Here is a 72089-nt window from a genome sequence, read left to right on the forward strand (position 1 = left end):
CCTCCTCTCAAAGTTTGCATTAGATTTTTTTGCAATATTTAAATACAGAAGTGATGGCTCTTCATTTAAAATCAGAGTTTACAGAACAGGTGTTTTCTTGGCAAAGCACTGTTCTGCAAGGCTTGCTGACTTTTAGCAGTTTTTCAGCATTTTGATTTAATTCCACCAGAACAAATGCCATGTATCCAACTTTAGGCCTTGTGAGGAACTACAAGTGAAGCCTTTGTCACTCCCCGATAGAATCTCTTTGTTAGTAAGGGAGATAAATAAGACTACCTATCTCAACCAGATGACTAGAGCAAATTGGATGAATTGGGGATTTATGAGACAGTTTTATATAAAGTTTAAATATCAGGAGAAGTTTGACCTCAATACTGTTAATCTTCAGTAAGCTGCTGGTGGTTCAATGTCTTTTGCATCAGAATAGATCTTGGCTTCAGTGCCAACTCTGTTCCTTATCAATTCTCTAAACCTCTCCGAGCCTTAGTTTCTTCTTATGTAACTTAAGAGTAATGATTTATCAGCATGAATTAGAAGAGATGATGAAGATGCAGCCTCTGGCAATCAATGGGTGGTCAAAAGGGGGATTGGTTGTTTTCTTAATGTATCTTGTTTAAGTTTTAGTTGGACACAATACCTTTATTTTATTTATTTATTTATTTGTTTATTTATTTATTTAATAGGGTGCTGAAGATTGAACCCAGTGCCTTGCACATGCTAGACAAGCACTCTACGGCTGAGCCACAACCTCAGCCTTAGTTGTGAAACTTAGGACCACTAGATAGACATACACATTTATGGATTGTGGGGAGGTGGGTAGAAGGAATAATATTGATAGTTAGGTCCATGAACTCTTAAGAGTGTGAATAGGGAAGGGGCAGAGAGAGGGACCAGATGGAGGCTTTGCCAATACATAGAAACTGATGCTGAGATCATGAATTTGAGTTTCCTTGTTGACTACTAGAGTGGGAAATAAGGTGGGGGCCTCTGACAGTTTATGATGAGACTTGAACTCTTTTTTTTTTTCTTGCAGTGCTATGGATTGAACTTAGAGCTTGATGCATGCTAGGCAAGCTCTCTACCACTGGGCTACATCCCCAGTCTGATCTGTGACAGTTTATGAACATAATCATATGTTAAAAGTAATGTCTTACAAGATTCACATGGGTGTGGGGTGGAGGTTGGTATAGAAAGATGCAGGAGTACAGACAGGTAGTCCAGTAAGGATTGTCATCAAGGTGACAGATTCTAAAAACTGGTACCTTGTTGGGTATGGAGGAAAGGGATATTTAAAGGTGACCATAGAGTTTCTGGTCAAGGGAACTGGAGTTATGATACTGCCTTTAAGAGAAAGAACAAGTGAGGGGGTTCAGTTTGGAGGGGAAAGACAAGGTGGGGATACCAGCTGTAGGACACAGGGAGCAGTAAGACACCTAAGTAAAGTCAAACAGAGCACTGGAGTAAGTAGTTTGAAAGTGATTCCTGTAAATAGAAAGAATACAACCAAAAAGTTGCATATCTACTTATGGAATCCTGAGATAGAGCAGATTGCACTGGGAAAGCTCCCCAATTTTCTCACCCTCCAGCCTTAAAGGAGAGAGGGAGAAGCTGTGCGACTTTACATGTTTTCTTGAGATCAGGGACTGTCTGAATAGCTATGGTGACCAGAAAAAGGAACATGATGTTTTTACCACCAGCCATGTCCTCAGGCTGTGCTCCTTTATACTGCCTTGTAACAAAGGTTCTGAGCAGCTATGTTGGCCTAATAGTCTTAACTGGGTGAAGGATGGACCTAGGGCTGCACCCCGATAGGCTATGGAGATAGATAGGGGAGGCCTCAGCTATACCACACTGCCTGGTAAGCACTAGCTCCAGGATCTGTCCCATAATTCCACCAGTTCAGGTCTTTCTGGGCACTGAAGCCTAAATTGAAGCAGAGTGATGACCTTTGTGATATCAACTTTTCATGTCCTCATTATTCTGGCACATCCCCAGCTTCCTGTCATGTCAACCTCTTTTCTTGTGCTTGTTGCCTAGAAGATGATGTTGACAAAGTTCTCCGAAGGATAACAGAGAGGGATCATTAAGGGAACGTCACACAGAGATCAGAGAGGCCACATTTGAATGATTCTACTGATATGCTCAGAATAGGCAAGCCCCTAGAGATGAAAAGCAGATAAGTAGTTGCCAGGGGGTAGGGGGAGTAGAAATGGACAGGGAATGTTAATGGGTACAGGGTTTCCTTATGGAATGATGAAAACATTCTGAAATTAGAAACTAGTGACGGTGGAACAACTCTGTGAATATACTTTCAAAAGACCTCTGAATGATACATTTTAAATGATTGGATTTTATGATATGTGGATGATAGCTCAATAAAGCTGGTATTTTAAAAATGATCATGTAGATTGATCTGCATTCAGATCAAAATGATTTGCATTCCTGTTTCCCACAAAGTTCATAAATATGTATATGCACTGTTGGGGAGGGGGACGGGTTGCTGCTTTTTCCCTGTCAAATTGCTTTTAAGAGTTAGCCATATCCGGGCTGGGGATGTGGCTCAAGCGGTAGCGCGCTCGCCTGGCATGCGTGCGGCCCGGGTTCGATCCTCAGCACCACATACCAACAAAGATGTTGTGTCCGCCGAGAACTAAAAAATAAATATTAAAAAAATTCTCTCTCCCTCTATCACTCTCTCTTTAAAAAAAAAAGAGTTAGCCATATCCTCATTACCATATTAATACTTAGAAATAGATTTTAAGTTTTCCAAATCCTCCTTTGAAAGAACTAAGGAATCTTGGGGGATGGGGTAAAGATGAATAGGGGAGGGTTATTTTCTCTGATGAGATTATAGAGTTAAAAAGGGTTAAATGGAAACTAATAAAACAAAATCAAAAAGTTCAATAAAACCCATGAAAGTGATGAGTGCACATATTTTGGATAACCTGAGGTTTTCTTGACTTTGCTAGATCTTCTGAAGAACTCTGGCATCAGGATCAACTATACTCATCTCTTTTTCTGGAATGCTAGGCATGAGCAAGTTTTTCTTCAACATTTACCAGACATTTAATTTATCTCCCCATTTTGAATGAGTTTTCAAGGGTGTTCTCAATGTATGGTACAGTACACATCTTCATCCATAGAACAGTGAAATTATTTCCCCTCAGAGTTATATGAAATTCAGTTCAACAAGTGTTTATCAAGCACTTACCATACACAAGATATCACAAAAGAACAAGATAGTTTCTCAAGCCATTTTCTCCCCCTGGCTGTGTAATTGCTCTTCCAAGCGGTGTTTATTAGGTGCCAAAATACTTTAAGGAGAATGTGTGATTATCATGTGCTAAAGTACATCTTCACTCTGTTCAAGGCTAACTCTGCTGTGGGGGCAGGCTAGGAGTCCTGCAGCACCTTTGTGAGGTCTTCTTAGGGGGATGGTTATAGTCATGCGTGGTCACTCTCATGACTTCATTTGAATTTATACTCTAGAGATGTGCCTAGCCAATCATCATAACACTGCTGTCAATATTGGGGGACTTCAGGCCCTAGACATGACTGTCACAAACTCAGTGTGCATCCTAAGCTAAATCAGTTTTTCCCCCTTTCTGGTATATTCACTTTGTAAAATTAGGGACAGAAGGTGTATCTCATTGTTAGCTAAGGTTCTTTCCAGTTTGGCTATCTTACAATTTATAGAATTATGTGTTATGGGGGTAAAGAAACTTAGAAGAACAGATCCAGGAGGGTTTAATGCTGAGACTCAGGATTGAGAATCAGTGGGATGCTTCCAGTGACCAAGAAAAGAGGGGCAGGAAATAAGAAGGCATGCTCAATTCAGTTTAAAATTTATATGGCCTAATTTTAATGGGAAAATATGTCAGTGGATTTGGAGGGCATTTACACTTACTCTGGATTAAGAAGAGGTAGAAATTGGCTTTTTTGTGGCTGGATAGGAACATTACTAAAATTCACAACAGTTAAAATAACCTTATCTAAGGACTGACCTTAAAAGTTGTCTGTGGGGGTCTGGGGATGTGGCTCAAGTGGTAGCGTGCTTGCCTAGCATGCATGAGGCACTGGGTTCGATTCTCAGCATCACATAAAAATAAAAAAAATAAAGATTTGTTTCCACCTAAAACTAAAAAATAAGTATTTAAAAAAAAGTTGTCTGTGGGGGCTGGAGATATGGCTCAAGTGGTAACGCGCTCATCTGGCATGCGCAGGGCGCTGGGTTCCATCCTCAGCACCACATAAAAATAAAATAAAGATGTTGTGTCTGCCGAAAACTAAAAAATAAATATTAAAAAATTTTTTTAAAATTCTCTCTCTCTCTCTTAAAAAAAAGTTGTCTGTGGGCATAGGAAGACTCCTTCCCTCTACCCCATTAAATACCTCTTTCCCAAGTTTACTGTTGCAAAACCAATCAAGAAACTCATAACTAATTAACAAATCTCAATATTATTCTTATTAGTGGAAAGAGGTTTACTGAGGGCCCATCTCTGTTATAAGAATTTTATTTCCATCCAATAGTTCATTGACTCCTCCAGACAAGTCTATAAGGTAGGGACTATTAACTGTGGCAACCCCACAGATGAGAAAACTGAGGCTACTTAGTCTGTGCTCAGCACATTTGTGGAAACTGGGGGACACTAGAAATTAGAGGCTTAAAAGAGGACATCCCCTAAAATCTGGAACAGTTCTGTTAACAAAAGTTTTATCAATTGTCTACAATAAAATCACTGAAAGAATTTGCAGGGAATAAGGGAGAACAAAGATGGCTCACTAGTGATAAGTTTTAATTTTCTGGCTTAAGGAGAAATTTTCCCTTTGTGTATGTGTGTGGTGTGTGTGTGTGTGTGTGTGTGTGTGAGAGAGAGAGAGAGAGAGAGAGAGAGAGAGAGAGAGAGAGAGAGAGAGAGAGAGATGGGTGTCCACCATGTTGTCTAGTCAGGCCTTAAACTCCTGGACTCAAACAATTTTCCTACCACAGCCTTCCTAGTAGCTGGGACTGCAGACCTGCACCACTGCATCTAGCTAAGTTTTCTATTTTTATACAGCATACTGATGAGTTATCTCTCACAATTTATGCATAAAATTGTGAGCACCTTTATCCATTTTGTCGTGCCACAATCACCATCTTTCACTTTCTGGAAAGCAAACAGGTGGCATGTGAACTTCTGTCTCTACAACAAAGAGGATAACTATTTTCAAAAATGGAAGAAAGCAACTTAGTGTGGCCCAATTTTCCACACCTGATGCCCTAGATCTGGCCCCAACCATGGCCACAGCAGACTGCTCATTCTTCAAACCTATGATGTTCTTTTCATCTCTGAACCTTCAGACAAGTTGTTCTTGAGGCCTCTCATTAACTTCTCCCTTCCCCATCAGACAAATTTCAGCCAAGATTCCGATCAAGTACTGTCACTACATTTTGTGAACTCCAGTTCCCATGCACACCAGCAGACTGGATTTCTTTCCCTTTTTCCTGGATACCAAGGAGAACACTAGGGTATAGCATAACACCATCAGTGCATGGCCGATCACCAGCTAGACTGATCTCTTCAACTGTGTAACCTCCCCAATACGCATAAACACTCACACCACACGTGGCGTGCATTTTACAGAGTACAATGAAGTATTGTGGTTAGGTGGGTGAACAATGGATCTAGACAATCTGGGTTTCAGTCCCAGCTTTGTTACTAACTTAAATCAGTGACCTTGGGAAAGTATCTGAACCAGTCTGATTTAGTCATCTGCTCTATAAAATTTGGATAATAATACTTCTTTCAAAAAGTCATTTTAAAGATTAAATGAATAGAGTTCAGTGTTTGATATACAATTTCAATTGCTGAATCAGTAGTACATAGCATTATTATTGCACAAAGCCTGATATATAGAGTATATATAGGCTACCAAATACGTATTTAATGATCTGAATACAGTAAGCCTTTAGGTGATACTAAATCACCTAAAGAAGGGGCTGAGGCTGGGGCTCCGTGGAAGCGCTCTTGCCCGGCATGTGTGAGGCACTGGGTTTGATTCTTAGCACTGCATAAAAATAAATAAAAAGGTTTGTCAACAAAAATAAAAAAAAAATTTAAATCACCTAGGGGCTGGGGTTGTAGCTCAGAGGTAGAACCCTCGCCTATCATGCATGAGGCACTGGGTTCGATCCTCAGCACCACATAAAAATCAAATAAAGATATTGTGTTTACCTATAACTAACTATAACTAAAAATCAAATATTTTTTAAAAATCACCTAAAGAAGAAGTCAGGGACAGCTGGGCTATCCAAGGAAGCTGTTTTCCCTGACCTCATTAATCTAGCTCACTGCACCTTGTTCTTTTCTTTAAGTATGTGTGTATGTATGTGTATATATATATATATATATATATATATATATATATATATATCACCATGTGTAAATATTACACATATGAATTTACTTATTGAGTATTATCATTTCCCAATAAACTAAGTTCTGTGAGACCAGAGCCTATGTGTATTTTAATCATCACTGTAGCTCATGTACTTGGAACAGAGCCAGGAAGACCATAGTTGCTCAAGAATTATTTGATTAACAAATAAGTGAAAAAAGAATTCAGGGGAGTTATTAGATTTAGGTGAGACTAAAGAATTTTTAAGAAGTGAGAAGGCAGGCAAGAGGGCTTCTAAATGGGAGGAATCCTGGGAAACTTCAGCATGCATAAGGTACTTTTTTAGCAGGCGAGGGAAGGGAGAATGGGGGACAGCAAGTACTTTTTTTGATGGGAAGAACAAGAAACTGTTCCTACAGTTTAGTTCTCCTAGGACATTAGTGAGATAGAAAACTGGTGGGAGTAGGCAGTACATGGCCTTGAATGCCAGGACATCAGAGATATTCTGTTGGTTAAGCTTTAGCCTCTACCGACGTGCAAATAGTCTTAGAAAAAGTATCTAGTAACAGTGAACTAGAATTGAGAATAAATTGGTTTACTTACTCTTTGCCTTAGAGCAAATTTTTGCCAGAGGGAAAAGTGATGATACCAAGAAGCTACTGCAAAGAAAAAAAAAATCACACCCTTGAGAAAATAAGAAAACCTATATAAAGGGAGAAGGTGAAAAAAAACCCAAAAACCTATCGACCTCTAGTGTTACCTTTGTCAAGAACCTGAACCCCAAACCATTTAGAATTTCTTTTGTCACTATTTTGTGGGCTATGTTTGTAGCTCAGTGGTAGAGCACTTGCCTAGCACATGTGAGGCACTGGGTTAGATTCTCAGCACCACATAAAAGTAAATGAAATAAAGGTATTGTGCCCATTTACAAAATAGTCTTCTTTATAAAATGTTCAGTAATTATGCCTGTCATCCACTGATTGCCTACTGTGAGCCAGACTCAGAGCAAGCATATTGCATAATGAGGTCATTACTGATATTTTTTTTATATGAGGGAACTGAGGCTCAGAGAGAATACATGATTAGTTTTTATTCCACAGACAGGAACAAAACTTAGAACATTAGTAAGTATAATTTCATGATGTTAATAAAAAACAAAAATCAACACAGAAAATAAAGAGAATGTTTGTCACCTTAGAGATTAATTCTACTTTGCAGAGAAGGAAAAATACACTTTTAACATGGTTGATGTGGTAAGCTATTTCTTTTCATTTGAACTTTTCAAACAAACGTGTCCAAAGTAGTTTTACTCTTTAGATCTCTCCCTTTGAGAATGAAAAAAGATATGAAAGCTAAAAGTATAGTTGCAGCCTGGCTTATTTAGGCTCTTAAATTGCACATTATGAGGATGTTGTTTCATGATAAAAATAGGGGAATTAGGCAGCCCCCAAAATGTGTAATGAAGAACTCTGAAAGGGAACCAGCCCTCCTAACAAAATGATCATAATATTTGTCTGGAAACGTACATATTAACAAAGCTGACTCAAGGAGAAATGGAAAAGCTGAATAAACCTATAACAAGAAATTGAATCAGCACTCTAAAAATCCTTCCCTTATCACACATACCACCTTTACTCTCTAACTGAACCTTTTGTAAAGAAGACTATTTTGTAAATGGGTACAATACCTTTATTTTCTTTATTTTTATGTGGTGCTGAGGATCTAACCTAGTGCCTCACATGTGCTAGGCAAGTGTCTACCACTGAGCTACAACCCCAGCCCAAGAAGACTACTTTGTGATAAAAAAAAAAAAACTCTAAATAGTTTGGGGTCCAGGTTCTTGACCAAGGTAACGCTGGACATAGATAAAGTTTTTTTTTCACTTTCTCCCTTCATATATATATATAATTTTCTCAAGGGTGTGATTTTTTTTTCTTTGCAGTAGCTTCTTGGTATCATCACTTTTCCCTCTGGCAAAAATTTGCTCTAAGGCAAAGAGTAAGTAAACCAATTTATTCTCAATTCTAGTTCACTGTTACTAGATACTTTTTCTAAGACTATTTGCACGTCGGTAGAGGCTAAAGCTTAACCAACAGAATATCTCTGATGTCCTGGCATTCAAGGCCATGTACTGCCTACTCCCACCAGTTTTCTATCTCACTAATGTCCTAGGAGAACTAAACTGTAGGAACAGTTTCTTGTTCTTCCCATCAAAAAAAGTACTTGCTGTCCCCCATTCTCCCTTCCCTCGCCTGCTAAAAAAGTACCTTATGCATGCTGAAGTTTCCCAGGATTCCTCCCATTTAGAAGCCTTCTTGCCTGCCTTCTCACTTCTTAAAAATTCTTTAGTCCCACCTAAATATATCAGTAACAAGAATCAGGTTCTGGAGTCAGATTTTTTGGGTTTAAATCTTATCTTCATCATTAATTAGTTTTCTGATATTGAGCAGGTTAACCTGAACATGCTTTGGTTTCTTGTTCTGTAAAATATGTGTAATACAAGAATCTGTTTATTGGTTGTAAGAAATAAGTTCATTCTGTAAAACACTTAGTATAGTTTCTGGCGCATATTGGGAACTCAATTAACGTTAGCTAGTCTTATTAATAGTGTCCTTGGTGGGGGTGGTGCTATTAATATCAACCCTTGTTATTTGGACAGTAATATATTATCAGTCTGGAAATGTAGTTCAGCAGTAGAACACTGGCCTAGCATGCTTGAGGCCCTGGGTTCCATCCCCAGCACTGGGAGAAAAAAAAAAAGAGAAAATTATCACCTCATAGCACAATCCAGTGCTTTTTTTTTCTTTTAATATTTTTTAGTTGTTAATGGGCCTTTATTTTATTCATTCACTTATATGCAGTGCTGAGAATCAAACCCAGTACCTCACACATGTTAGGCAAGCGGTCTATCACTGAGCCACAATCCCAGCCCCAAGCACTTATTGTTGAAAGCCCTAAATGCCTATCCTTCCAGAAACTTTGTTAGGGGAATGTATTATTAGTCTTCCATACCTGGGGGTTCCGCATCCTTGGATTTGACCAAGCATGAATCAAAAATATTCTTTAAAAAATTATATCTAAGACAGGCATGATGGTGCATGTCTGTAACCTCAACGGCTTGGGAGGCTGAGGCAGGATGATCATGAATTCAAAGCTAGACTCAGCAAAAGTGAGGCACTAAGCAACTCAGTGAGACTCTGTAAATAAAATACAAAATAGGGCTGGGGATGTGGCTCAGTGGTCGAGTGCCTCTGAGCTCAATCCCTGGTACCAAAAAATCTGTATCTGTACTAAATGTGCATATGTCATTATTCCTTCAGCAATACAGTATAGCAATTATTTACAAAGCATTTGCTTTGTGTTGGGTATTATAAGTATGCATGAGGATGTGTGTAAGTGATACACAAACATGATACTATTTTCCATAAGGGATGTGCAGAGGGTCCTAGAACCAATCTCCAAGGAATAACTACATATACATGATCTATTTTCAGGAACACAAAACAATTTTTGGAAATGCCTTATAATTTCATTTTTTTTCAGTATTTATAACTGTCAAGGTTTTAATTGCAAACAATAGAAACTAACTCTGACAGAATTGAGCAATTTATTGGGCATTTCACAGAATCAACAGGAAGGCAGATAAACCAGGCTAGGGAAATGGCAGGAAGCAACATGTCACCACTGGCAATAGACACACTACCACTGTAAAACTGCTCCCTTTGTATTCCACTAATCCAACCAACATTGACTTCTGGGGCCTCTGTTAGATGCAGTTTTTATAAACGAATTAAAAACTGCCACTCCTCAAGATTCAAAGTCTTCAATGAGAGCCTGGGTCCCTTGTTGGTGCTTTAACCACCCAGGGCTTATGCAGAGGCAATATGTACTTCCTTTGGTTTCCATGGTAGCAGGTCTCAGCCTTGTCTTCCAGAATTACACTGGGGTTTGGGCATCTACATCAGGTAGGATTACCACATAAAATACATTAAATTTGAATTTCAGGAAAAATAATGAAGGCCTTTTTTTTCAGTATAAGTGTGTTATTACAGCACGGAACGTAGAGCAAAACCTTGAAAAGACAATTATGCCCAGTGTAGATGGGGAGGGCATGATGAGGCCAAGTGCTCGCATACATTACTGATTGACATACCCATTAGCATACTTAAGTGCCTTAAAAATATTCACAACTTTCACTAATTAGAACAAATTTGAAAACAAAAAATTTAAAAATTCACAACTTTTGAAGGAAAATTCTATTTTAAAAAATCATAGCCTTTGACCCAGGAGTTGTTGTTGTTGTTATTATTATTATTATTATTTTGGTTCTGAGGATAAAACCCAGGGATTCATGCATTCTAAGCACTTGCTCTATCACTGAGCTATATACTCAGTGCTCCATGAGTTGAATTTTGAGGAGTTTACCCAAAGGGAGTGATCAGAAACAGACAAAATAATTTGTATATATAGCGTTTGTTGCACTTAGTATTCATAAAGAAAAATAGGAAATACATCTAAATATGAAAATGGAAAAATGGTCAAAAAAGTTATGATTGATATATATATGAGAATTTTAGTTATGCAGAAAACTCTGACAAAGGAATGTTCAGAGATAAAAGCAGGGTGGGTGCCAGGTGCAGTGGCACAGGCCTGTAACTCCAGAAGCCAGCCTTAGCAACTGTGAGGAGCTAAGTAACTCAGTGAGACCCTGTCTCTAAATAAAATACAAAATAGGGCCGGGGATGTGGCTCAGTGGCTGAATGCCCCTGAGTTCAAATCCTGGTACCCCTCCCCCCCCCGACAAAAAAAGCAAGGTGAATAATTGCATATGTAACTCACTAGCTATATGATTTTCAGCTACTTACTCAATCTCCCTAAGTTTATTCATATCTAGCATGGTCTAATCATAAGGATAACATGAGAACAGGACTTGCAAGAGTGCCTTGAACACACAATGTATTATGTATTAGATGCTGCAGGGATGGGGGAGAGAGACAGTAAAATGGTAGCCAAGACACTATTGCAATAATGACAGAAACCCAATTTCCTATTCTGGTCTCTCATTCACTAATTTCATGGATGTTGGGAGGCAGTTTACAGTGGCAGTGGTAGTAACTAGCCCAGCTTCCCTGGATTGCAGCTGTGGTGTTATAGGTTCAAAGTTGATAGTTTTCCTGATTGTTCACCTTCCTGACTGGGGGAGTCACCCTGGTGGGACTATTTAGTGATGAAGTCCTAAGAATCATTCCTCCAGCCTTTCCACTGATTTTTAAACCGTGTGTGTGTGTGTGTGTGTGTGTGTGTGTGTGTGTGTCTGTGGTACTAGGGATTAAACCAAGGGTCTTGAGCACACTATTGTTTTTGTTTGTTTGTTTGGTTGGTTGATTGGTTGATTTTGTTTTTGTACTGGAGATTAAACCCAGGATTGCTTAACTACTGAGCCACATTCTCAGCCTTTTAAAAATTCTTTTAAAAATTTTGAGTCAGGGTCTGGCTAAGTTGCTTAGGGCCTTGCTAAGTTGCTAAGGATGGCTTTGAACTTACAGTCATCCTGCCTCAGTCTCCTGAGTTGCTGGGATTGTAGGCAAGTGCCACAGCACCCAGCATCATTGGTTTTTGCAAGCACTTAATTCCCTGTTGTGTTATGTTACATCCCTTTCTCCTCAAAATCATAAATATTTTGTTTCTCTCCACTGAAGAATAATCACAGGGATAAAATAAAATACTTATTTGGACATGCAAAGATTCTGATGCCTATTGACATCAAGTATATAGTAATGTATACAGGATCTGCAATCCAGGGGTAAGACCAGGGTAGGATGTTTAAATATGTAATTGATAAGTTATATTCATATATGAATAGCATTCTGAGCCTTAGGAATGGATGAAATCACCTGGAAAGACAATGAGAACAGATGCTGACCCAGGACATACCTGGGGTGCTCCAACATTTAACTTTCTGGGAAAGGAGGTGTAAATGGTAAAGATGGCTGAGATGGAATAGCCAGTGAGGAAGAAGAAAATCCATCAGAATGTGTATGCCAGAAATCAAGTCAGGAAAGTAATAATTTCAGGTGCAGTGATCAACTGTCAAATATTATTGAGGGACAAAGAGAGAGAGAGAGAGAGAGAGAGAGAGAGAGAGAGAGAGAGAGGTTATAAAAACATCCAGGACTGTTTCTAAATAATATTTAATTTTTAAAAATATATATATTTTTATTATCTTTTAAATTTTTTAAAAATTTCTGGGGATGTGGCTCAGTGGTTAAGTGGCCCTCAGTTTAAAACCTAGTACCCCCTACCCCCAGAAAAACACATCCAGGGGATTAGAACCTGCCCAAGAATCGTGTTGAAGCAGCGATGGGGGCAAAACCCCCAATGAAATGGGCAGAAGAAAGAATAGGAGGAAAGGATGTGGAGATAGTGCACACAAGACACCCCTATGTAGAAGTTTGTATATACAGGGAGCAGAACAATGCAGCAGTAGCTAAAAGGAAGATCTGGAGTCAGAGGATGGCATTTTAAAAGAGAATAAATACTAGAGATGTTTACCTGCATATAAGTATGATGAAATAGAGAGGATGAGATTAATATGTAGGAGACAGAGGTGATTACTGTGGGAGCCAACATCTTGAGAATAGGTGAGGCAAATGAATGTAAAGTTTGGGGTAAGGTCCTTCCTAGGAGAAGGAGACTCCCTGCAATGTATCCAAAGGAAAATAGAAAATGTAAATGCATTTAAAGGTCAGTGGGTTAGGTAGTGGAAAGATGATGGAGTTTCCATATAATGAAATCACCTCAGGAAAGTAATAATTTCAGGTGCAGTGATCAACTGCCAAATATTATTGAGGGACAGAGAGAGACAGACAGATGTTATAAAAAACATCCAGGGCTGTTTCTAAATAATATTCTATTTTTTTAAAAAAATATATTTTTAATATTTTTTAAAAATTTTTGGGGATGTAGCTCAGTGGTTAAGTGCCCCTGAGTTCAAAACCCAGTACCCCCTACCCCCCCAAAAAAAACCCATCCAGGGGATTAGAACCTGCACTAAGTTCTTAACAAAATAAAATGTAAGGTCATGATTTGAGAATGAGAGTAAAAAAAATGGATATTGGAGATTTGAAGAGAGTGGAGATGATGCAATTGAGTCTTCCTAGAGAAAGAGGATGGGAGAGAGAATGGCCTGGAGTTGTGTAGTATAATTGCTGGACAGCATAGTCTATTTGTGAATTATGATCAACTATTTTCAAGTGATTGCCTTTCATTCTTTATCTCCATGTAACCACTGCTGTTTTCTGTTTTCATAAATTATATTGAATTTTCTGGCAATTTATACAAATGGAATCATATGTTTCCCCCAAGTATTTCATCTTTTTGATGCTATCATAAAATATATCTTTTTCCATTTCATTTCTGATTATTCATTGCTATCACCTAGACATAAAATTGATATTTATGTCAATTTTGTATCCTACAGCCTTGCTAACTCATTAGTTCTAGTAGCTTATTTGTAGAATCCATTAGATTTCCTACATAGATGATATGTCATCTGTAAATTAAAAGTTTTATTTCTTCCTTTCCAAAGTTTGTTTCACGTGAGACTAGTGAGTAGAAAACAGTTTTCCACTGTAGGTTCAATTATTTATGTGTAGTTAGGGAGTGGGTGCTACAGTTGGGTTTAACCAGTGGGAATTTTGAAAAGGTCTAGTGTGTGACCAAGGGAGAAGGTGGCTGATGTAGGGTAGAGGAAAAGGTGATTAGAGGTAATAAAAGTGAAGAAAACAGAATGACAGGTTGTGAGATGGGACATCCACATGAACGTTAAGGTCGCCAAAAAGTGTGAACCACCATCAGTTTGAGGAAGACAACTGAGTTTGGAGGAACTTTGGGCTTCTAAGGAATTGGCAGAGGTGGTGTACCAGGATATAGATCTTGGACACTCTGGGACACTGCCTTTCACATATGTGCCCAGGATCAGGGGATCTAGCACCCGCTGAGGCTGGCCCACCCTTTATTGTCCCTATACCCAGAGGCCTTCACTCTCAGACAATCCAGCTCTAAGCTCTCAATAACCTAGACTTTTTGGAAACAAAATCCTGTTTATTCTCCTCCTGGCACAAGTAAAGTCCAGAGTTCCTTGTCTCAAAGCCCTTGCTATCTTTTGTGGCAAGACTGAGGAGAAAGAAAAACAAATTTTATTTAGTGTTGAACCTACTAAAACCAGAGATCATTAATTTCTCAGTTGGATTATCCTGTCATCCAAAAAATCAAGAAAGGAATAATTCCATCATATTAACTCTAGATATTTCCAGTTAGTGGGGGGTGTGTTAGTTAGGTTTTCATTACTATAACAAAATACTTTAGGTAAGTGAACTTTATAAAGAAAAGAGACTCATTTAGCTCACAGTTTTGGAGATTCAAGGACATGGCACTGACCATAGCTCAGCTTTGATAAAGATATATATATATATATATATATATATATATATATATATATATATATATATGTGTGTGTGTGTGTGTGTGTATTTGTGGTACTGGGGATTGAACCCAGGGCCTTGTACATTCGAGGAAGGCACTCTACCAACTGAGCTATATCCCCAGCCCTGATGAGGACATTCTTGGCTGTGTCACAATATAGTGGGAGCACATCTATATGGTCTCTCTCCCTCTTCTTATAGAACCACCAGAATTCAATTATGGGACTACACCCTAATGACCTTATGTTATCCTAATCACTTCCAAAGGCCCCATTTCTAAACACCATAGTCAGATTACTTAATCCACGCTCTTAATACTTTATGATGGAGATTAAATTTCAACACATGTAGCCTTGGGGGATATTGAAACCATATCCAAACCTTAACATTATAATATTGGGATAGTGCTTATTATACACATGCAGAGGTATGGAATGTGTATGTGTGTCTTAATTATACACATGAGCTCTAGGAAACAGGGGGAAATGGCCTTTGATTCCTTCCTGCCACTTTTGATGCTCCCTTCCTTTTTATTTAAGTCTCCTGTCCCAGGCTACTCATATCCCTCTCATCCCCCAGGCTACAGAGGTTGCCTACTATATGCCCTATGAAATAGCAGGATTTTCTCTACTTCTATCCCTACATACCAGTTATCTTTTGGATAACATGGATATGAATAGGTTAATAAGATTCAAAACAACCTACTGTTGCTTTAGCAAACCACTGTGTTTCCCAGGCAACATAATGCCTGTATTTCTCCTGTTTCTTCCTGTGCCAAAAAGCCCCTATGGAGGGAATGGTGAAAATATTAACATTGGCCAATGCTCAAGCCCTTGCTTTGTCCTTCGCTCTCCCCATTCTATCCCTGCAACAGTTGACCTTGACTCCTATTTCATGAAACATGTTGAGGCTGTCCAGTGTGCATTCCTCAACCTTGAGATCTCCATAGCTCTCTCCCTCCCCTCCCAAGGGATAATTTCTGATCCTTCCACCTATTGTTTTGATTTCATCCTCTCCTCTCTCCTTTCATGAGACAGGATTGAATAATACCCTCCTCTTTCTTGTATTTTCAATCTCAAAGCATCTACTAGCTGTGTTACTGCAGCCTAAATTGATTATAGTTCAGAAAAGCAAAAATCAAACCATAAAAATCCATCTTTTCTCTATTCTCCACAGCCCCCACCCCTGTCAAGAATCTTAGTCCATTTGTGCTGCTGCAACAGAATATCACAGACAAGATAATATACAAATGAAGAAAAAATTATTGGCTCCCAATTCTTGAAGCTAGGAAGTCTAAGATAGAAGGAATGCATCTGGGGGGCCATCATGCTGAGTCATCCCATGCAAAATGAAAGGGAAAAGGCAGATGGAGGCAAACTCATCCTTTTTTTTTTTCAGTTGTTGATAGACCTTTAATTTATTTATATGTAGTGCTGAGAATTAAGCCCAGTGCCTCATGCATGCCAGGTAAGCATGCTACTGCTGAGCCCCGGCCCCAGACCCCAACTCATCCTTTGATAAGGAATTCACTCCTATGGTAACAGCATTAATCCATTTATGAAGGTGGAGTCTTCATACCTAATTACCTCCCAATAGGCCCTACCTCTTCAGGCTGCTACACTGAAGATCAAGTTTTCAACTCATGAACTTTGGCAAACAGATACAAACCATAGCATCTGGCATGGGTCTCCATGCTCACATCCCACTCACTCCTTAGAGGAAGCCACTAGAACCAGGCTTTTGCTCTTCTCATGTCATGATGAAGAGACTCTGGCACAAATAATCTGGAAATTCCTAACTGCCTAGTCCAATTTGCTCTGTGGTCTTCATCTTTCTTGATGCATCCACACAGCACTGTGAACCTCTCCCTCCTAGAAACTCTCCCTCTTGTCATCAAGATTCTATCTTGGCCCTCTTTTTCTTTCTACAACCAGCTAACTACCTGTAGGTGCCAGCTAATACGAATGAGTAATAAAATTTTGGTGGGTGTGTGACAATGTAGAATGCACTGAAATTCACACAAAAATATGCTCTTTGCCTTTTTTTGAAACAGCAACCTTATTCTCTGCCTTTCATTTTCTATTTTTGACAGCCACGAGTACAAAAAGAACCACATGTTTGAATATCCACTTAGCTGTACTATTAACAAAAACATAGCAAATATGATAAAAGAAACTAATATTTGATCTCAGCATTGGGATGCACTAGGGAGAAGTGGATCACCTTTAGGTGTACCATCCAAAGGAGACAAATGCTAACCCACTCTGACCAGTTGTTGCCACACTGGACTATAATGTCAGAGCTTCCCATTTTTAAGAGGAGTCAGAAAGATGGGTTTGATGTAAACATCTGTTGGTTACATGTTTATTAATGAGTTAAAGATGTTCTATCTCAAAATATGCCATTGGTATAGCCATTACTTGAAGCTAAAATCACTTGTGGAACTCCAAAAAGAGCCATCTGTATTTTGTTTTCTTGCAGGGAACAGACCCTGGAAGATTCTTTTGAGAGGGAATGTCCTTCACATACCAAGGCTAGAAAATAGCCTTGAACACCAGAGAGTGATTCAATGAGGCTGCAATGTCTGAATAAGCAAACTCTTTAAAGTAACCCTAATCTTCCATTAGCTTCTACATACTACCCCCATATATCTCTTAGTAACATCCCTAGGATTTACTACTCTTGTTCACATAGCTATTTACCCTATTATTCCTTAACACATTTATTGTTTTTTGTCTAAGAAGTGTAAAAGGGTCATGTTTTGGCCATTTTTTTTCAGGTTTTACTTTCTGGTGAAGATTCCCCGTAACATGTAAAATTAATAAAATTTTCATGCTTTTCCCTTGTTAATTAATTCTGATATTGATTAGGTTCCTAGATCCAGCCAAAGAGCCCACATAAGGGGGGCCAGTAACTGTGGTGAATGCTTGTAATCCCAACAGCTTGCAAGGCTGAGGCAGGAGGATTGTGAGTTCAAAGCCAGCCTCAGCAATTTAGCAAGGCACTAAGCAACTCAGTGAGACGCTGTCTCTAATAAAACACAAAATAGGGATGGAGATGTGGCTCAGTGGCTGAGTGCCCTTGAGTTCAATCTCCAGTACCAAAAAAAAAAAAAAAAAAAAAAGAACTAAGGGGGGAAGCAGAGAGGATCTCTCTCTTATCTACATTTACATCTGATATTTGAAAAACTAAAATAAAATGAGAGTCAAATAAACATGTGTTCAAGCCAGCTCTGGCCAACAAGGTCAACAAATTTCACCCTTGCCTTAGTGCACTGTGCAATGAGCCTTGGAAAGACCTCTGCCCTGTGTTCTCCTTAGTAATCTCATTCAACGTCAGTGACTTCAACTCGGCCCTCAAGTTGATCCTCCTATCTTTACCTCTCCTGTCCAGACCTCTCTCAAGAGACCCAACCCCAAATATCTGACTGGATACATTACTGGATATCTTCACCAGAATATTCCCTCTGCCTGTGCTTTTCTTTCTTTTCTTTTTAAGATTTTTTTTAGTTGTAGATGGACACAATATCTTTATTTTATTTATTCATTTTTTATATGGTACTGAGGATCGAACCTAGTGCCTCACATGTACAAGGCAAGAACTCTACCACTGAGCCACAATCCCAGCCCTGCCTGTGCTTTTCAAACATTGATGTGTACATGAATCATCTCAAGGTCTAGTTAAAATGGAGATCTGATTCAATAGGTCTGGGATACTGCCCAAGACCATGTGTTTCTAACTAACTCTCAGCTGAAATTAACACCACTGCTAGCTCATGAACTGCACTTTAAAACACAATCCTGGGCTGGAGCTGTAGCTCAGTGGTAGAGCGCTTGCCTATCACGCGTGAGGCACTGGGTTCGATCCTTAGCACCACATAAAAAAATAAATAAAATAAAGGTATTATGTCCACCTACAATTAAAAAAATAAATATTAAAAAATAAATAAAACACAATTCCCATTTGAAAAAAGGTCTTCTATGCAGGTTTTCTCTTTCTCCTGTAATATTTCATCTTGGTGTATGATATGTCACTCATCCACTCATGCAAGCAAAAGTTTGGGGCATAAGTTCCATGTAGAAGGGATAGAAGAAGCAGAGAAGGAATCCTAAGCCCCCTATATCCAACTCTTCAACATAAATCTTAACAATCCCTGCATTATGTCCTTAGTATTTACAAACTTAATTTAAGCCCTCATTTTTTCCCATGGTGTTTTAGTCAGCTTTTTCACTGCTGTGACCAAAAGACATGACATAAACAATTTTAGAGGAGTAAAGGTTTATTTGAGGGCTCACACTTTCAGAAGTCTCAGTCCATAGATAGCTGACTCCATTCCACAAGGCTTGAGGTGAGGGAGGACATCTCTTGTTCTTTGTAGCTTATATTTAATTTGGAGAAGACAACAAAAATGAGAAATTATATTGTAAATTTGGAAGCAGTCAATGTGATAGGGAAAAATAAAGCCAAGAAAGGGGAGGAGGGGCTGGGATTGTGGCTCAATGGTAGAGCACTTGCCCAGCATGTATGAGGCACTGGTTTCAATTCTCAGCACCACATATAAACAAATAAATAAATAAAGGTCCATCAATAACTAATAAAATAAAAAAAGAAAGGAGATGAGTAGGGGAAGCGGGTGTTTTGAGATTAGAAAGGGTAAGGGTATGACCCATTAAGATATTTGGGGGAAGAGTATTCCAGGTGAAAGGAATCACAAATACAGAGCCCTCAAATTGGAAATATGCTTAGTTATTCAAGGGACAGCAAGGATACCATTGTAGCTGGAGTACAGTGATGAGGGAGAAAGTGATGATGTCCTAAGGTAGTAAAAGGTAAGGGTAGATGAAGTAGTGCAGATCCTGTAAGATCTTACAGGATACTGTAAGGCCTTTGGTTTTTACTCTAATATGAATAACCATCTTGGAATAATTAGGATCAGAAGATTATATTGTCCCCACCCAATTATATTGTACCCACTTACTATATAATTTAGTTTAACAAATATTATGTGGCTATTATATGACAGACATGGTCTAGAGATGAAGAAAATGAATCTTGCATTCTAGCAATTTCACTCTTGCCAGCATATATCAGAGTGCTTGTCTTGCTATGTGATTGCCAACTCAAGTATTGCCTTTCTTAAAATTGCCAAGAAAACAAAAAGAAAAGAGAATTTGAGCAATCCAAGAGATGAAAACTGGCACATTGTTATTATGCTTCTTTGGATTTATTTGATTACTAGTAAGGTTGAACTTTTTTCCCCTATATTTTCTAGCTAATCAGTTAATTGTCTTATTTTTCTTTAGAAGCTCCTTAAAATCTTTGAAAATAAAGGAGACAGGAAATTCAGAAGCATTGAAAAACTTAAAATCTATCTTGGGAAATAAGTAGTCCTTCAGTCAAGTATATAGGCTTTAGGAATTGATTTGCAGTCAAAGAGCACACATAATGCTACTCTCATGAGAAGGGTTTTTTCAGTCATGAGCATCCTTTGTTATTTCCAGATAACTTGGAAACTGCCACACTGAATGAGACCTGTCCACTCAGCATCCATTCTGACATGAGCCCGAATGGTGGGATATTTTTCAACAATCTCTACATCACAGTGTTGCTAATAGCACATTTTATTTTAACATCAAATCTGGTTTGAAAGCATTTATATTTTCAGAGTGTATCACTTCTTGAGTTTTTAAATTACACAAATTTTCTACACTCCAGGTGAAGCAAGACTACCTTTCTTTAATCTATTAATCCACTAAGGGGACACAGAGATGTGGCAGAAAGAACACTAGACTGTGATAAATGAGAATGACAAAGTTCCTCTAGTCCTCCAAAGAAACAACTTATCCATTTTTAATAGTGGTTACCTTTGAGGAAAGAGAATCAAGAATGAGAATAGGGGCTTTAATTACCTTCTGAATCCTGCCATTTTTTTTTTAAATGGACTAGGTGTTGAACTGAGGGGTGATCTACCACTGAACTACATCCTCAGCACTTTTTAAAATTTTATATTGATATTTTCTCATGTACATATATGAAAACCACACAGTGAATCCTACCACCATGTACATCATAAGAATAGGATTCTAACTAGAATATGATACATTCCTTGCTTGTATAACTACATCAAAATGTATTGTGTTGTTATGTATAACTAAAAAAAATAAATACTAAAAATAAGTATATGGCAATATTTTATAGTTGATTGACCAGCAAACAATTCAAAGCATAATTCACAGCAAAAGAAATATAAAATTGAGAAAACAAGAAAGATCATGATGAATACATGTCAGTATAATTTACTAATAGTTATTACTTAAAATCACAATGTAATTGATAAAGTAGTTTGAAAATATTTTTAGGTTTTGGCAATATACATAATTTTCAGAAGTTTATTTTGGCATTATGTTAAATGACATTAACATTTTCTAATTTTTCTCACTAAAACTTTTTTTTTTTTTTTTTTTGTAGTGCTAGGGGTTGAACCCAGGGCCTTGTGCATGCTAGGTAAGCACTATCAACTGAGCTATATCCCCAGAACAGAAATTGTGTTTTTTATTTTTTTTAAGTTGAAACAGACATTCTGCCTATTTATTTTTTTCTATGTAATAAAAATATTTGAACATAAAAAAATATGTTGAGACAGCATCTCCCTAAATTGCTCAGACTGGCCTGGGACTCTCAATTCTCCTGCCCCAGCTCCTGAGTTGCTGGGATTATAGGGGAGCACCACTAGGCCTGGCCAGTGTAACTTTTCTAACCTCAAAAAAATATAACTTAAAAATAATCCCAGCAGGAGTTATCTGGGTAGAGAGAAGTAACGCTTTTTTTTTTATTTCTAATCTTTTCACATTGTGTCTGAGTCTGAACAAAATGGATACATCTTTTATTATTTAAACTTTTCCAGCGTTTTATAAAACAAAAGTCTCTGTGTGTGTGTGTTGCCTATGTCTGCAAGAACATAAATCAAATTGTTAATGTATGAATCTGATTTAAGATTGGAGAGCTGGGAGAGGGAGAAATTTTATATATATAACTTTATACACTAAGGTGCTGTTTAAGTTTGTATTATAATGAACATGTATTATCACTCTACATTTTTTTCAGAAAAGAAATAATAAATCATTTTCTCCTGAATCTTAAAGCAACATGTACCCACCGTAGAAAATGTAGAGAAGTATAAAGAAGAAACTAACAATCACAACAGTTAACATTTTAGCATATTTCCTTTCAGGCTTCCTTTAATGCATTTTTGGACATAGTTGAAGTCATGCTGTATATAGTTTTGTATCCTGTTTTTCTCTCCCAATATTAAAACATAAGCATTTTCTCATGTCATGATGATATTAGGATGGCCAGTATATAGTTTTATCACATTTAAAGTGGATTAATTAGCCATTTTATAAGTTGAGCATTTGGGTTGTTTTGATTTTACGTATTAAAACGAATCTGGTTGGGCTGGGGATGTGGCTCAAGCGGTAGCGCGCTCGCCTGGCATGCGTGCGGCCCGGTTCGATCCTCAGCACCACATACAAACAAAGATGTTGTGTCCCCCGAAAACTAAAAAATAAATAGTAAAAAAAAAAATAAAAATAAAATGAATCTGGGATGATCATCTTAGTAATGAAATCTTTGTCTGCATTCTAAGTGTTTTGTTGGGATGTATTCCAGAAGTATAATTTCTGGGTCAAAGAGCAGATTTCTAGAAGTGGAATGAATGACTAGAAAATATTTTTGTGGATGGCAAAAGTTTATGCCAATATCAACTCCCACCAAAGGTACATGAGTCTCGCCACTCTGGCCAGCATCGTCCCTTTTATATTTCTTATAAGAAGGTCGTATGTCATAGTGGAATCTCCATTTTTTTATTACTAGCAAGAACTGAACATTTTTCACATGCTTATTTATCACTGGTATGCCCTCTTGTGAAGAAACTGCTCCTGCTTTGTGCATTTGGACTAGGATCTTAAATATTGTTTTCTTATCAATTAGAATGAGCTCTTAAAGGACATTGATCTTTTGCCATTTTAGTTACAAATGAAAATATTTTTCACAAGTTTGTTGGTTTTTAAAAATGTCTTGGCTGTACATAGCTTTTCTTTTCGTAAAAAACAAAAGATAATTAGATTCTAACTACAGATGAGTGGCCTCAGTTTCCCCATGATTACATTGAAGAGGTTTGACAAAAGCTTTGGAGGGGCCATTTTAGTTAATCCTAAATTTAGCTCTGAAAACAAAATGTGTGGGGCCTGATATAAAGTTTGCTCATTACACTTTAAGACGATTTAAGATGATGGGGAAGGGGCAGAAATGGAAACAGTTTTTGTCAGAAAATTTTTAGACTTCTGAGATAGGAAGCCAATTCTTTCCTCAAGTCTCTTGTGTGTTCGGAGAGGGGGCAAATTATGTGCAAGTGAACGGAACCCTTGATGGAAAAGTACTGCTCTGTGCTGCAGATGTGTGCATGGCTTGGTTTTAATTATTTTCCCTTCTCTCTATCCTTTCTTCCGCTCCCCTCCCCCCGCCACAATAAAAAGAGCTGCCAGATTAGGCCTCTGCAGGGTAGAGACTACCCTTCCGCCTTCGGGACCTGCTCCTGTGCAGGCTGATAGCACATCAAAGGCCGGATGAAATACCTAGGAAAGGAAGGGACCAAGCCTAGAATACTTTCAAACTCCCGCCTTTGTCTGGGCTCCAGTTCAGGGTTATTGTGATTGCCAAGGGTTGCTCGAAAGACTTCAAATAGAAGAATGCTGCCAAACAAAGAAACTTTGGACAGTAGGGGGAAGGGGGGAAAAAACTCCACAAGAAAACGTTACTTACAAATGCCTGTGACTAAGCAAATCAGTGATTGCAAAAGGGCTTAATTTTTTTTTTCTTAGAACAAACCCAAAAGTAAATTGTGTGATCCGATACTCAGATATTCAGAGAATTGACAGGCCTGTGCGCTGACTTTAGCTATCCCATGGATGTCTGTTCCATGGCATCTGGGATTGAACTGGGCAAAAGCCGTCAAAATGAGTGAATGCGGGTTCCCAAGGTGAAAATGGGTAGTCTAGATCTCTAAGGAGGAAAAGGGAGTTAAAGAAATGAGTTTCCTAAGACAGCTTTGTGGTCGTGGGGGATGCCAGGGAGAATGGGGGAATGAGAGGGTAAGGAAAGGGAGGCAGGAGAGAAGCAAGAAGCAAGAGAAATGGAATCCAGTTTGGGCACGCATCAGGTGGCGGAGGGGGCCTGAAAAAAGGGTCCCGCAAAGCCGAGGCTCTTCCAGACGGTTGGTCTGCGTGGAGCAACCGGTGGTGCTAAGGAGTGCCGCGCGTAGCAACCAAGGGTGTGGAGGAGGGCTGCATGCCTTGTGGCGGTTAGCTAAAGGATGGTGCAAGGGTGGCGTGAGGCTGGGACAAGGGCCCCGCAGGTAGAACTGAAGGGTAGGCTCTGCTGGGTAGCAGGGGAGGCAGGGGCCAGCTAGGGGAACCAAGCCAAAAACCGGTGACTACGTGGGGGGCCTGAGCAGTGACCAGGCCGGACAGAGCAAGGGCGGGGCGTTTAGGTGACCACGGGGTAGGCAGAGCTGGGAGGCTCCTCCCCGCCTGGCCCCACCTCCTCCCCTGAATAGTCAGCGTCCGTCGCTGAGCCCGGCGCGCCACAGGCTCGCAGAGAGGGAGGAGAAAGCATTGAGTTCCGGAGCTGTGCCTAACCCGGCCCAACCTTTGCTCCAGAGATCATGGCTGCCGAGGATGTGGTGGCGACTGGCGCCGACCCGAGCGAGCTGGAGGGTGGCGGGCTGCTACATGAGATTTTCACGTCGCCACTCAACCTGCTGCTGCTTGGCCTCTGCATCTTCCTGCTCTACAAGATTGTGCGCGGGGACCAGCCCGGGGCCAGCAGCGATAGCGACGACGATGAGCCTCCCCCGCTGCCCCGCCTCAAGCGGCGCGACTTCACTCCTGCCGAGCTGAGGCGTTTCGACGGCGTCCAGGACCCGCGCATACTCATGGCCATCAATGGCAAGGTGTTCGACGTGACCAAAGGCCGCAAGTTCTACGGGCCGGGTACGGCGGCCAGTGATGGGGGCGCGGAGACAAAAGAAGGGGGGCCCAGCATGGGGCCAGGCCCTGGAGGGGAGGGGGGAGCGGGGCGCCCCTAAGGGGAGGGAGGAATGGCGACGCGCCAGGGAGGGCGGGCTGGAGGAGAGTCGGGCGGTCGTGGCAGGGCGGCTCCCTGGGCAGGGGGGGACGAGGGGCGCACTAGAGGGTCTGCGGGCCAGTGGGGGATGCAGATCCTCATCCTGCGCTGCCAGCACTGGGATGGGAGTGGAGGAAGAAGGCTGAGGTTCTGAAGCCCGGGAAGGGGGAATGGGGCCACAAGGCTCAAAGGGGACATGCCTGAGTGCAGGATGTTGGGAGTTTTCGAAGGTACCAGGTTTGGAGGTTCCTGGAAGGAGGGGTTGGTATCAGTTTGAGAAAGGAAATGAGAGTGCTCGAGGAGGAGGGAGTCCAGATTTAGAGAAGACGTGAAGGCCAGTGACGCCAGGAGTAGCCATGGTGGAATGTTAAGGGTGTGGGAGAAAGAAAGCCCGAGATGAGGATTAGCAGCAGGTAGAAGCATTGTGCTTGGCGGAGACTGGTGTGTGTGTGCGCGTGCGCGCGCGCGCACGCGCACACACACGCACGGGCGCGCGCACTTCTGCCTTGTGTGTATTCAATGTATGTAGTTTGTCAGGTGTGTGTGTGCACGTGCATGCGTGTGCTTGAAACGTGGCATGTGTTCGATATGTGTGTGTGCGCGTGTGCCGTGTGTGATAGATTGACCAGGAAAGTCTGGAAGGCAAACAAGGGAGGCCCCATAGAGGGTAGGGAGCTGGTTGAAGAAGGAATAGAGGCTGAATGTGGTGGACGATGGTAACCTGGTAAGCTGATAGGTAATGCAGAATTTAGACTGTAGTAGGAGAGAAATAATTAGACCCCTCCCCTCTGAGGGAGAGAGAAATGGGAGAATTCTGAGAAACAAAAGGGGTAGGGCTATGAAGGTGGCTGGGTGGGGGTATTTCAGAAAAAAAACAACCAGAGGCAAAAGGATGAATGGATGGGTGGATGACTGCTGAGCTTCTGGAGGGGCAGTCTAGAAAGAATCCTTAGAGATGAGGTTTTTCCAAACCTGGTTGCCTATCAGAATCACCTGATGCACTTGAAGGAAAGTGCAGGTTCCTGGCCTAATTGGCCAGAAGCACACATGAGTGTCTGGGAAAGGCCCAGGAATCTGCATTTTAACAAGCTCCCATAGGCAAATTTGAGAAGCCACCAGATTTGCAACTCCTGACTGTGGAATACTTGGAGAGAAGAAACAAGAACATTTAGGTCCTCCAATATGGATTCCTCTAAACACAGTGAACTGGGTGGGGGAGGGGCTGTATGTCCACATCCACACTGGTCTGAGAGGGGGAACAGTAGGCTACACTAAACCCATTATACCCATTCCTTTGTTTTAATTGCCTAGTTGAACTAATCAGAATCAGATGTGTGAAGGTTTTTAAGGAACTGTTCCACTTAGTTCTTTTCGTAGACATTTTAGAATATCTATTTTCTGTAGACATGTAACTGCAAAATAATTTGCAAACCACACTTATATTGTCATTATAGTAGTTCATTATCAATAAACATCTTCATGTTAATACCTGTAATTACTAAGTCAAACCATAAAGTAGTCAAAACATGCATATGGAGAATCATCATATGGTTGTAGTTTGCAAAGTCATTCTGAATGTTGATCTGTGCACAGAACACAAAACTGGAGTCATGCAACCTGCACTCTAGTCCTGGTTAGGTCACTGAACAGCTGTGCGACCTGGTACAAAGCATCTCTCGGAGTGAAATTTCTCTCAAAAATTACCAGGCCCATTGTGACATCTTTAAGTCTCTACCTTCTACTATCATTGAGTGGGCCCATGACTACATGACAACATCTGGTGGAAATGATACTTCATGTTTCAAAGGATTCCTAAAACTTATTCATTCAAATGCCTATTACTCTCTGCAAGGCACTGTTGTAGGTGCTGGGAATATAGCAGTGAGCAAAAACAGACAAATATCTGTTTGTAAACTTCTAGTGAATATACATTATAGTGAACAATATGTATTCTCCAAGACTCTTTAATGTTCCTGCTAGACCTTGTTCAGTTATTCAAAGGGATTTGTTAGGTGAAGACTCCCTCTACCAATCTAATGAACATACTTTCTCAACTGGTGAGGTCCAAGCCAATATAATTTGCCTATTTCAAGCATTAGAGGTGGAAATGGTAGCAACTAGTTTGTCGAAAAATGTGAATATTTTTTACCTGCCTTCATGGAAATGGCAGCATTTAATGATGCCTGTTTTTAATAATCATTTTGGGGAAATCTTTTTTTAATATTTATTTTTTAGTTGTAGTTGGACACAATACCTTTATTTTTATTTATTTATTTTTATGTGGTGCTGAGGATCAAACCCAGGGACTTGCATGTGCTAGGCAAGTGTTCTACCGATGAGCCACAACCCCAGCCCATTTTGGGGAAATCTTAATTGCACTTAAAAGTTGATCATAGAATTCATCTAATTTGTATTTCAGATGACCAGGCCATATCAAAACTTGATTCATTCTAGTACTTGGCATAATGGTTACCTACAAACTTTTAAACCTCAGATTTGCTATCTAGCCTACTTTTGGGAAAACAAGACATTGTTTAAAGTACACTGGATCCTTTTCATTTATTTATGCAATATTTAAGTTTAAACATCCACTTTAAATGCCTACAGAATGATTCACTGCTCTTGGACAAAAGTTCAGTATAATATCATAAATAATGGCATTCTAAGTTTTGCAGGACTATTTTGGGGGTATTGATTGCTTTTTTTCCATGAAAATTTTAGTATTTTCACAGTCTTCAAGTCCACCAAAAATGGAATAATGAAGCTGATCTCTGTGTTATCTATTTATTGACAGTGAATCTTATGTAACATGTGGATATGAGTATCTGAACCACTGATACTCATAAAATGATTTCTCCTACAGATAACACCAGTTAATGTTTAATTGAGTCTCACAACCAAAGAGACCTATAATTTTGACTTATTAAAATATTTCAGATACATTTTTGAAAAAATGTTTTCATTTACACATTAGTAGTTATCACCTTAAGAAACCATAACTCACTGGCGTAACCCAATAGCCTAGAGTAGAACAGATGCCGTGTTCAAAGTCCCTGAATTGAATTCTAACCTGTGGACTGTATTATCTTGGATCATTATCTAATACCTCCACCCCCTGAAGTAACCATTTAATGACTTTTGTATTAACAATTTGCAAATCACAGGATATTGAAAGTGTAAAGTGTTTTGATTTAGTTATTTAATAAATTTCATGACAACAGGTCTCAGTTTTACCTACATAATTATTAAAGTATCAATATCACTTTATGTTTTGAATGGAATTTGATATTCAAAAACGGGGCTTTCTATGTTGGTGGGTAAAGAAGCCACTTTCTTGTTTGTAAAATGCAGAGAAACTTATTATCTAATAAAGAATTGGTCTTTGGTAATTTTGTTTTTAAAGAGGGACCGTATGGAGTATTTGCCGGAAGAGACGCATCCAGGGGTCTTGCCACATTTTGCCTGGATAAGGAAGCACTGAAGGATGAGTATGATGACCTTTCTGACCTCACTCCTGCTCAGCAGGAGACCCTGAGTGACTGGGACTCTCAGTTCACTTGTAAGCAGTTTTTTTTTCCCCCCCTTAATTGTGCCTGGATCAAATTTCTACCAGTAATGGGGATTCATGGCAGGACAATAGTTATTACTAAGCAGCCTGAAGCTTGGGTGCATTTTGATAGGCTCCTGAGTCTTGGAGGGATCAAGTTCATGGCTTGAAGTAATTGTAGCAGTGCTGAGTCACCTGCAATGATTGCATACCAATTTTTAGCTTTTCTCTATGGAAACTTGGGTTTCTGGGGTTTTTTATTTTTAAATTTTTGCATAGAGGTTTGTATAGATTTTACACTAGGATTTGGGAATGTAGGGGAAAGGACAGTGGCCCTCGTGGCTATAGAAAGAGAGGTTTTTATAAGCCCTCTCTTGTAGAGCTTGCTGTTTAAAAGCAGCCCACATCTCTGTTGAAGAATGGGAGACTTGTATTCTGCAAAACAGCTTCTCTTTGAATCTAATTGAGCTTAACTATAGGCCTCATCTACAAATGGTGCTTATAATCTGCCCAGCAACAATGGTGTCTGCATTTTTAGAAAGAATGAAAGAAAAAAGGAGACACTTGTTTCTGGCTTGTGCTATGGGCTGAGGTCTTGGGAAGGGGTTAAATTCAAATTTTGAAAATTCAGGAATTGGCTTCTGTCAGACCTAAATCCCAAGGGTTTAATTATTACTACAGCAATATTTTACTGACACAAATTGATTATAAAGTTTCCCAAATTTTATGAAAAGTATGTGAAGACCATGACTGTTTCTTTGAGAAAAGATTTTTCATTAAAATGTAGCTTTCTATTTGCTGTTCTCTATAATCAGTTAAATATTACATGCTCTTTTGGCTATATCCAACCATTTTCTTTGAAAATAATGCTGACCTCACAGAGAGTTCTAGATTAATAATTAGCCAGATGTAGCTCTACCATTGAGTTTGGATCTCAAGCAGACCACATATAGCTTTCAAATCTAGAGGCAAATATCTTTACTTTGAAAACATAATCCAGCTACCTAACATAGTCACAAATTGCATCCCAAGGATGCCTTCATATTGATAAAAGTCTTCTATATGAAAATAATAAGGAATAATTTATAACTTTTGGTTACCACTAAACCTACCTTAAGTAGACTCTACAGTTGTAATAATTTATAAAAGTATGTATATGAACAACTAATGTTCTGTTTTCTAGGGCTTACCTTTATCAATGGGAGACAAATGATTTTTCCCCTTAAACTGAGATGAACCTCAAATACTGTTGTAACATCTCAGCTACACTCAAAGCTAGTGTAGATTTCCCCCTTAAGGCAGGTTTCCCAGGTGCCACCTGCCTTTTATTTGTCTTGCACAGTCCCGAACACCCCAGGGACCTTTATGCTATGTTCAAATAGGGAAGTTCTAATTGTTCCCAATGATTATTTCACACAAAAGCAGCTCTAGTTACCTGGTTAGACAGGTTGGTTACTCCTCTCATTCCTACCCATATTCCAAAAGAGATTTGGGCCTTTTGGCTTCTGACATTGAGGTAATTAACCCTATATTTATTTGACTGCAATAATGTTGTAGTTTGTTGACTCTAGTTTGCCCTCAAAAATCTTTTGTCTCCAACATCTCCAGTCCTCTCCTGGCTCCTTTACCACTTCATTTATCTACTCATAGGTTTTTCTTCATGCTGGAGAAAAAAAAATTCTCTCCTGCTATCCTGTATATCTACTAAACCATTATTCTTTCCTTTAACTGTCCAATAAACTTCTGATATGTTGTCACCCCTATACACTGCAAAGATTTTCAGGGACCTGCTTCCTGCCTGTACTGCAGCGCCCCACAATCTCCTGTTTTGTGCCCCACCAGAGTGGCTCCCTCTACAGAGTCCCCATTTTGGTCCATGGGCTATTTAGTTTTCACTCCATTAACTCATGTTTCCTGTTTTCTTTCAGAGTATCTCATATCCTTTCCTTTCCATTCCTATGGATACCACCCTATTCCTGGCTCTGGTCCCTTCACATGCTGGTCTCCCTGCTCCTTGGATGCTCTTATTGAAATCTGCTCTGTATCAGTGATGTTGTTGCCAAATGCTATTTTGCCATGTCATTCCTTTACTCATGAACCTTCAATGCCCTTTGCCACGTATAGGTTAAGTTCACATTCCTTGGGCTGGCTTCTTAAGGGATTTCATAATATTTCCCCACACTGTTTGGCCAACCTTATCTCCTACTACTTCCAAATGTCAATTCTTCTCCTGGCAACTTGGTCTCTTTATTGCCTTCCAGATATGTCCAGGCTTACCTGTATGCCTTTGAACATAATGTTTTCATTTTCTGGAACTCTCTCACCAAATCCTTCTCCACATTCTCCAAAGCATGAAAGTGCTCTGCAACCCTTCTGACTGACTCATGGATGAGGTCTTATTCTTCTAAATACTCCCTACACACACAATTCATTTTGACATTACTTTGCATGTTCATTGTCAGACATAGCTACCTGTTTCATACTTCTGTCTTTTAAACAAAACTCTAATTCCCTGTTGGCAAGGACTGTGGTATAAATTACTTTTGTATCCTTCACGGAAGCTAATATGTTGCTGAGTATGTTATAGGCCCTTAATATTTTAAAAGGAAATGTAGTAAATTTTTTTATGAAGCATGTAAATGACCATCTGCATTTTCTTCTCTACTACCAGTCAAATATCATCACGTGGGGAAACTGCTGAAGGAGGGGGAGGAACCCACTGTGTACTCAGATGATGAAGAACCAAAAGATGAGAATGCTCGCAAAAATGATTAAAGCATTCAGTGGAAGCATATCTATTTTTGTATTTTGCAGAATCATTTGTAACATTCCATTCTGTCTTTAAAACATGGTGATTTCAAAATTTAGAAAAGTTTTGAACTTGCTGTAAATTTTTAAATTAACATCACTGGTGACACTGATAAAACTAATTTCTGTCTTTGAATGCATGATGTGTTTATGTGTCACAAATCCAGAAAATGAACCACAGTGGTATAATACAAATGTTAATGCTGTTTTTCTTCTATCTGTAGTTAGCACAAGCTGAATTTAGATTTGGTTTTCCTGAGAGTCAGGTAAGACGTAGGTACCTCCCCAAACAGGTAAAAATGTTACATGTGTACCAAGAACAAAGGATTAACTTTTAGTCATGTTCTCTAAAGACAACAAATCCCTTTTACTCAATTGACTTAACTGCATGATTTCTGTTTTATCTACCTCTAAAGCAAATCTGCAGTGTTCCAAAGGTTTGGGTATTAATTAAAGAGAGCCATCCAGTAACAAAGTGATATCTCAACACCTCCCTCACAGGGCTCATTCAGGAAGATTCACCATGTTTCTGGACTGCAGGGACACACAGACACCTTCACAAACATAGTAACCTACAGTTAGGATTAAAACAGGATCTGAACATTCAAAAGATAGCTTTAGGGGGGAAAAATCTAAATGCATGAAGAAGATTGTAAAGCTGGCCTCCTGGTCCCCATGTTCATGACATGGCAATGGTTATTTGTTTATTTGATAAAATGTTCAATGTGAGAGGGGTATACGGACCAGGAGCAGGTGGGTGCTCTCCTTAGAGTCTTCATCATAGTCCTGAAGAATGAAGAAGCAGTACATGTCACTAGCCATGTGGTTTTTAAAGTAAAATGTATTCATGAGATAATAACAGTTATCCTTCGGTTGTTACAAATCTAGCCACCGCAAAAGTAGTAGTCAAGTATCTAGGTCTCAGATAGTACTCTTTTGGTTAACACTAAACCTAGCTTAAGTAGACTCTACAGTTGTAAGAATTTGTAAAAGTATTATATGAACAACTAGTAAGGTTTCAAACTCTTGTAATTGTAGTTAAATAGTCATTGTATTTTCTTGTGAGCTGTGTTTAATGGTTTTACCTCAAATCAGAAAACAAAATGAAGTGCTTTGGTCAGCTAATAAAATGGTTTTACCCTGTATAGTGTGATGGCTCATTTTAACTTTTTAAAAACTTATTCTAAGAAACTAGATTGAGAGCTGGGTGTGGTGGCCCATGCTTATACTCCCAGCAGTTTGGGAGGCTGAGGCAGGAGGATTGCAAGTTCAAAACCAGCTTTAGCAATTTAGCAAGGCCCTAAGCAACTCAGCAAGACTCTCAAATGAAACAAAAATGGACTGGGGATGTGGCTCAGTGGTTAAGCACCAAAAAAGAAAGAAACTAGATTTAGTCATTTTACTTTAGCTTAAAATTCAGTTTCACTTTTGAGTGCAGATTTTTTATTTGTGCTCCAAAAGAAGCAAGTATAATCCTTCCACTACAAATATCACCTTGTCTTCTTAAGAAATTGTGAATTGAGCCAGAGATGGTGGCACATACCTGTAATTCTAGTGACTCAGAAGGCTAAGGCAGGAGAATCACAAGTCCCAGGCCACCCTCAGCAATTTAGTGAAACTTTCAAAATTTAAAAAGAGGGGAGCTGGGGATGTTGTTCAGTGGTTAAATACCCCTGGATTCAATCCCAGGTACCAAAGAAAAAGAAATTGAATTGTTTTTTGAGTCAGAACTTTTTTTTTTTTTTAAAGAGAGAGAGAGAGAGAACTTTTTAAATATTTATTTCTTTTTTAGTTCTCGGCAGACACAACAACTTTGTTTATATGTGGTGCTGATGATCGAACCTGGGCCGCACGCATGCCAGGCAAGCACACTACAGCTTGAGCCACATCCCCAGCCCCAGAGTCAGAACTTTCTTAACTGAAGTCTGTAGCAGGTTTATTAAGGAGTAATGTTTTTAACTGCAACAGTGCATGAATATTTTTAAAATGTGCTTTTTTTCCCCACACTATTTTATCCAAGAAATATTCAAATGCTTATTTTATGTCAAGTGCCTTACTGCACCTTCTGCTTTGGAGAAACTGTGGAGGGAGAGAAGTTAGGCCACCTTTGTAGCCTTAAGTCTTATTTTAAAAAAACAAATATTTAGTTTTTAGTTGTAGTTGGACACAATTTTTTTTATTTATTTATTTACTTATTTTATGTGGTGCTGAGGATCGAACCCAAGGCCTCGCACATGCTAGGCGAGCACTCTACCCCTGAGGCACAACCCCAGCCCTTAAATCTCATTTAAATGTGTAGATTAGGCTTCTCTGTTTACACAGTTTAGCAGGTTTTTCTGATGCCAAGAGGAAAACATCTAGAATGTCATTAAAACTTCAATCCCAATATCCTGATTCCCCTGCATTCAGAGCTGAATCAACATTGTGTTGATTACATGTCAAGAGATATTACCATAAGGCAGGATTTTGAGGCAAAACTTTTATCAAGTCCATACTATATATGCCATAGTATAGAAAAATGTGTAATTCTAGAAAAGATAGCAGTGATTGTTACCACTTCCATACATCCAGCAGGGCAGGTATCTGGGTAACCTCTGTTTGCTCCCCACCTGCTGTCACCCAACCAGCTGCAGAGACACTTTGTTTTCAGTGCAGAATTGGATCTCAAGCAGCATTGGTTACATATTTTCTATGTCTGTGGTTTACAAGGAGCATAAGTTACATGTTTTCTTTATCTGTGTTTCAAAGCAAGCATTGGCTAAATTTTCTGTATCTCCCTATCTGGCTTCTCTGTAGAATGTAACATTCTCTTTACCTCTGAGGGCCAAATTTATGCAAATTTGCTATCCAGAACAAGCATCCACTATTCCTTGCTGTTTCAGGAAGAGTTCTTTTAACCACACAAGTGCCCAGAGTTGAAGGTACAGTCTGTCTTAATTACATAATACCTCAAGGCAGTTTGTTGTGTATTTCATGTACAAATATAGTTAACTCTTAAATGATCAAAGACTGATTATCAGGAATCTAGCTTCTCTACTAGACTCCCCATCCCATACCCAGTTATTTTTTTTGTATTGTATAAACTTTGACACTTCCACCCAGTGCTGAGGGGATAAGATGAAATTTCATACTCAATTCTGCTACCTTTTAATAGGACTGATAAAAAGTGTACTGAAGGAGGGATAATTACAAATCAAACATGATTTTGATTTATCCAAAATGAAAACAATACTGGTTGTTGGTACCATGAGCCCTACACAGTTCCCATGAACTCATCATAAAGGGAAAACTGGCATAAAAACAATATTAAAATTGGTCACTATGTTTTCAGACAAACTGTTAATTATGAGTGTTCAATATTCTAGCCAATATATGTGGCAAATGAACAAAGACTCAACAGTCACTATGACAATTTTATTTTTAATATATATGAAAATTAAATGTGTCACTATTTCTCTAACAATGCAAATGAGGAAAAAGAGCAACATTAGTGCAATGCTGTATTCTACAGGTAGAAACTTCCCCCAAAAGTGGAATTATCAACATTTATTTAAAAATTAACATTTTAAACAGTTTGCAACAAATAAAAAATACATTTATTTGGTTCTATTTTCAAAATTACCAAGTTACATGGCTTTCTACCTGAGAAATTCAAACTGAACAAAAAACATGACAGATTTTTTAGCTTTCTTACAGCAGTATGAGCAGCACATACAAGGAAAAACATGAAAATACCTATTTAAAAAGACAAAGTTTAAAGTTCAGGCCCTTATTTAATACAACATAGAAAAAGGATATGAGAAAATACTTTGCACCACTTAAATAACAGCACAACAAAGAATAACATCAATTAAGAGAATACGGTTATAATAATTTCAGTTCTATTTCACTCTTTACTAAGCCACTTGATTGAAAAGTACAGGATAAGTTGTCTTTCTCATTTAAGGCTACACAAAAAGGTTGACTCAAATCTAGAATGCATTACCACAAGCTATAAAAATACAGGTTGTTCAGAAAGTCAACATAAAACCTGTATTCTTACTTTCTTCTAGGTCCCAGGATGGTATATAGCAAACAAACCAAACAAGACAAAAATACCATGTAGAAATGAATTAGCACCAGTTCTATTATACAAAGAAAAATTGCACATGCTATATTCAGCAATTTATTTTTTATATCTGTTTGCTGAGCAGTAAATTGTTTCCATGTCTTAAAAACTGGGCAAAGACAAAAATTATCAAATGATGGAAAAATTTGAGATTTTTTCCCCCAATAGCTATTTTCCATTACAAACTCAGAAAGTTCTTTGTTTCAATGACATAAAATATGAAAAAATAAAGAGACAGGTTTTTATTGGAGGTGGATAATAACCTAGTTAACAAAGTTGTCTGACAAAATATGAGCTGTTAGTATGTTTAAAAGGCTACTCTGGACAACAGCACTTTGAACATGAATAGTCATTGCTAGTCCTCAGAGGAGAAAAGGCACTTGCCCCATGAGCACTTTTTCAAATTTGATTAGCCAAACCTAGTTTTAATAGTGGAGTCACTGGCTTAAAAGTGGGATTGAGCATGAGAGCCAACAAATTACTCATTGGTTATTATTAGTAATAGACATGATCTGCTATGGTGTGTTCACTTCTGAATTTTGCATGTCCTAACATATCATTATTAAAATACAAATTGATCCATGAAACTTGTGGCTCTTTAGATAAATGAGACTTTGTAGCTACTTCAGATACCAGGTTGCTCAAGAGGCAGGTTATGGGCACACATTGTGCAACATCATTCTTTGCAACCACACTGACTGGCATCCTACCTGTTTCTACTAGCTGGTGCTTTTCTACAGAATATCAAATTAAGATAGTTTGAAATGAATTATAATATGAAAATGTTGCCTTTCACTGATTTTGTGGATTAAAATCATTTTTTCCTGTGCAGGCAGTATCTAATCTGATATCTTCTATTGCCAGGTCAGGTATAGCTTTGTTGGGAAAATAAAGGATATCTACTGCCCCTGAGGTCCTAAATCCAACATAAGGCAGAATTCATTGGCCAAGCTTTCTATAGAACATATGCTGCACTAAGATTTAAATCTTTAAGATAATCTATAAAATGTCTCAATTTTAAAACATATTTAAGAAGTCCAAAATGAGTAGGTAAAAAGATAAATTCTTTATGTTAAATAGAGTTTATAAATCCTGAACACATACAACTTTTCCACAACCAGAAAACTATGTTTTTTTTTTTCCCTTAACTCTTCCTAACTCCATGGCATAATTGAGGATTGAGGAGGCACTTGTTACTGTCTTATAAAAGTCAGTTTGGGGATATTCAGTGACTTTTTACAAACCGATGTCACCCAACCCTGAGTGAAAGAATTACATAACCTGAAATGGAACTGTCATATCTTCTCTTCCCAAGTGCCATTATTGGTGCTCCAGGATATTGAATATTTCATTTTGCAAAGCCCTCTAGTTATATCACTTCAATCCTGTTGCTTTTCCATGATGGAAAGATATGGGGTTCATAACACAACAACAACAACAACAAAAACTATTAATTGTTCCCTGACCATTTAAACCACAAAGGACAATCTGGGCCCCCTTTAAATTCTTATTCCAAACTTCGTCTCTAAAAGGACAACTCTTTGGGTTTTATTGACATATATTAATATGATGAATTACCTTCCTGTAGATACTGAAAAAACTCTCTAATGTCATGAAGAAGTCTATGCTCTAGCTGTTGTCTCTCTCTTTTATCTATAATTATTAATAAATAAAAGTGAGAAAAGATTGTTATTGCACTTGGTGTTTCTGACCGAATCAAAAAACATGTAAAAGTTTCCTTATTTGTTCACTGTTGTCCTCTTTGAAGATGAATGATACTAAATGATGATGTTGTGTCAGCAAAAGAGCCATACAGGGCTATCTCTCAACCCTTCTCAATGTTAATCTGCTCCTTCACTGGCACCAAATTAAAGGTATAAAAAAAAAAGTCTGTCCTGGCCAGGTGCAGTTATACACACCTATAATCCCAGCAACTCAGGAGGCTGAGACAGGAGGATCTCAAGTTCGAGGCCAGCCTCAGCAACTTACTGATACCCTGTCTCAAAGTCAAAAATAAAAGGATCTGGGGATATAGCTCAGTGGTAGAGCACCCCTGGATTCAATCCCCAGTACCAAAAAAAGAAAAAGAAAGAAATATTTAAATCATGAAGCTTTGCAAGCACATTGTTTCATCAAGCTTCATGATCCAGAGGTTTTATATTTCCAAAGCTTGCCAACACACCTGCAGTCATTTTGATCTATGTTTTACACTTTGGAAAGAGAAACAAGGTTTTGCATTTGACCCTGCTCAAGCTCTTGCTGTGTAGTTACTAACTACATAGTTATATTTGGTTTTAAATTTTCTTATTTCCAAATCATTGATTATAAATAAGAGTGTTCCTGATCAAAGTAGCCATCAGAACATTTGAAAATATAAAGAACTAGTGTAGTTGTTTGCTAAATAGCTTCCATAGTCAATGTGCTCCTGACTATTATGTCTAACATGATGATTATCAGAACTGAAAATGAGATCTTTAGAATTCTCATGTCTTTTAAGCCTTCTTGCATCCTGGTTATAGTCTGCCTTCCAAGGACTCATTCTTCTTTTGGGAAAATATCCCAAATAGAAAGCATTAGCACTTTTTGATGTTATTGGCACATGAGAGGTTCTATAGTTCAAATTCTGGTCTAGTGCACCCTTACTAACCCTCCTTTTCTTTGTGATGTCCTCTAATTTATCACTGGAACTGGATTCGTGGTAGTAGCCTTCATCAAACAAGTAGTTGGGGGCCATTTTTCTCCTCTTTTTGCTGCTATTCTTCTCATCATTAACGGAATTGCTTTCATCCTTAAGCCATGAACATCTCGGTTCATTCCTAGACCTCTTGCCTGGTGTCTTAAGCTTGTATTTGGAGTATTTTTCCTCACCATCACGTTTCCACTCTGAATATGAAGTCTGCTGACTTGACCTAGTTTTTCTTTCACAGGTAATGATTTCATCTGTATCAAGAGTTCCTTTTTCAGGAGAACCATGATATGTGGTCACAGATTTCTGTTTCTCCTGTTCGTTTATGCTAAGAGTTTCACTGAAGCATTCAGAATCACTACTAATTTCCTCTAAGAAATCTGTCAAATGCACATCTAAGCCTACTGAGCTGGAGGGGGAAGAATCTTGACTTTTCCTTTGGGATTTGGAATCTTGGACCTGGTGAGTGTGAGTCTTTTCTAAGAGATGGCTTTTACCATCAGTTGGGGACAGCTGATCACCAGTCTCACTGGCTATATCCTTGCAATCATTTTTAAATCTCTTAGAGCACTCTTTGGTATAATCTACTTTCCCCCTGTTTTGTGGTTTATCCTGAGGATCCTGAGTACATACCTTTGAGCAGTAATCATCTTCCTGAACCTGTTCTCTCCTTTCCATGTTTTCGATTTGACTCCAAATGATTGAGTCAGGCATATGTTTTCTCAAATTGATCTCAAATCCATTTCCCTTAGCATGAACGTCCCTGTGCCACTGATATGTGCTTGTTGTGTGACTTGGTTGTAGACAGATCCGGGCATATTTTGGAGTCTGATAATAGTTTAATATATAGTTAATAAATTCATCTGTTTCATAGATCTTCTCTTTCCTGCCATGGTCTCTCTCAGAGAATCTTGAAGAATAGGATTTATTAGAACTGTGGTGGTCTTCTTTTTCAAGAGACTGACCTTGGATCATTGTAGTTTTCAAGGAATTCTGGCCAGAGACCAGTCTGTATCCATCAGTTAATAATTTTGCAGTCCTCTCTTTTCTAATTGAGTATCTTAACTTTTTTCCCCGAAGGCAGTGAGAAAATTGATGTAAGCGAGCCCTATTTCGTTTCTTTATTTTTTGTGTTTGTTTATTATCTGACTTGGCAACCTGGTATTTTGGCATTTCTTCTTGATTTGGAAGATGCTGAATGTTGAATTCTTCTTCCTCCAGAATTTCCAATGTGTTCCCTGGAGTATAAATAGCTTCGGGTCCTGTAATGTCAACCTCCTGTGGGTTAAATTGTGTAGATCCCTTCAAAGGAAAAGATTAAAAATCTCATATGAGAAACTAAATAGATGGAAAAAATTCCAAAGAAAACTGGGCTCTTTTAACATTATTCCAAAGAGATTTCTAATACCTGGGATAGATCCAAATTAGGAACAATATTGCACTGAAGAAATGGGAAGTAATAAAATAAATATCCGTATCTAATATGAGCTACTTTAATTAAGTCTGTGCCCTTCCTTTTATCACAAGGTACCACACTTTACATCGCTTTCAAAGCACATAACCCTTTTTTCCACTTGTTCAAAAATTGATGAACCTACTATTCTAGGTATCATACATAATAGGAGCTGGAGAGACAAAGAGAAATAAGAAACATTTTATAGCCCTCCCAGAAATGTCCTAGCATAAGAAAGGACTGATGGGTGAAATATGTGTCCAAGAATCAACTGGCTTCAAAGATAAACAATCTCTGTTTTATATCCCAGCCTCTTACTATGGAGGGTATCTCTGAGTTGCCCTACCTCACTTGCTTCATTAAAAAGCAAGCCCATGAGGGCTAGGAAAGTGGTGATGCAATTGCCTAGTATATGTGAGGCCCTAGGTTCTATCATCGGCATCATTAAAAAAAACAATAAAAAATAATAAATAAAAAGCTTCAAGTAGCAAAAATGGTTATGACCATGGGTCTACCTACTATTATATCTTAATGAAAGGTGCTGCCCACACTGCCACCCAACAAGGGTTTGTACTGTGCTCCCACTCACACCTATCATACATCAGGGTACAGTACCTGCCCATTATCTGGGATTAAAACCAGAGGACCACATAATTGGTACAAATATTAATGGGACTCAGAATTAGACACTATACTCACTTAAAAAGACACATTTTTAAAAAAGGAGTAACCCTCAATTATTAAGTTAAACAAAAAATGCAGCAAACCTTGTTATACATGTAAATGTGAGATTTTTCTGGTCCTGATTTCACTAAGTTTGACTGTCCATACTAATGAGAAAGGCCAAGATGGCAAATAGACATAAAATTAATTCTATGTAATGACATTCTCTCTTCATATTTACAAATGCTAAATATGGATTTTTTTAAAAAAAAAATTGGTACTGCCCAGGAGCTCTTTATATCTCAAGTCCTTTTTTATTTTTTTATTTATTTAATTTATTTTTTTTTGGTCATGAGGATAGAACCCAGGGGTGCTTAACCAGTGAGCCACATCCCCAACCCCTTTTTTATATTTTATTTAGAGACAGGGTCTGGCTGAGTTCCTCAGGGCCTCATTAAGCTGCTGAGGATGGCTTTGAACTTGATGATCCTCCTGCCTCAACCTCCCAATTCACTGGGATTACAAGCATGCACCACCACACCTGGCCCTTTTTTATTTTGAAACAGGATCTTGCTAAGTTGCTCAGGCTGGCCTCTCACTTGAAATCCTCTTGCCTCAAAATCCTGATTTTCTAAGATTACAGGCATGTGCCACCATGCTCACCTAAATATGGATTTTTTTAAAAAATATTTTTAGTTGTAGATGGGCACAATACTTTATTTATTATGTGGTGCTGAGAATCAAACCCAGTGCCTCACGCATGCTAGGCAAGTGGTCTACCTCTGAGCCACAAACCCAGCCCATAAATGTGGATTTTTAAGTTAATACTTTGGAAGTATTTCTGGGTTTGAATCCAGGGCTTGTGCTAAGTCTGACTGTCTTTAGGAACCCAGAAAGGACTCTCATACATTGCTGGTGGGACTGCAAATTAGTGCAGCCAATATGGAAAGCAGTATGGAGATTCCTTGGAAATATGGGAATGGAACCACCATTTGACCCAGCTATCCCTCTACTCAGTCTAAACCCCAAAGACTTAAAAACAGCATACTACAGGGACACAGCCACATCAATGTTTATAGCAGCACAATTCACAATAGCTAAACTGTGGAGCCAACCTAGATGCCCTTCAGTGGATGAATGGATAAAAAATGTGGCATATATACACAATGGAATTTTACTCAGCAATAAAAGAGAATAAAATCATGGCATTTGCAGGTAAATGATGGCACTGGAGAAGATAATGCTAAGTGAAGTTAACCAATCCCCCCAAAAACAAATGCTGAATGTTTTCTCTGATATAAGGAGGCTGAGTCATAGTGGGGTAGGGAGGGAGAGCATGGGAGGAATAGATGAATTCTAGATAGGGAAGAGGGGTGGGAGAGAAAGGGAGGGGACAGGGGATTAGCAAGCATGGTGGAATGTGATGGACATCATTATCCAAAGTACATGTCTGAAGACACAAATTGGTGTGAACATACTTTATATACAACCAGAGTTATGAAAAGTTGTGCTGTATACGTGTAATAAGAATTGTAATGCATTCTGCTGTCATTTATTTTTAAAAAGATCAATAAAAAATAAACAAGTATTTCATTAAAAAGGAGAATCAAATGGCAAATAAGCATATTAAAAAATACCCAGTATTATTTGTTGTTAGAACTTTCACATTAAGGGGTTGAGATTGTGGCTCAGTGGCAGAACGCTTGCCTCGAATGTGGGAGGCACTGGGTTCAATCCTGAGCACCACATAAAAATAAATAAATAAGTAATAAAGGTATTGTGTCCATCTACAACTACAAAAATATTTATAAAAAAGAAATTTCACATTAAAACCATAATGAGATACCTGAGAGATTGTTAGGTATATATATTTTATATAAATGTATAAAATTTATATGTATATATATTATTTGCAAAATAAAAAGTGTTAATAAACAATAAAATAATAAAAAAGGAACCCAGAAAGGGAAAGAAACACCTTCCAAAAATGAAACTCTCCAAACAAAACAAATGCTCTGTGAGATAAGAAATTCTTCAGCAAATAGTTCAAGACTAGACTAACATAAGCTTGCTACAGGCTCTCCCTTCACATCCAAACATGTCACAGATGAATGGACAAGTAAAGTTAATAGAAGACAGCAACCTAACACCCACACCTATCCATTGCTTCCCCTTGCATTTTTCTGTTACAGAAAAAAATCAACAAACTAGCTAAATGCTCTGAGTAATACAGTCCTGAAGTTTAGAAATATAAAGTATATGTATAGGATGGCAGAGTTGAGACCACTCCTTTAGAGAATGTAGATATCCCTTTTGGAAATTCCCAGTTAGGGTTATTAGAGATCAGTTGATTTCCAAGCAACCCCAGTGCATGCCATGAGTCTTCCATGAGTTGATTTTCAATAGGCCAGTGCTTAAATGAAAAGGCTGGAGCTCAGAAAGGTTAATACCTACCCAAACTGAATAACAATTTGGAAATAGCCCTACCGAGATTTTCCTCAGGAGTACCCGTAGCAATCGAAGGGCCTCAACTCTCCTCTGAGCCAGCAGGTGCTTCCTCTCCTGCCATTCTTCTGAAGGGTCTGGCTCCTCAGGTGCCTCAGCTTTGGCCTTCACCTTCTGCTTCCTTGACCTGTGGCTGTCCCTCTCCTTCAGGGCTCGCCTCCTGGTCCTGGCCTTCTTCCTCTTTTCGTGGGCTCTCCTCTCCTCATCTTTTCTTTTTCTGGACAAAGATTAACATCAAACCATTCAAAAGGTATTTATTAGACATTTGGCCTCCTCTTTCCTCCTTCCCCTGTTAGGGGAGGACAGATCATTTAGGTTTCTAGGAATATACCACTGTTAACCCAAAACCTAGCATAGACAACTCATGACAAACACACACACACACACACACACACACACACACACACACACACACATAAAATTACTGTTAAGCATCGGTCAACGGTCAAGGGAGAAAGATACATGATTTAGTTGGTCAAATACAAGCATGTAAAGGAAATCTTATGCAAAGCTAGACTATCAAAAGAAGAGGAGGAAGAAGAGGAGGAAGAAGAGGAAGAGGAAGAAGAAGAAGAAAGCTGCAGATTTCAAAGGAGGGGCTCCATCCTCCACATTCTCAAACCACAAGCAATGACAACAGGACCGAGCTTTCAAAGTTATTTCATTTTTCTTGAGATTAAAATGTTCTGTGGGTTGGTTTCACATAGGCAGTTAAAGATAAGACAAGGCACTAAGAAAATCTTCAGGATGAAAACTGATCCCTGGCCCCTATTACTTAGCATAAACACTATTGTAAAAACACACTGGCTTGGGAGAATATGGTTTTTAATGCCTTTTTCAGAAAATTAAAATTAATTCAGTTAGGTCCCTATGAGAATGTGGGAAGGAGAAAGAAAGAGCAACTACCTGAAGTCAGGACTTAGCCAAATGACAAAGGACTGTCTAAATGGGATATTCAACCTGGAATTTGGAGGAGAACCATATCTTGACTGGGCTCTAGTTCCCTAGCTGTGATCTCAAGTAACTCCTATCACCCCACAAGACAAAAAGTGAGGGGCACATGGAAGGGTACTGTTAGCTCCTTTTTTGAATGTTATAATTTACATTCAAGAGGAGGGGCCAGGAGGTAAAACTGGTTTTCAGAGCCCTATATTTCTGGCCCATCTATACCTCCTTGACAAACCTTTGGAAATCCAGTACCCCATTCTAGGTTTAAGCCTCTAAATTGGAAAACTATAAGCTCAAAGAAATAAATGTGGAAGCTCCATAAATTCACAGAAAGAATTTAAGCCAACAAGAAAAACGGCCCCAAGAATTCTGTGACTTTCTTGCCTATGGGTTACTCTGATAAATGTGAGTACAGTACCTATGGTTTGTTGACCAATTTGCGGAATAAAATCTTTTATAAACCTATTCATCATTTTAAATTGGTAGGCAAGTAATATTGGTAGATAATAGGTAAATTATTCAAATTTCTAATTTGCTAGGTTAGAATTTTTACTATAAGACTCCCTGAGCCTTCTTTTAAAAATAATTTCTTTCCAGGCATCTTAATCTGGCTAGTCCCATAATTCCTTACTGCTTATTCTCATTTATAGACATATTTTTTCCAGTCTCTTGTTTTCAACTGTTTCATCATTTTGGTTTCATTACAGCACACTTTAAAGACTTTAATCTTCAATAGAGTTTTGTAGTCTATACCAATATCTATCCCCCACCTCAATGTTATCTATCATGTTTAGCTACTCACCCAAAGGAATCAATCTACAAATCAAAAGAAAAACCCTCCTTACCTAAAATCAGTCTACTCACCTTTCAGCCACTTCCTCTTCTCTTCTCTTTTCTTTTTTCCTTTCTTCCTCCAGTTCTTGTAATTTTAGCCTTTCCTGATTTCTCCTCTTTACAGCTCCTTCACTGAAGTGTTTGGTTGTGTCAAACATAACCTGCCCCCAAACAGTTTAAAGTTTTATTAGAAAGATTTGTCAGTTGACTGGATGTGACACAGGCCAGAGAGATTAAAAAAAAAAAGATGGTACATGGCAATTTGAAACCAAATGAATTCAAAATGTCCTCTCTGCATCCCAGTGCCCATATTGTTCCACTGCTTCTCAGTTACCAGCTGAAAAGTACTTGTGAACACTCAGATTTTCTTTAGTAGAACCCTTGCGTAATTATATCAAACATTACTTGACCTTTTACAATTTAATATGTCAAATATATTTCAATAAAGATGTAAAAAAGAACCTTTGAAGAGTTTGGTTGACATGGTCATGGGCAGCATCACATCACCAATATCAGCACACTCTAGAAATGTGAGTATATTACCTCTGGTTTGTTCTAAAAATCAACTGAATTACTGTATTTATGTAAATGATCAGGAATAAAAAAATAGTTAGCTTAATGGGAAATGGGGGTGGGGACAGAGAAAAACTACAAGAAAACTGAACAATGTGATGTGAAATGTGACTACCATGATTATTAAACTACTTTTCAAATCATAAAGTGAAAGTCAGACTGAGATAAACAGATTTGCTTAAAAATGTAAAAGCAGCTAGAGAGAGCTATTTAAATCTATATGATAATGAAAAACAACAAATTCATGACCATGGTTACCTTTGAGGGGAGGAAGGTGAATATGATTGAGGGTAGGTACATAGAAGGGAAGTGCTCTTTCATCTTACTAGTAATGGTTTATTTTATAAACTGAGCAATAGTATATGAGTAGTCATTATAATTTTTGGTATGTCTTTTGTCTTACTGAATAGCTCATAATTTTAAAATATGCATTTTAACAAAAGTGCTCACACATGATCACACATGCACCCCCTCACACACACAAAGCTAAAAGTGCAAATTCATGCTAACAGTAACGACTGATTTATAGAAAAAGGAGCATATAGTTATCTCTTTTCCACTGCTGGGTTAAGATTTCCAAAAGTAGATGACCAAAGCATACAGACATCAATGAGATGACATGACTGGATAGACAGGCTGATTTTGAAAGTAAAAGATCCAAATCTGGTAGGATTATGTTTTAGCAGTTTACCTGACAGACATGCTGAAAATATAAGCTGTGACTCCCAGAATAATAAGGGAATAAACTGTTGTCCTTATGGTTTTAAACTGCATGTGTCCCTCTCTCTCAGCAACCTAACACAACAGAATATGAGATACTTCATAGGAGCCACAAATAATCTTTTAATGCCCTCAAGAAGCTACAGCAGAACCCCAGATTATAACAACCATCATGCCTGAGAGTAGAAGGAGTGTTCAAATCAAGATTATTTTTCTCCCTAGACATCCATTGCTTAATGACAACATAAGTCTTTACCTGAGTTATTAATCAGAGCCTGGTGGAATCTAAGGAAATTTATTCTAGATGCTTCCTTCCAGCTTTGACTCAGGATCACCTGAAAAGTGGGAAATAAAAGAAAGTCTGGCTACTTCTTACCTTAATGTTACATGCCAGAGCTTTCCCATCATCGCCTTTAAGCATCAGCTTCATCCCTCGAAGGGACTCCATGGCTTTAATAAAGTCCGTTGACTCCTGGTACTGTATAAAGGCCTCAAATGTCTGCAAGCCAAAGCTAAACCCCCCAAAGCTCCCACCAGTCATCACTTCTCTGTAGGGGTCAAGCATAGGGATATCCACATTCTTGATCTTCCCGAAACTTTCAAAGACTACCCGAACAATCTCTTCACATGGCTTCTCCCCACTGGAACCTTTTGGTGCAAACCATTTACAGGGCAAGCCTTCAAAATATATGGAATCTGGGCTCTTATCGTGGTCCTGCTCTTCAGCCCCATCACTCAGTGAAGCTTCTTTTCCCCTGGGGAAGTGTTCCCACTCTCCCAAGGCATCTGTAGCCACTACTTTTAAGTCTGTTTTCAAACCATTTAGCTTGATGATCTTTCCATGTAACTTTGCTTTTAAGATTTGAACCAAACTTCTGGTTTCAGCCTCACCCTCAAATCGGATAAAGTCTTTTGTACTCTTGGAGAGCCGAACTGTGGTGAACTGGTCAGGGCAAATGAGGCTCTTTAGCTGGTCAAGAACTTCCCAGTTAGAGAAGGGCCTCACAGGATCCATACTTTCTGGGAGCAATACACTGATCATCAATTTTGCTATGGGTTTGAGGTAGAGGTGCTGAGCCGCACAGAGCTCTGTTGCCTCAGAGTTATCATATACCACTGTGACTGTCATGGTATCCTCAGTTCACCTTAAAGGGCAAAAGAGAAAATTTTTATACAAATGGAGCAAAACACAGATTTGTATCACAAAATGGTGCTTTGCTGGACTTAGATCTATACTATGGGTAGAATTAAAATAATATCTTACAACTCATGGAACTAAGAAGCAATCCCAGTAGGGATGCAGGATACAAGGTTAATACAAAAAAGTCAATAGTTTTATTACATGCCACCAGTGAACAAGCAGAACTTGGTATTTAAAACACGATACCATATATATTAGCATCCAAAACAATGAAAGATTTAAGTAGAGATCTATCAAATGTGCACAAGATCTATATGAGGAAAACTGCAAAACTCTGATGAAAGATATCAAAAAACTAAATATGTGGTCCATGGAAAGGAAAACTCAAGATATCAGTTCTTTCCAACTTGATCTATAAATTCAGTGCAATTCCAATCAAAATCCCAGAAAGTAATTTAAGGATAACAACTGATTGTAAAGTTTATACAGAGAGGCAAAAGACCCAGATTAGTCAACTCAATACTAATGGAGAGGAACAAAGTTGAAGAACTGACACTATCTGACTTCAAGACTTTGGTAAGGCTACAGTAATCAAGATATGGCACTGGCAAAAGAACAGACAAATAGATCGATGGAACAAAATAGAGACTCCAGAAATAGACCCACATAAACATATTCAACTGATCTTTGGAAAAGGAGCAAAGACAATACAATGGAGCAAAGGTAGTCTTTTCAGCAAGTCTTTGCTGGAACAATTGTACATCCATGTGACCTTGGATATGATGATGACTTTTGAATGCAATGCAGGCGTGATCCATTAAAGCAATAACTGATAAGCTGGACTTCATTAAAATTTAAAACTTCTGCTCTGCAAAAAAAAATACTGCCAAGAGGATGTAAAAGACAAGTCACAGATTGGGAGAAAATATTTGCAAAAGGTAAAAAATTGTTATCCAAAATATATGAAGAACACTTAAAACTCAACAATAAGAGAATAATCTGATTATAAAATGGACCAAAGGTCTTAATAGACATTTCCTCAAAGAAAATATACAAATGGAAAAACACACATAAAAAGATGCTCCACATACATCATAAGTCATCCAGGAAATGTAAATTAAAACAATAATGAGATGCCATTAACACCTATTAAATTGCTAAAACATTGATCACACCAAATGCTGGTGAAGATGTAAAGCAGGGGCTAGGGTTGTGGCTCAGTGGCAGAGCATATTCCTCGCACATGTGAGGCACTGGGTTCAATCCTCAGCACCACATAAAAATAAATAAAAAATTAAAGATATTATATCCATCTATAACTAATTTTAATATTTATATTTAATATAAATATTTAAAAAGATGTAGAGCAACAGAAACTCACTTATTGATGGTGGGAATGGAAAATGGTATAGACAATTTTGAAGACAATTTGCTATTTTTTACAAAACCAAACATACTGTTGCCATGCAATCTAGCAATCTAGCAATATTCCTTTATTTATCCAAAGAAGGTAAAAACATATGTCCACACAAAATCTGTACTCAATAGTTATGGGAGCTTTATTCATAATTGTGCAAACCTGGGAGCAACCAAGATGTTCTTTGGTAGGTTAAGTGGATTTAAAAAAAAACACTTTTTAAAAAATATATATTTTTAGTTGTTGATGGACCTTTATTTTATTCATTTATTTATATGTGGTGCTGAGAATCAAACCTAGTGCCTCACGCATGCTAGGCAAACACTCTGCCACTGAGCCACAACCTCAGCTCCTAAAAACAAACAAACAAAAAAAAACAACTTTGTTACATCTAAACAATGGAATATCACACAGCACTAAAAAGAAATGAGCCACAAAGCTACTGAAAAGAAAAGGAGGAAACTTAAGTTCATATAATAAAGAGAAAGAAGCCATATACTGTATGATTTCAACTATATAACATTCTAGAAAAGATAACTAGGGAGACAGTAAAAATATCAGTGGTCACCAGGGGTAAAGGGGAGGAAGGTATGATCATGCTCAGCATGGCGGATTTTTAGGGTGTGTTATGGTTTAGATATTAGGTGTCCCCAAAAGCTCATGTGTGAGAAAATGCAAAAAAGTTTCAAGGTGAAATGATTGGGTTACAGAGACTTAACCCAATCAGTGAATTAATTCCCTGACAAGGATTAACTGAGTGGTAAATGAGGGATGGTAGGATGCAGCAGAAGGAGGTGAGCATTGGGGGCATCTTTGGGGTATACATTTTGTCTTTGTTGAGTAGAGCTCTCTCTGTGCTTCCTGATCATCAGGTGAGATGCTTCCCTCTGCCATTTTCTTCCACATGATGTTTTTCTTCACCTGGAGCCCCAGGGAATGGAGCCAACTATCTATGGAGTGAGACTTCTGAAACTGTGAACCCCCAGATAGACTTTCCCTCCTTAAAAATGTTCTTGTAGGTCTTTTGGTCATAGTAACAAAAATTCTGACTAAAACAGGCAGTTTTATTTATAGTTCAGGGGGCTGGGGTTGTGCTCATTGGTAGAGCACTTGCCTAGCATGTGTGAGGCCCTGGGTTCAATCCTCAGCACCACATATAAATAAATGAATAAAATAAAGGTATTGTGTTCATCTACAATTAAAAAATATTTTTTTAAAAAAGAGTTCAGGGACACCAAGATGGCAGACACAGTATTAGAAAAGCCACTAGAGAACAAGGAGCCAAGTCCTGTCTCTGTTTACAATAAATCCCATTATCATGACAACTCCCACCCCTGAGGACTTATCACCATGACAACTCCTACCATATGTTCAGTATTTTAAAATGACCAATGGGAGTAAAGTGGGAAGTATTCTAATTCAGTTTTCTAAAGTTACCAATGAGGGGAAATTGGATAATATTCTAATGAGGTATCATAAGATAACTAATGGGAGCAAATGGGGTAAGGTCTTCCACCAGGTCTGTATAGGGGAGAGAACACCTCACAGCTCAGCATATAAGACACTAATTTCCAGAGATTTGGGCCTTGAGCTCTTCTCCCTTGCTTGGCCCATTCTGCTCTACCTAATGGATTGCTACTTTCACCTTTACCTTCAATAAATCTGTACTTTGCCTGTTACTTGAGTGTGTCTTGCTCAAGTCTTTGTTCAGGACACCAAGGACCTGGACCCCAACTGGACACCTTGACGATAACACTATAAATGATACCATAATGGCAAAAACATACTGTTATACATGTGTCCAAACTCATAGAATGTATAAGGCCAAGAGTGAATCCTAATGTAAACTATGAATTTGGGGTGACAATGATGTGTCAATGTGTTAGTCAACTGTAACATGTACCACTCTGCTGGGGGGATGTTGACAATGGTGGAGGCTATGTGTGTGGTGGGGCAGGGGATATATGGCAACTCTGACCTCCTGCTCTATGAACCTAAAACATCTCTAAAACATAAAGCCTAATAATAATAATAACAATAATAATATCTAATTTTTATTTAATAACATTTAATCTATTTTAGAATTTTCAAAGAGTTTCTATATCTTTGATCTCAGTTTCTTAACCATAAAATAGAGAAAACAGAACCTCTGAGGATTAAGTGAACAAGTATAGGTGACATCATTATAACAGTACCTGGCACACAGAAAGTTTTCAATAAACATCAGCTATAACGGTTATTTATTAGTGGTTATTTATCTCATTTTATTTATGAAGCAGTCTGTGATAAGATAATTTCATGCCTGTTTTACAGATAGGGAGATTCCAATAGAGTAAAGGAAATTAAATGGCTTGCTGATATATTAAAACTCCAAAATTCCAAATCTTCAATCTATTAAACAATTTATCTCAAATGTAAACTTTCATAAAAACCTTCTGGGGGTCTGGGGATATAGTTCAGTTGGTAGAATGCTTGCCTTGCATGCATAAGGCCCTGAGTTTGATCCCCGGCACCACAAAAAAAAAAAAAAAAGAAAAGAAAAGAAAAAGAAAAAACCTACTGGGGGTTATATATAAACAGGGCAAGGGTAAAATACATGTAGCACATTAATGAATGCATACCCAGTTGATAATTCTAACCCATACACTTGGTTTAGCATCTTCTGTCCAGGTTGGTTTCCAAGTCTTTTTGAAATTTTTTATTGGTACATTATAATTACAAATAATAGTGGGATTCATTGTGACATATTTGTCACATAACATAATTTGATCAATTTCATTCCCCAATAACTCTTCTTTTTTTCCATCCTCATGACCCCATTCCTCTACTCTACTGGTCTCCCTTCTATTTTCATGAGATTCCTTTTTTTTACTTTTCCTCTCTAGCTTCCACATATGAGAAGAAACATATGACCTTTGACTTTCAGATTATGGCTCACTTCGTTTAATATGATACTCTCCAGTTCCATCCATTCTCCTGCAAATGACATAAGTTCATTCTCCTTTGTGGCTAAATAAAACTCCACTGTATGTGTGTGTGTGTGTGTGTGTGTGTGTGTGTGTGTATACACACATATAACATACATATATATATATATATATATATATATATATATATATATATAAAACATACATATAACATACATATTCTTTATCCATTCATCTGTTAACAGACATCTAGGCTAGTCCCATAATTTGGCTATTGTGAATTGCACAGCTATGAACATGGGTATGCTCATCTCTAAAGTATGCTTACTTTAATTATTTTGGATAAATACTGAGGAGTGGCATAGCAGGGTCATATGGCAGTTCCATTCCTAGTCTTTTGAGAAAACTCCATATTGATTTCCATAGTGGTTGTACTGATTTACAATCCTACTAACAGTTGAAAAGCGCTCCTTTCCCCCTACATCCTTGCTAACATTAATTATTCTTTGTACTCTTGATAATTACCATTCTAACTGGAGCTGAAACATTAGTGTAATTTTGACTTGTATTTCACTGATTGCTAAAGATGTGAAAATTTTTTATATATTTGTTGGTCATCTGAATTTCTTCTTTTGAGAAATGTCTATTTAGTTCATTTGCTCATTTATTGGTTGGGTTTTTGGCTTTTTTAATATTAAGTTTTTTGAGTTCTTTATATATCTTGGACACTAATCCACTGTCAGAAGAGTAGCTGGCAAAGATTTTTTCCTTAGGTTCTCTCTTCATGCTTTTCTTTTGCTATGCAGAAGCTTTTTAATTTAATGCTATCCCATTTATTAACTCTTGGTATTATTTCTTGAGTCTTAGGAGTCCTATTAAAGGAAGTCATTGGCTGTGCCTATATATATTGCCCCTATGTTTTCTTCTAGCCCTTGCAAATTTTCTGGTCTAATTCCTAGGTATTTTGTCTATTTTGACTTGACTTTCATGCAGGGTGCACAATAGGTAACAAGTTTCATTTTGCTACATATTAATAAACAGTTTTCCCAGAACCATTTGTTTAAAAAAGGCTCTCGCCAATAGATAGGTCATTCAGATGTAAAATCAGCAAAAATATTTGAGACCTAAAAATACTATAAATCCAATGGACTTAAAAGATATCTACAGAATATTTTATCTAACAACAGTTGGATATACTTTCTTCTTAGCTGCTCATGGAATTTCTTCAAAATAGATCTTATTTTAGGTCACGAAGCAAGTCTTAGCAAATGAAAAACAAAGTCAATATAATTATTTGCATATCATCAGATCATAATGGAATGAAATTAGAAATTAACAGTAAGAAAAATTATAGAAATCATTGAAACACATTGAGATTGAACAAAGTGCTTCTGAATGATGAATAGGTCATAGAAGACATCAGAGGAGAAACTTAAAAATTCTTAGAATCAACTGAGAATAGAGATACAACATACCAGAATCTCTGAGACACTAATAAGGCAGTGTTTGTTTGTTTGTTTTATACCAGGGATTGAACTCAGAGGTACTTAAGCACTGAGCCACATCCCCACCCTTATTTTGCCTATTTTATATTTTTATTTAGAGACAGGGTCTCACTGAGTTTCTTAGCACCTCACTTTTGCTGAGGCTGGCTTTGAACTTGAAATCCTCCTGCTTCATCCTCCTCAGCTGCTGGGATTACAGGTATGTGCCATGACACCTGGCCTAGGAAGGCAGTTCTAAGAGGAAAGTTTATAGCACCAAATACCTATGTAAAAAAATCAGACAGATCCTAAATAAACAACTTAATGATGCATCTCAAAGTCCTAGAAAAACAAGAACAGATCAATTCCAAAACCAATATAAGGAAGGAAATGATTATGATCAGAACCAAAATTAATTAGAGAATTTAGAAAGGATCAATGTAACAAAGAATTGGTTCTTTGAAAAGATGAACAATATTAATAAACCCTTAGCCAAACTAACAAAAAGAGAGAGAGAGAAGACCCAAACAAATAAAATCAGAGGTTAAAAAGAAATGAGCTGTGCCACAGATATCACAAAAAAATCCAGAGGATCACTAAGGGCTATTTTGAAAATTTACACTCCACAAATTGAAAAATATAGAAGAAAGGGACAGATATGAATGCATAAGACCTACCCAAATTGAACCAAGAGGACATAGGAAACTTAAACAGACCAATAACAAGCAATGAGATTGAAGTGGTAACAAAAAGCCTTCTCTTTTAACTTTGTATATTTCTTCTTGCTTCATTTTTTGAATTACGATAAACATTGTTACATTTGCTTTAAAAGTTTTTAATTAAAAGCAGAAACATATAATAACAAGCTATTATAAGGAAATAAAGTATAACTGCTGATATAAACTTGTGTATAAAAGGTTCAAAACAGATTAATATAGTAGCAACCCCTTCCCTGACCAAAGACACCCCTCTATCTGCCATCAATGTAAATGCTCCTAGGAACCTGAACCTATAAATCAAAGTTTGTGTGAATCACGACTGAAGCTGGGAGATTAGGATAGGACTTTTTGAACAATGAAAGATCACTTGGCAACTGCAATAGTAGCTGAAAAACAAGCTGCAGAACTCATTTATGAAACTGCCTTATTGAGACATAACTGATGTACAATAAAACACATTCCATAACATAAACTGTGCATGTATCAAAATTGTACATTTTAGTAAGTTTTAACATATGTACACATGCCCATAAAACTCTGATCAAGACAGTGAAAACACTCATCACCCACCCAAAATTTCTTGTGCTCTTTTATAAACCCTTTTCAGCCTTCATCAACCACTGATCTGGATGCAAAATGCTTAAGTCTTATCTGACTTATTGGGTAACGTAATAAAAATAGACATTTTTTCTGGAAAATACTCATACAATGCTAAATTTCAACAGGTATTTTCCTGTAAATCAGAATGATTTCTCAATTTCAAGCTTAATGGACCAATCTTTATCTAGTTAAAGCTGTATGGAGTCCTGGTTTGCTCTTGAAAATAGGTCTAAAAAGATTTGTTTCCCCCTATATGATCCCTGTTTGTAACCCTGTTTAAACCAAATAAACATATTCTAGAATATTATCTATTTTAAATTATATATTACACATTAGATTATATATTAATTAAAATATATCTGCTAAAAACAGGTAGAATCACTGAGACCAATTTATTAGGCTATTACTCAAAATTGATTATGTAGAACAATCTAACTTACCCTTTAATTTTCTTTTTAATATTCCTGTGCTTCAACTGACAATAATGGTAGAATTCATTAACATTCTCATCATTTTCACCATTGTAATATCCACAGATTGATTTATTCAACAAGGTTTTCAGAGTCTAGTATAAACCAAGCCCTGATGAAAAAGAATGCCATAATTATGACCTTCATAAATTAATCAAAAGGTCAATTTTTTAAAAAAAATTGTTTATTTTTAGTAATACTTAACATTAGGGTTATTTTGACATAATTATTAAAGCATGGAATATAATTTGCTCTAATTCAATCTCCAGGGCTTTCCTTCCCCTCTTCTTCTCCCTCTACCTGTTCCCTTCCCTCCACTATACTGGTCTTTCTGCTACTTACTTATATAGTTTTTTAATTAGTGTCTTGGATATATATGATGGTGAGATTCACTGTTGTATATTCATATACATCCATAGGGAAGTGAGGTCAGATTCATTCCAGTGTTCTTCCCTTATCCTGATTTTCCTCTCTCCCCCTCAGTCTCCTTTCTCTACTCCACTGATCTAATCCACCTGCTTTATTGGAATTTTCCCCTTCCTTCAAAAGGTCAAATTTTAATGAATATTTTTACCTATTTCCCTGTTCTCTTATATTCCACCTGTACACCTTCTCCAACCTCATGCATACATTTTGCTGTTAGCTTTGTGATTAAAAGCCATACTACTGAAATGATTTATTCCTTAATACCTTTATAGAGGCCAATGGGAGGTCCTTTAACCTTAAAAAATTACAGTTACTTAATAATGCTTACACAATGTGCATTCTAGCAATGGCTTGTGTATGTAGCTTTACAGAAATATTTCACTCAACATGCTCCCAATGCCAGAAGATTTCTAAAAGATTCTCAGAGAACATTCTGCTTTCTCTTATCACCTGGAACTTCATCTTCCTTACCTCTGTACCTAGTAGCAAAGCTGGCCAAATAGGAGTGGAATAAGAGATTAGGGGAAAGGTATCACACTGAAAATGTTCTCCCAAGCCTAAAATAGTTGTTTTAAACTGCAGTGAAAACTCAATAAATTCTGCACAGTCTGCATCCAAAATCATTCCAAAACCTTTTCTCATTTCAGAACATATTAGAGAGCCTCATCTTATACCTCTTGGGTTTTTAAAATCAAATTAACTTTGAAACATTGAAAGTACTTGAGTCATAAGTATCCACCCATTTGTTCTCTCTTATTCTTTCTCACTCAAATATTTGCTGTCAGAGTGTTTAGCAAGGTGATCTGAATAAGACACATTTAAAAAAAAACAACAGTAGAAAATAATAGGACAATCTGCATAACTCAATATCCTCTTTTGAAGTAGGTCTTGCTGCCTTTCTTTTTTCTCCAGGCTTTTGAACCTCCAAGTTTGTCATTTTGAAAGCATTTTAGATGTATAAAATTATATCAACATATTTATGTAAGTCAGCAGGGCAGCCAGTATTTGTTAGGGTCAGATCAACCTAGGAAATTTGCAACCTTCTGGTCATATAGAATCCCAGTAAACAGGGTGCAGAGGCACATGCCAGTAATATGAGCAGCCGAGAAGGCTAAGGCAAGAGGATTATAAGTTCAAAGCCAGCCCCAGCAATTTAGCAAGGCCCTAAGCAACTTATCAAAGACCCTGTCTCAAAATAAAACATAAAAAGTGTTAGGTAAATGGCTCAGTGTTAAATTGCCCTGTGTTAAATCCCTATTAACTCTCCCCAATAAAAAGAATTCCAGTAAGTTTTGACCAAATAGAAATATTTTCTGGCTCTTTAGTCAAGATGCCACAGATAAATGTTCAAGCATTCTGACACATCATTAACCCAAACAGCATTTTAAAATGAAGCCTTAACCATATGCTCTGATCTTTGGAATAATTTCAAAATCACATCATTAAAATAAACTGTACTCAATTTTGCAATAGTAGGAATATAGCCAGTAGATAACCCTGTAAACAACCAAATTCCCAGATTAAGATGGTATGAAAGAGATTATGGGGGGTGGGCAATGAAGATTTCTGGAAAGAAGTGACTTGTGAAGATCCACAGCCATTCAGTAATGATAACTTTGCAACAGTGAAATATTAGAGTTCTACAAAGACAATCTCTGCTATCATCACTCAAAGAAACTTACCTCTAAGGTAGAGTTTAGTGTGGGGATTTTTTTTTTTTTTTTGGTGTTAGGGATTTAACCTAGGGATGCTTTACCACTGAGCTACATCCCCAGTCCTTTTTTTATATCTTCATTTGTTTTTATGTGGTGCTGAGGATTGAACCCGGTGCCTTGTATGTGTGAGGCAAGCACTCTACTGCTGAGTCCCAGCCCCAGCCCCTCAGTCCTTTTTATTTTGCTATTTTGAGACAGGGTCTCATTAATTTGCTGAGGGCTTCCCTAAATTGCTGAGGTTGGCCTCCTACTTGCCATCTTCCTGTCTCACCCTCCCCAATCACTGGAATTACAGACATGTGCCACCACACCCAGCTTAGTATGAGGAATTTTGATCTTGAAATAAAGAAAAATAGATTCGTGTTAATTCATCTCTCAGGGCAACTTAATTTTCTGTTTTCTTCTCCCTGTGTCAAAAGATTGTTCTAAGGTTTCCTTTATGTGATATTTATGAAAGCAAAGTGCTTTGAGTGCTTTTGAGGCTACCAGAAAATAAATAAACTTTTAAAAAGTTTGTATTCAGGCTTTCCATGCAAATGCATTTATATAACTCTGTATGCTGGGGTGAGCACAGGCATCCTCCCATGACAGCAAGGGAGGGAGCTATTTTTAAAAAACTGTATATACAAAGCAGTGGGCAGACCTGTCCAACAAGTCTTTTAGTCTTTTGCCCCTTCTTCAGCACTTTGTTGAAAAGCACCTTTTTTGCAGACACCTCCAGCCAAGAATGACGCTTTATACCTTGGATTAATTTACCATAATGCTACTAAATTTGACTCCCTTCTTTCTGCTTTCTCTTCTCCATATGACCTCAAAAAAGAAAGAAAAGGCCATCATGGATGTAAAGGAATGTGGCTAAGTATCTCCCATATTTTTCTTCACTCACTGAGTAATATTAGAATTGTTTGTGGGAAATGCATCTTAGGAAATTACAAGTGTTTTGCTTCCAGGTTCTGTCTTGAGTCTGAAAATTACCAGCAGAATTCCTGTCCACAGTCGCCACCTACAGGAGAAAAGCAACCTTCACATGGGACCTGGCTTTGTCCTACTAAATTTCTGAGTGCAGCAGTATTTCCCCAGCTTTTCAAAACCCTAAGGTGATCTTATTTGAATACAAGTCCCACAGAACCACATATTACCCAATATCTTATGTGGAAAATGTGATCAAGGGAGGAAAAACTAGGGAGGCCACAATTCATGTGAACTCTTCATAGTAACCTATGGCATCCTAACCAGGCAACACTCTGCCAGAAACAGGTATAGTCAAAAGTGGATGAAATAGTACAAAAATAAGTAAAACAACTATATCTTTACAACCTTAAGCACAAAGAGTCTGATATTGACACAGTCGTACTTATATACCATCATAATCTGGTTTTGTACTTGTTTTTATTAACAATTCCAGATATTGATATCGTTAACACATTTCTCACTTTTTATGCCTGCAGAATGTTCATGTAGAAATTTGATAGAGAAATTTTGTAGAAATTCTATAGGGACTTACTACAGATTTAGTTAGAGATATTCCCCCTCCATGGAGATTTGTGTTTTCTAATATTCTTTTTTCCTGAAAGACCATTACCTTTTCCAAAGGACTACTGCCATAAGAAAAAAACAACTACCATGAAATTATTTGTACAGATCTTTACAAAAATGATTTCCTCAAAATGTATTTTCAAATATATTTTGTCAAAGGTCAGGAATTCATTCATATGGCTCATTAACTATTGTCAAATTGGTCTCCTGAAACATTAAGTCAATTAATCGGGCCATCAGTGAGCAAACATGCCTGACCCCCTTGCAGCCCTATACACATTGGATCATTATGATGTTTATATTTGTTGCCTTTATTAGTATATAACAGAAACTCCAAGTAGCTCTCATTTGCATTTAATTTCATGTAGACTGAAGCTCCAGCCAACTTTGTATTGAACACTTCCTGTTCAATATCTGTTCAATATCTCCAGTTGAATATTTCATTGGCATCTCAGATGAACAAGTACACCAGAGCTCTTAATTTCCATCCCCCAAATCTGTCCTCAGTCTCAAACTTGTTTTTTCCCACCTAGTGATTACCACCTCCCCAAATAGAGTCACCCTCCACCCAAGTGCTCAGGACTTATTCTTCCCTTCTTCTCTGATTCATTCCTTTTGCAAGTCCTTTGGACTCCACCTTTATCACACATTCCAAACCCATTTCCAACTTCATTGCTACATCACAGGTCCAAGCTACAACCATCTGTCACCTGAATCATTGCAACAGCCTCCTCTTCCATCCTTGTCCCAACAGAGTCTACTCTATGCACTAGCCAAAGTGATTTTTTTTAAAAAAAACTTTAAGGGCTGGACGTGTAGTTCAGTGGTAAAGCTCTTGCCTAGCAGGGATCAGGTTCTGGGTTGCATCCCCAGTACTGCAAAAAAAACAAACAAACAAACAAACAAAACAACAACAACAACAAAAAAAAGCACCACCAACAAAAACATTGTTTTTAAAGAAATAAGTAAATAAGAACCTTAAGTCAGACCATGTCTCTCCTCTGTTCAAAACCCTCCAGTGAACCGGGCACAGTGATGCAAGCCTGTAATCCCAGCAATTTATGAGGCTGAGGCAGGAGGATCATGAGTTCAAAGCCAGCCTCAGCAACAGCAAGGCCCTAAGCAACTTAGCAAGACCCTGCCTCTAATAAAATACAAAAACAAGGGCTGGGGGTGTGATTCCTGGGTTCAGTCCCTGGTACCAATAAACAAACAAACAAATCCAAAACCTCCAGTGGCTTCCCATGACATTGTGAAGGAAATGCAAACTGCTTATCCTCAAAATATGGCCCCTGCCCACCTCTTTCAACTCATTTTACCCCTCCTCCCCTCCTTCCTTTGTTCTGTCCATCCCAGCCCCACTGGTCTTTTTACTGCCCCACAAATGTAGCAGTTTCACTCCACAGGGTGAACATGGAGTTCCCCCTATCTGAAGGGCTCTCACCCAAGATTTCTTTAAGGTTGATTCTTTTTCATTTTTTTCAGATTTGACTTGAATGTCATCTCAGAGCATCTTTCCCTAAACAATCTGAAATAGAACTGGCCCCACCCCTATCAACAGTAGCATATCACTCCATTTTATTTTTACCATAACATTGAAGCTAGCTACTAATTTTGACACCTTGTAGATCTGTATAAAAGTGTGTTGTGTTGAAGCAGCAAATGCATGAGTGCTTCATTTGGAATATTTAGTTTTATCTTTAAGCACCACCCCGTGTATTCATTTATGCCATCTAATATATGACAACCAGTTGTAGTACATACAATTTTATGATCTTTATTTCCCTTTGTATTTTCTTTAGGTATTTAAATAAATTGCTGAATTGTGATTTTAAAAAAGAAAGAAAGAAAAGATGCAAGTGGTAAAAGTAGCATGCAGGGCTGGGGATGTGGCTCAAGCGGTAGCGCACTCGCCTGGCATGCGTGCGGCCCGGGTTCCATCCTCAGCACCACATACAAACAAAGATGTTGTGTCCGCCGAGAACTAAAAAAAATAAATATTAAAAATTCTCTCTCTCTCTCTCTCTCTCTCTCTCTCTCTTTAAAAAAAAATAAAAAGAGTAGCATGCAAGTCACTAGACTCCAGGTTAAAAAGGAAAATAGTGGCCAGAGCCTGGGGTCAGATATGTCACTGGTGCTTTAGTCTAGCAGGATATTTCAAGTATTCTCAGTTCTTTATTCTCTGACATTCTGAGTCCCCAACAGTTTCTAGTATAAAGTTGCAAAAGTCATACCTTGTAATATTCATGGAAACATACCCATTTCAAAAAGGGTGCCCCCAATGTATAGGGGATCAAGCATGTGAGAGTACACCTTCACTTCCTATTAAATGAAGTCTGAGTTTCTGATCCAGTTATCAAAAACACTCTGCGAATTTCATTCCCTTCCCAGGTTGTATATCCCCCACCACCCTTCAGTCACCCTACTCCACAGCAAAATTAATTCACTCCTCTTCGCTTCCAAGTCTCCACAGCTTTGCTCCTTGAGTCATTTTCTCTCTCCAGTGTCTCATGTCAAGCTTTCACTCATTTTTCAATTCAATCTTAGATCCAGCTTCTTCCTTACTTCTCTGCTTTCCCCAATAATCTATCTCACTAATGTGCTTGCTTAGAAATATATCTATACCTTTCTTAACACACTTATCACTTTCAGTGCTGCATTATAATTATTTGGATGTCTATAATTTCAAGAACTGAGATTAGTTCATAATTTTATTTCTTTAGATTAGAAAAAATCTTTCCTGTGAGTTTAACTTATAATTTTGAATTAATTAATTTATGAGTTCATTCACATGCCTATCACTGTATCCAAAATGATTTATTATTTTGTTTGACTTTTATTTAGTCTCCAATTAAGATTCTGCTGTAAAATGGAAGATATAGCCATCATAAATTTTTACCAAAAATGAATTGGGCTTCTAGATGTACACATTTCTAGTTATAAAATCTTTAAATAATATTCCCTTCTATTGATGTGACTTAAATCAAGAATAATAATAGGGGCTGGGGCTGGGGCTCAGTGGCAGAGTGCTTGACTAGCATGTGTGAGGCACTGGATTCGATCCTCAGCACCACATGAAAGTAAACAAAATAAAGGCATTCTGTTCATCTACAACTACAAAAAAAATTTAAAAAGGATAATAGTAAATGAAGGGGGTTCATAGTCCTACCACAAAGGAATAAAAGCTAAAGTAATTTTTTTTAAATTGAAGCTATCCATTTATGTTATATATTTGTTAACCTACTTTTGCCTGTCTGTCCCTTCCCTTCCCAGCCTGTAAGTTCTGTGAGGGCAAGGTTGCATCTGCCTGGTTCACTAGTATATCTTCAAAGCCTAAGATAGTACCTGGCTCATATAAAGAAATAATAAGGAGGCTGGGGTTGTGGCTCAGTGGTAGAGCACTCACTCAGCCTGTGAGGAGCTGGGTTCAATCCTCAGCACTACATAAAAATAAATAAATGAATTAAAGGTATTGTGTCCAACTGCAACTATATATATATATATATATATTTTTTAAAAAAGAACTCATAAGGCTAAATCCTACCTAAAACAGAGATTCTGTTCAAAAGCTGCATTTGAAAGTATGACTTTAATATTTAAAATACTAATATTAGCACTCAAAGACAAATAGTAAAATGATAATGCAGATGTGCATGTTCTTTTGGATTCCTAGAGCTATTAACATTAATTAACATTGAGATAAATTCAGGTATATCTACTAAACACCTACCCAGTTAGACATTTTGAGGGCTACCATAAGTCACCCTCAAAGGACTAAGTCTGCAAAGAGAAATAACTTATAACTTGTAACTGGAATATGAGGAATAAAATGGTGAATGCCATGAGAGGTATAGAGTACTTTGGGCCACAGATAAACAATAAAGGTCTTAACACTCTTTCACACAAAATGAGTGTTAGAATTCCTGGGAATGTGCTTTGTGGGTTTAATGGGACGTATGTAGAAACAATTGTACTTGTCACAATAACTGGCAAAGGAATAAGCTTCTCTGCCATTTGCTAAGCAGGGGGCCAGCAATTGCTTAATGCCCTGCTGTTCCTGGACAGACTTGCACAATAAAGATCTTCCCATGACAACACAGAAAAGACTCATCTAGAATATATGGAATGTATTCAGGGAATTCCAGATTCATATTTCTAACATGTTGCTTTCTCAGGTAGTCACTTCTGGGTTGTTTTTCCTCTGAACTCTCTCTCTCTCTCTCTCTCTCTCTCTCTCTCTCTCTCTCTCTCTCTGTGTGTGTGTGTGTGTGTGTGTGTATAATTTTTTTTAAATTTAATTTGTTTTAATTGGTTTTACTTGACAGTAGAATGCATTTATGCACTTTGATGTATCATACATAGATGGGGTATAATTTCTCATTTTTCTGATTGTACATGTTGTAGGATCACATCCATCATGCAGCCATATATGTACATAAGGTAATAATGTTTATTTCATTCTATTATCCTTTCTATCCCCATATCCCCTCCCCCTCCCTTCACTCCTCTCTATCTAATCTAAAGTAACTCTATTCTTCCCTAGCAACCCCAACCTTTATTGTGAATTAGCATCCACATATCAGAGAAAACATCCAGCCTTTGTTTTTTTTTTTGGGGGGATTGGCTTAATTCACTTAGCATGATATTCTTTAACTTCATAATTTACCAGCAAATGCCATAATTTAATTCTTGTTTAAAGTTGAGTAATATTCCATCATATATATCACATTTTCTTTATCCATTTATTTATTGAAGGGCACCTAAGTTATTTCTGTAGTTTAGCTATTGTAAATTGAGCTCCTATAAACATTGATGTGGCGGCATTACTGTAGTATGCTGATTTTAGTCCTTTGAGTATAAACTGAGGAGTGGAATAGCTGGGTCTTTGAACCAGATCCTATACTCATCAAGTGTTCAGCAGAAAGAAAACTTGAATCCAAGTAAAGGATGAAGGAGAATAGCAAGGCCCACCAGAATGTCTCTGTAGGGTCATAGATTTTCAGCCCCACATCAGAGGAAAGTTACCACCCATGGAAAATACTCAGTCCCTAGCAGTTAGCCCTTCCCTAATGATGATCAGCATCCCTGTGTGTTATGATTATTCTCATTTCTCAAAGACAGTTCTACTGTACCTCTGATAATTCTGTAATTACAATGTAAAGTAAGAAGCTAATTTTGAATTAGAATCTTCCCTGGTGGGGGCTCCTTTCTCTTGAGCAGTAGCTCAGAGTCTACAGAGCCAGGTAGCCCCCAGAATGGGGGTTGGGGACTGAGCAGGGAAAGCAGAACACTTACCCTAGCTAAAGGGGTCAGTTCTGCCCAGCTCTGCTTTCTGGAGGTGAAACATAGCTCAGGTCTTCTAACATCTCAAGATAAGCTGTAGATTCCAGTTTTGATTGAGATCTTTAGCTTTTTCAATGTTGACCTCTACTTCAACTGCTTTTTCAAATAGTGTGCAGGATGAAGCACATCATCTAGGCCTGAATTTGACCCAGGGCCTCTAGTTTGCTCTTTCTGCACACTCAACCCAGGAATCTTTTCAGTTGCATGCATTGAGTATTCCCCACTGAGTCAGTAAATGTAAAAAAAAAAAAATAGTTAAATGTACTGACAACTTGGTAAGGTTTTCAAGATAAGAGGAGAGATGCACAGACCCAGGGACCCAGGTAGGTCATACCAGATGATTGGTACCACTTTTGTTATGTTCTTCCTTGCTTAAAAATTCTTAATTCCCTCCCCTATTTCTTTCTTTCTTTTTTTGGTACCAGGGATTAAACTCAGAGGCACTCAGTCACTGAGCGACATTCCAGCCCTATTTTGTATTTTATTTAGAGACAGGGTCTCACTGAGTTGTTTAGCACCTCACTTTTGCTGAGGCTGGCTTTGAACTCAGGATCCTCCTGCCTCAGTTTCCCAAGCTGCTGGGATCACAGGCATATAGTACCACACCTGACACCTCCCCTATTTCTTACTGCACTTAGTTACTTCTAAGGCTCTCCAAAACATGATTCCCCTGCCTTGCCAGCCCTATATTTTTATTATGTCCCTGTGTTCATCCCCCATTCTATTTGAGCCAGTCTTCCTTGAATTCCTTCTAAGATGATGATCTGTTCAGCCCAATATCTCCTGTCCTTATTGAAATCCTATCCACCATTCCAAACTTTGCTCACACTTCACCCCTTTTATTAAACCTTCCCTGTGACAGTAAAAAGCAAAAAGGTATGGTGTCAAGAAGACCTAGGTTCAAATCTCACTTCCACCATTGATAAGCTGGGAGATATCCTTGGGTTTGTTACCTAAATGCTTTGGGCTTCAGAAGATGATGCATGTTGAATATCCCTCAACTGAAATGTTTAAGACTCCAAGTGTTTCAGATTCTGGATTTGGGAATATGTGCATAACCAATAATGATATCATTGGGGATGGGATTAAAGTCTAAACATAAAATTCATTCATATGTTATATACATGTCAAACACATAGTCTGAAAGTCATTTTATACAATATTTTTAGTGACTGTGTTTTGACTGCAGCCTGTCACAGAGGACAGATGTGGAATTTTCCACTTGTGGTATCATGTCAACTTGGCAAGGTTTTCAAGATAGGAAAAGTTTTGAATTTTGGAATATTGGGGATTTCAGATGTTTGGATTAGGGATAGCCAGCCCCTAATAGTACCTACCTTATGGGATTTTCTTTTTTCTCTCTCTCTCTCTCTCTCTCTCTCTCTCTCTCTCTCTCTCCCTCCCTCCCTCCCTCCCTCCCTCCCTCCTTCCCTCTCTCTTCCCTACAGGATTTTTTAAGGATTACATAAAATAATGCAAATAAAGCACTTGCTCCCCAGCAAGTGATTAATTAATGTGAACTCTTATTGTTAATATACCTACTCAATTTTCACTGACCTTCCTCTCCTTCTGTAAGTGCTCCAGCCCTTCTGCTGCCTTTTCTGAGCACAGACCCACTAGATTCCATGCAGTCCATTTTTACTCGACTATGACCCAGGTATTGACCTGCCTCACCTGAAACTTAGCTTTAAAGCTTCTAGGAGTATGTAGGATATGTACTAGGAGTATGTAGGATACAACATAGAATCCATAGACCCGAGTGAATGCTGAATCAGAGTTGCACAACAAACTCTACCTCTGAAACAAGTCAGCCAAAGTCCCTATCTCCAGCAAAGGCAAGAGTGCATGCTGGGAAGAGCAATGTGTATCTAATCTCAGAGGTGGAGACTGCTTCCATGTTTAGATAATCCTCCCCTCTCCCCACCCCCCCCACACCATCTTGTTTTATCCAATATGGTCCTCACTCTACCTTCCCTAACCTTCAACCCTGTCCTTCCTTCTGATGCTAGAGATAACACACAGAGCTAGTTAAAGGCCACTCTCTTTATGATGGGGAACCTGAACAAACAGGCTACACTGCCTGTCTAAATGGAAAGCCTGTGATCTACTACTACAGAAGCCATGATGGCCTCTGCAGGTCTTGTCCCCCTCTCTACCTCCACTGGAGTAACAAGTCCAGCCTCATCCATCCTGTGAGGTGTGCAGTAGGTGGGATCCCCTGGGCACCAGTGCCCACCATCTTATTCCACATCTCACTTTTCTCTGTTTTTACAAGGATTAAAAGAAAAATAATTTAATGGAAGTTACTCCATGCTTCAGGTGACTCCATGTTTTCAGGGGACCCCCAACCCCCCAAAAAATACAGCACAGAAAAATATGACCACTGAAATGTCATACCTTTTAGAAAGCAAACATAACAAAACAAACCCAGAATCTGAGAATTCCCAACTACTTTATCCCAAGAATGGTTTTCCAAGCATGAAAACTGGACCTTACCAACTGTGCTACATGAGTTTACTCTTTGAACAGCATGAGGTTTCAAAGTTAGATTAGAAGCAGGCAGAAATGGACAAATTGGACATGATCTTTGACATTTGATATCATAAGGAAAATGAAAAGGCCAGAAGGATAACCAGCCCCCTTGTTGGAACCAGTGTTCCAATACAAGTTGCCCCTTGGAGTTAGCAGCATTCAAAAGTTTTCTGGTAATGATCAGCTTTAAAGAGAGTTACAAAAAGCAGGCAATAGAATGTAAAGAAGAAGAGGGTTCCAAGGACCAAGACTATGATTCTCTTGCGTGCAGGGATGGCAGTTTTCCCTGCAGCACGGGTCTTCCTAGCTTGCTTTTCCCCCTCAACCCTCTGCCCACCAATCGAAGCTCAGCACTCAGCACTCCAAATGCCTTGTGGGTGACCCTGCTCTCTTGGTCAAACTGGAAACAAGTCTTATTCCATCTGCACTGGAAGAGTCCAGTGGAGACAGAGTGTCTCTCAAGTCCCTGAAACCAAGGACCGAGTCATCAAGGGGACAGGTAGGGACAGCAGAACCCTGCAAAAGATTAATTGGATGGGTGCAGTGGCAGCAGGGAGAAAGTTGAGAGCCCAAGCTCTTGGCATGATGATGTAGCAGGAGAGGGCACCTTCAGTTCTCATTAGCGGGATGACACTGCCAACGCACTCTAAGGGAATGCCTCGCGTGACCTCAGCTGTAGCAGCGGCTAGAATGAGCAGTGGAGTGGGTGCCAGAGCGCCCCCTACTGCGGTGCCAGGGCCAGAGGAAGCGAAGCAGGATGAAGGGAAAGGACCAGGAGAAGAGACTAGACGCATCTCTGGAAAACCTGACTCTGCTGGGGCTGGAAGGGTAACCCGGGTCCCCTGCATAGCCCGTCCCCAATCCCCATCCAGGGTCTGGCAAGGCCCTGTCTGCGTTGCACCCACAGCTCCGGTAGGCCAGGGCGGACAGCCGACACAGACGCAGTGGGACGTGGCTGCCTTCTCTGCGAGCAGAGCGTAGGGCATTTACCGGGAGACTCAGGAGCCGTTGCGTCTCCACTTTGGGCTCCTCTGGGATAGCGGGTCTGCCACCACCACCGCCACTACCGCCGCCGCCGCCCCTTTCCAGCTGCAGCAGTAGCCACTGCCTACGCTCCCAGTCGCTCCCTGCGACTGTTGTCCGCGAGGCCAGCTGTTGAATGGCTCGCGTTGAGCGCACCAGGAGCATAAGAGTCCTCGCTGCATCCAAGTCCGCGACGCAGGCGCGCAGCCGGGTGCCAACGCCCCGTGCACCCCTCGCCCCGCTGCGGCCCTGGCGAGCTCACAGCGACTGCCTCCCGGCTCGGGGCTGCGGGCTGCGGGCTGCGGGTTCGCCTGCCTGCCCGCTTGCTCTGCTCGGTGGGCTCTCGCCAAACCAATTGACTCCCCTCTGAGGCTCCACCCCCTCGCTTCCATCCCTCAACTTGCCCACAGGACCAATGGCAAAGATGGACTAGTCCCGCCCCTTCGATTCCCCCGGGGCCAATCGCCTTCTCAGGAGGAACCATTCAAATAACCCCGCCCCTCTAGTGCAGCAAAGCTGGAGCCAAAGTTTACCCCAGTACACGGTGGCTCCTGAGATTCGCTAGCTTCACCCAGGCTTCCCACCCTCCCGGCCTCATAAGGTTACAATGTTAAAGACTGCAACTTACCTGGTCTACCGACCCACGCACACACTAATGCCTTCGAGGAAAATAGTATAAAAAGGCTAATGAGAGAGCGGCTGTTGCCCACCTCACCTGTGAGGAGGGACTGCTGAGAAACGGCCACCCAATCGGCCAGGCCTTACACATCGCAAGGTGAGCAAGAACCTCAAAGATCATCAACTGACTATCCCTGCACTGTTTTTGATTTTTGTTGTTTGTCCCATGTAGAGAAGTCCTGCCCTTGTAAACTGGACAACCTCCAGTAATTGGGATTCACTGCGGACTGCAAGCATAGGGCTCTGACTCCCTGGTAACTTCTGTCCTTTTGAGGCCAAGCAAAGGCAGCCTTGCCCCTTCTTCCTCCACCGTGGTCCCACAATTTGAAGTCAATTCTGGCTCACTTCCCCTCCAGGCTCCGCTGCTCCAAAGACTGAGTTCAAGTCTCTTCTCTGAATTTAGGCCAATTCCTTTATACCTTTTAAAAGTACGAGGCAGGAACTAATTCTTCCTTCTCCCTATCCCCACCCCAGGGTACAGTCCCATCTGCAGGAGTAGACCCAAGGTGGTCACATCTCCTATCTAGAGGACTTTTCAGCTTGAGCTCCCTAAAGTAGCATTTGCTTTCTTGACTGCCATATTACAAAGCTGACACTTATTAGATTTACTCTCAACACACCCCTGGGGTATTTCCCACAGTGGCTGCTATCACAGGGCTCTGTTTTCTACTTGATTATCTGAGATGGGGGGTGTTGATTTCACCCTCTTCTGTCAAGACATCTTTGCTGTTCATTATGTCCTAAATACACCGTCATCTCTGCTCCCTACCACTGCCTTTGTTCAGGCACCTACCCTGTTTTGCACCACAACTGCCAAAGAGCTTCTCAACCCCTCACCTTGCCTCTAGACTTCCATCCTCCTGGCTGGCTTCCCAACACTCCTCTCCTCATCCTTTTCACATGGAAAGCCAGAGTCAGATCTAAAACACAAATGCAATCATGATACCACCTCCCAGCTTAAAAGCTCATCCCAGCTTCCAGTCCTTTTTGTTCTCTCCCCTTACCCCCATTCCTTACAGGATAAGATCTAAAATCTATGGCACAACATGGAAAACCTTTGGTGACCTGACCTCACCTGCCCAGCCTCATTTCTAGCTATTCCACCTCCAATCACAGAGCAGTCTATACTTAAGGTAAACTGAACTTCCTCTTACTCAGAAGAGCCATGGTCTCAAACACTTTGATTTTTTTTATACAAAGTCCAAAATAACCTTCTCCCTACCCTACTGTATGTGACCTAAAACATACTGATGTGTCTTATTCATTCATTGAACAAGTACATCATGCACATCTATTATGTGCCAAGTGTTGGGGGTATAAAAATACGTAAGATTTAGAGTCTAATACTCCCATGCCTTAGGCATGTAATAAATTTTGTGTGTTATTTTTCCTGTAAAAAATGAATAAATGAAAATGTATAAGATTGGGTCCTTCCATCAGGTGCTCCTCAATAGGATGTAATGATTCTGCTTCCATTCACATTGCCACACAGACATTGAGGCAGCTAATTGGTTCCTTTGCAAGTGAGGGGGATGCTGATGGAACCTAGGGCCTTGAACATGCAGGCACACACTCTACCACTAAGCTACATCCCCAACCCAAGGAAGCTAATTGGAATGGTTACTTTGGACTTCAGACTCATCCAAATAAATGAAGGGTTGGGGAAACTGAAACTGAGATTTTTCTCTCTTGCTTAATATCACTAAATAATATTTAAACTCATTCCATTAAGGCTGTCAATTTTGTTTGTTTGTGTGGTTTTTGTTTTTTGTTTGGTACTGGGAATCTAACCCAGAGGTGTTTTATCACTGAGCTCTATTCCCACACTTTTTTGTTTTTATTTTGATACAGGGTCTCATTAAGTTTCTTAGGGCCTAACTAAGTTGCTGAGACTGACTTTAAACTTGTGATCCTCCTGCCTCAGCCTCCCAAGTCAAGTCGCTGGATTATAAGCATGTGCCACCATGCCCAGCAAGGTTGGCAATTTGAAGGCCAGAGGTCATGACTCTTTCATGTTTTAATCACACAATTACAGGACTTTGGGGGTTTTGTTTGTTTGTTTGTTTGTTTTTGGTATTGGGGATTGAACCCAGGTGTGCTTCACCACTGAACAGTTTAACTTTTAAAAACCCAACTTATAGTCAGGTGTGGTGTCACATCCCTGTAAACCCAGTGGCTCAGGAGGCTGAGACAGGACGGTCATGAGTTCAGAGCCAGCCTCAGCAATTTAGGGAGGCCCTACGCAACTTAGCAAGACCCTATCTCTAAATAAAATATTTTAAAAGGCTAGAGATTTTGCTCAGTGGTTAAGCACCCGTGGGTTCAATCCCTGGTACAAAAATAAATAAATAAAAATATCCAACTTGCTAAAGTGTTTTGCATGTGCTTATGGGTAGATGTGTTGAGTTCTTTTTCCTTTTGATTTTTCATTTTTAAGATCAGATAATCAATTTGTAACATAGCGTTTCTGGATCTGAAGAGAAAACACATGAACAGGATTGTATGTTGTACAAATGAACCGGTTTTAATCACACAATTACAGGACTTTGGGGTTTTGTTTGTTTTGGTATTGGGGATTGAACCCAGGTGTGCTTCACCTCTGAACTGTATCCCTAGCCTGCCTATCTTTCTTTATTTTTAATATTTATTTTTTAGGTGTAGATGGTCACAACACAATATATTTTTTTTAATGTGGTGCTGAGGATCGAACCCGGGCCCGCCCTTGCTAGGGGAGCGCTCTACCACTGAGCCACAATCCTAGCCCCAATCTTTCTTTCTTTTGAGACAACATCACTAAGTTGCTTAGGGCCTCACCAAGTTGCTGAAGCTGACCTTGAATTTGTGATCCCTCTGCTTCAGCTTCCCAAGTTGCTGGGACTACAGGCATGTGCCACCTCATCTGGCAAAACTTTGGTATTAACATGGACTTTTAAGTTAATTTAATGAAACCCCACCCTAGATGCCTAAACTACTATGTGGGCAGTTTGGGGGGTTCTTTACAAAGTTATTAGCTCCTTAGAATCTGAAAAATGAGTTATTTTTGTTGTTGTTACTATTAAACCATATGGCTCAGCTAGGCCCATGGGACACGCCTATAATCCCAATGGCTTGGGATGTTGAGGCAGGAGGATTATAAATTCAAAGCCAGTCTCAGCAACTTAGCAAGGTCCTAAGCAACTTAGGGAGACTCTGTGTCTAAATAAAATATTTTAAAAGGTCTGAGGATGTGGCTCGGTGGTTAAGTGCCTCTGGGTTTAATCCCTGGTAGCAAAAATCCAAAAACCAAAGCAAAAAAAAAAGAAACCAACCATGGCTCTACAAGTCCGAGTTTGTCGCATCTGCAATAATTTGAGGGACACTTGGGATGTTTCTCTATTATCTATTTTTCCCCTCCAGGGTTTGATGTGTCTTCAGGACCTCTTCTTTCCAAATGTAAGACCCACTTGGAAGAATCACATGTTAACATTTACTAGTTATTAACTCCTAGCATATGGAAAGAGGCATGGCCTAATGGGAAACAAATTGAAGACACATGTACCAAATTGCAATTTTCAAAGTGATTGATCCTCATAGTAACCTGAATAAATATCTTTATTTCCATTTTACAGGAGAGGAGGTTAAAATGCATCTAGGCTAAATCATCCAGCAGGGTATTTGAATTTTAGTTCTGCCATTAACACTGGGCAAGTGACTATGCCACTCTATGACCCAGTTTCCCCATCAATAAAATCAGATGAGATGATTTGCAAGTGTCCTTGTAGCTTTGTCTGTTATCCCCTCATTCCTGCTTTCTGCGATCAGGGTACTGGAAGGGGGGGTGTTGTTTAGCATTTTACTAGTTACAAAAAATCATTTTGGCACTTGAGATACATTTTGGAAAGGATAAGCTCTGGTGGAATGCCAAAGCAGACAGCATGAGAGCAGTGAATACTATAAGGAAGAAAATATGAGGATCCTAGAAAAGATCTGGTCTCCAAACTCACCTACTCCCTGGGTCTATAATACAACCACTTCAATTTAAATTTTGAACTAAAAATTCCAACTCATTTGCTTTAATGATTAAAGAGTCTTCTCTGCACATCTTGATTAAAGTCTGTTTTGGCAAACTATTTGATCATATTCAGAGAATAATTTCGGCACAAAATGATATAAAGAAATCTATTGTGCATCCCCTGCTTATTCCATATAGC

The 72089-nt window shown here is 38.8% G+C and overlaps 2 protein-coding genes across 2 annotated transcripts; one reads left to right on the forward strand and one right to left on the reverse strand.

Annotated features, from left to right (window-relative positions):
• The first annotated feature begins 24485 nt into the window (after positions 1 to 24485).
• PGRMC1 (progesterone receptor membrane component 1) lies at positions 24486 to 32541 on the forward strand. Its single transcript, XM_081278194.1, has 3 exons — positions 24486 to 24910; positions 28447 to 28602; positions 31262 to 32541. The coding sequence occupies exons 1-3, from the start codon at positions 24583 to 24585 to the stop codon at positions 31363 to 31365; spliced, it is 588 nt and encodes a 195-aa protein (XP_081134320.1). The 5' UTR covers positions 24486 to 24582; the 3' UTR covers positions 31366 to 32541.
• Positions 32542 to 37862: 5321 nt separating this feature from the next.
• LOC308639692 (A-kinase anchor protein 17B-like) lies at positions 37863 to 47020 on the reverse strand (the record flags this gene model as incomplete). The annotated part of the gene is made up of 4 exons (XM_081277957.1): positions 46265 to 47020; positions 44626 to 44756; positions 42796 to 43030; positions 37863 to 39494 (listed from the first exon to the last, which is right to left on the reverse strand). Exons 1-4 carry the CDS (start codon positions 47015 to 47017, stop codon positions 37863 to 37865), a joined length of 2751 nt encoding a protein of 916 aa, XP_081134083.1. The 5' UTR covers positions 47018 to 47020.
• Between the last annotated feature and the right edge of the window lie 25069 nt (positions 47021 to 72089).

This window comes from Spermophilus citellus (genome assembly GCF_964194105.1).
Source record: "Spermophilus citellus genome assembly, chromosome: X".
In the NCBI taxonomy this organism is placed as follows: domain Eukaryota; kingdom Metazoa; phylum Chordata; class Mammalia; order Rodentia; family Sciuridae; genus Spermophilus; species Spermophilus citellus.

Bases quoted from the DNA above. Each gene is read 5' to 3' on its own strand.
- PGRMC1 (XM_081278194.1), top strand. From the start codon at position 24,583: ATGGCTGCCGAGGATGTGGTGGCGACTGGCGCCGACCCGAGCGAGCTG. The intron at 24,911-28,446 runs GTACGGCGGCCA...TTGTTTTTAAAG, and splicing joins CCGCAAGTTCTACGGGCCGG to AGGGACCGTATGGAGTATTT. The intron at 28,603-31,261 runs GTAAGCAGTTTT...CTCTACTACCAG, and splicing joins CTGGGACTCTCAGTTCACTT to TCAAATATCATCACGTGGGG.